This window comes from Chiloscyllium plagiosum, unplaced genomic scaffold (assembly GCF_037043375.1).
Source record: "Chiloscyllium plagiosum isolate Xiang-an unplaced genomic scaffold, Cpla_swu_hap1 HiC_scaffold_31, whole genome shotgun sequence".
NCBI classification, from domain to species: domain Eukaryota; kingdom Metazoa; phylum Chordata; class Chondrichthyes; order Orectolobiformes; family Hemiscylliidae; genus Chiloscyllium; species Chiloscyllium plagiosum.
The window spans coordinates 70930516-70998592 of NW_028270169.1; positions in this window are offsets into that span (position 1 = coordinate 70930516).

Sequence of the window (68077 nt, forward strand, 5' to 3'; positions counted from 1 at the left end):
AGGGGGAGGTAGACGGGGTCAGAGAGAGCAAGACAGATAGCGGGGAGGTAGTCAGAGGGAGGGGGGACAGAGAGTGGGGGACAGAGAGAGGGGTACAGAGAGAGGGGTACAGAGTGGGAGAGAGTGAGGGGGCAGAGAGAGGGGGACAGAGAGTGGCCAGAGAGAGGGCAACAGAGAGAGGGGGACAGAGACCGGGGAGAGAGAGGGGGACAGAGAGAAGGGGACAGAGAGAGAGAAGGGGTAAGAGAGAGAGGGGGCACAGAGAGAGAGGGGGACAGAGAGAGAGAGGGGGCAGAGAGCAAGGGGGACAGAGAGGGGGGGACAGAGAGGGGGGGACAGAGAAAGAGGGTGACAGAGAGCGGGGGGACAGAGAGCGGGGGGGGTTAGAGAGCGGGGGAGACAGAGAGCGGGGGACAGAGAGGGGGGTACAGAGAGAGAGGGACAGAGAGCGGGGGAGGTAGAGGGCATCAATGAGAAGGGGTCAGAGAGAGAGTGGGACAGAGAGAGGGTAACAGAGAGAGGGGGACAGAGAAAGAGGGGGACAGAGAGCGGGGGACAGAGAGCGGGGGGGAACAGAGACCGGGGGGTTAGAGAGTGGGAGAGAGTGTGGGGAAGAGAGAGTATTACAGAGAGAGGAGACAGAGAGAGGGGGCAGAGAGAGGGGGGACAGAGAGAGGGGGACAGAGAGAGGGAGACAGAGAGAGGGGGACAGAGAGGGCGAGACAGAGAGAGGGGCACAGAGTGTGGGGAAGATAGAGGGGTTCAGAGGGAATGGGGACAGAGAGAGGGGGACAGAGTGGGGGAAGAGAGGGTGTCAGAGAAAGGGGGACAGAGAGAGGGGGACAGAGAGAGGGGGTCAGAGAGAGAGTGGGACAGAGAGAGGGTAACAGAGAGAGGGGGACAGAGAAAGAGGGGGACAGAGAGCGGGGGACAGAGAGCGGGGGGGAACAGAGACCGGGGGGTTAGAGAGCGGGAGAGAGTGTGGGGAAGAGAGAGTATTACAGAGAGAGGAGACAGAGAGAGGGGGCAGAGAGAGGGGGGACAGAGAGAGGGGGACAGAGAGAGGGAGACAGAGAGAGGGGGACAGAGTGTGGGGAAGATAGAGGGTTCAGAGGGAGTGGGGACAGAGAGAGGGGGACAGAGTGGGGGAAGAGAGGGTGTCAGAGAAAGGGGGACAGAGAGAGGGGGACAGAGAGAGGGGGACAGAGAGAGGGGGGACAGAGAGAGGGCTACAGAGAGAGGGGGACAGAGAGAGTGAGACAGAGAGAGGGTGTAGAAAGAGGGCGACAGAAGGAGTGGGACAGAGGGAGTGGGACAGAGGGAGGGGGGACAGAGAGACGGGGTCAGAGAGAGGGGAACAGAGAGAGAGGGAGATAGAGGGGACAGAGAATGGGGGACTGAGAGAGGGGTACAGTGTTGGGGAGGGAGAGTCCGTCAGAGAGAGGGGTACAGTGAGCCGGGGACAGAGACTGGGGGACAGAGAGAGGGGGATGGACTGAGTGGGGAACGGGGGGGAGGGGTGGACGGAGAGGGAGTGGACAGAGACAGGAGGGATAGAGAGGGGGAACAGAAAGAGATGCGGACAGAGAGAGCACGGGGACAGAGAGAGAGGGAACAGAGAGAGTGGGACAGACAGACGGGGACACAGAGAGAGGTGACAGAGAGGGCCACAGAGATCGCGACAGAGAGAGAGGACAGCGAGGGGCAGAGAGAGGGCGACAGAGAGGGGACAGAGAGAGGGCGACAGAGAGAGGGGACAGAGAGGGGGGGACAGAGAGAGGGGGACAGAGAGAAGGGGGGACAGAGAGGGGGGGACAGAGAGAGGGGGACAGAGAGAAGGGGGGACAGAGAGAGGCAGGTGGGAGAGAGAGGAGGACAGAGAAATGGGAGACAGAGACGGGGACAGAGAGAGAGGGACAGACAGAGAGGGACAGAGAGAGAGAGGGACAGAGAGAGTGGGGGACAGAGAGAGAGAGGGAGACTGAGAGAGCGACAGAGAGAGAGAGGGACAGAGAGAAGGGGGGACAGAGAGAGGCAGGTGGGAGAGAGAGGGGGACAGAGAAATGGGAGACAGAGACGGGGACAGAGAGAGAGGGACAGACAGAGAGGGACAGAGAGAGAGAGAGGGACAGAGAGAGTGGGGGACAGAGAGAGAGAGGGGACAGAGAGAGGTGACAGAGAGGGGACAGAGAGAGGGCGACAGAGAGAGGGGGACAGAGAGGGGGGGACAGAGAGAGGGGGACAGAGAGAAGGGGGGACAGAGAGAGGCAGGTGGGAGAGAGAGGAGGACAGAGAAATGGGGGACAGAGACGGGGACAGAGAGAGAGGGACAGACAGAGAGGGACAGAGAGAGAGAGAGGGACAGAGAGAGTGGGGGACAGAGAGAGAGAGGGAGACAGAGAGAGCGACAGAGAGAGAGAGGGACAGAGAGAAGGGGGGACAGAGAGAGGCAGGTGGGAGAGAGAGGGGGACAGAGAAATGGGAGACAGAGACGGGGACAGAGAGAGAGGGACAGACAGAGAGGGACAGAGAGAGAGAGAGGGACAGAGAGAGTGGGGGACAGAGAGAGAGAGGGAGACAGAGAGAGCGACAGAGAGAGAGAGGGACAGAGAGAAGGAGGGACAGAGAGAGGCAGGTGGGAGAGAGAGGAGGACAGAGAAATGGGGGACAGAGACGGGGACAGAGAGAGAGGGACAGAGAGAGAGAGAGGGACAGAGAGAGTGGGGGACAGAGAGAGAGAGGGAGACAGAGAGAGCGACAGAGAGAGAGAGGGACAGAGAGAAGGAGGGACAGAGAGAGGCAGGTGGGAGAGAGAGGGGGACAGAGAAATGGAGGACAGAGACGGGGACAGAGAGAGAGGGGGACAGAGAGAGAGGGGGACAGAGAGGGGGACAGAGAGAGGCGGGGAGGGAGAGGGGGCAGAGAGTGGGCGACAGAGAGAGGGCCACAGAGAGTGAGGGAGATAGAGGGGTTCAGAGAGAAGGGGGACAGAGAGTGGGGGAAAGGGAGTGGGGGGACAGAGAGTGGGGGTCAGAGAGTGGGGGTCTGAGAGAGGGGGACAGAGAGCGTGGGACAGAGAGTGGGGGTCTGAGAGAGGGGGACAGAGAGCGTGGGACAGAGAGTGGGGGAGAGAGAGGGGGCAGAGAGAGAGGGACAGAGAGAGAGGGGGCAGAGAGAGAGGGACAGAGAGAGAGGGGGAAAGAGAGAGGGGGGACAGAGAGAGGGGGGACAGAGAGAGGGGACAGAGAGAGAGGGGGTAGAGAGAAGGTACAGAGAGAGAGGGGCACAGATAGTGTGGGTGATAGATGGGGTCAAATAGAGGGGACGGAAAAAGGGGGAGGTAGAGAGGGACAGAGAGAGCAGGACAGAGAGAGGTGGAGATACAGGGGGTCAGAGGGAGGGGTGACAGAGAGTGGGGGACAGAGAGGGGGTTACAGTGTGAGAGAGAGAGGGGCAAAGAGAGGGGGACAGAGAGAGGGGGGTCAGAAAGAGGGTGACAGAGAGAGGGGGACAGAAAGAGGGGGACAGAGGGATGCGGGGACAGAGAGGGGGACAGAGAGAGTGGGACAGACAGGGGGGACAGAAAGAGAGGGGGCAGAAAGAAAGGGACAGAGAGAGGGGGACAGAGAGGGGGGACAGAGAGAGGGGGACATAGAGGTGGTGACAGAGGGAGGGGGACAGAGGGAGGGGGACAGAGGGAGGGTGGACAGAGAGATGGTGACTGGGAGGGGGCAGAGAGAGATGGGGACAGTGAGACGGGTGGACAGAGAGAGGGGGACAGAGAGAGGGGGACAGAGAGGGGGGACAGTGAGAGTGGGGGACAGAGAGGAGGGACAGAGAGAGAGGAGCTACAGAGAGGGGGGACAGAGAGGGGGGACAGTGGGAGGGGGACAGAGGGAGGGGGACAGAGGGAGGGTGGACAGAGAGCTGCTGACTGGGAGGGGGCAGAGAGAAGTGGACAGAGAGGGGGAGACAGAGAGAGAGGGGGTCAGAAAGAGGGCGACAGAGTGAGGGGGGACAGAGAGAGGGGGACAGAGGGAGGAGGGCTAAGAGAGGGGGGACAGAGAGAGGGAGACAGAGAGGGGGGACAGAGAGAGGGGCTACAGAGAGAGGGGGGACAGAGAGGGGGACGGGGGGGCAGAGAGAGAGGGGGTCAGAAAGAAGGCGACAGAGAGAGGGGGACAGAAGGAGGGGACAGAGGGAGGGGGACAGAGAGAGGGGGACTGAGTGAGTGGGGACAGACAGGGTGGACAGAGAGAGGGGGACAGAGAGGGGGGACAGAGAGATGGTGACTAGGAGGGAGCAGAGAGAGGGGGACACAGAGGGGGGCACAGAGAGAGAGGGGGTCAGAAATAAGGCGACAGAGAGAGGGGGACAGAATGAGGGGGACAGTGGGAGGGGGACAGAGAGAGGGGGGCAGAGTGAGCGGGGACAGAGAGAGGGGGACAGAGACGGGGGACAGAGAGGTGGAACAGAGAGGGGGGACACAGAGAGATGGGGACAGAGAGACTGGTGGACAGAGAGAGAGGTACAGAGAGACGGTGACAGATATGGCGATAGAGAGAGGGGGACAGAGAGTCGGGGAACAGAGAGAGGGGGTGGACAGAGAGAGAGGTACAGAGAGACGGTGACAGATATGGCGACAGAGAGAGGGGGACAGAGAGAGGGGGACAGAGAGGTGGAACAGAGAGGGGGGACAGAGAGAGATGGGGACAGAGAGACTGGTGGACAGAGGTTTGGAACAGAGAGAGGGTGGACTGAGGGGGGGCCAGAGAGACGGGGACAGAGAGAGGGGGGACAGAGAGACAGTGACAGAGAGGGGGCAGAGAGAGGGCGATAGATTTGGGGGGACAGAGAGCGGGGAACAGAGCGAGGGGGCAGAGAGAGAGGGGGTCAGAGAGAGAGGGGTACAGAGAGAGGGAGTACAGAGAGAAAGGGGGTCAGAAAGAGGGCGACAGAGAGAGGGGGGACAGAGAGAGGGGGACAGAGAGAGGGGGACAGAGGGACGGGGACAGAGAGAGGGGGACAAAGGGAGGGGGAACAGAGAGACGGGGGACAGAGAGAGGGGGGACAGAGAGAGGGGGCAGAGGGAGGGGGACAGAGGGAGGGGGACAGAGTGAGGGGAGACAGAGAGATGGTGACTGGGAGGGGGCAGAGAGAGGTGGACAGAGAGGGGGGACAGAGAGAGGGGCTACAGAGAGAGGGGGGACAGAGAGGGGGACAGAGAGAGGGGGAACAGAGAGGGGGGACAGAGAGAGAGAGGGTCAGAAAGAAGGTGACAGAGAGAGGGAGACAGAAGGAAGGGGACAGAGGGAGGGGGGCAGAGAGAGGGGGACAGTGTGAGCGGGGACAGACAGGGTGGGACAGAGAGAGGGGGACCGAGAGGGGGGACAGAGAGGGGTTGACAGAAAGGGGGTACAGAGAGAGATGGGGACAGAGAGAGGGGTGGACAGAGAGAGAGGTACAGAGAGACGGTGACAGATATGGCGACAGAGAGAGGGGGACAGAGAGAGGGGGACAGAGAGAGGGAGACAGAGAGTGGGGGAACAGAGAGAGGGGGAGACAGAGAGGGGGGCACAGAGAGGGGGGACAGAGAGAGGGGGACAGAGTGAGCGGGGACAGACAGGGTGGACAGAGAGGGGGGACAGAGCGGGTTTGATAGAGAGGTGGGGACAGAGAGAGATGGGGACAGAGAGAGGGGTGGACAGAGAGAGAGGTACAGAGAGACGGTGACAGATATGGCAACAGAGAGAGAGGGGGACAGAGAGAGGTGGACAGAGAGAGGGGGACAGAGAGAGGGGTGGACAGAGAGAGAGGTACAGAGAGAGGGTGACAGATATGGCGACAGAGAGAGGGGGACAGAGAGAGGGGGACAGAGAGAGGGGGAACAGAGAGAGGGGAAAGATAGAGGGGGACAGAGGGGGTGACAGAGAGATGGTGACTGGGAGGGGGCAGAGAGAGGGGTGGACAGAGAGAGAGAGGTACAGAGAGAGGGTGACAGATATGGCGACAGAGAGAGGGGGACAGAGAGAGGGGGACAGAGAGAGGGGGAACAGAGAGAGGGGACAGAGAGAGGGGGACAGAGAGGGGGGACAGAGAGAGGGGGACATAGAGGTGGGGACAGAGGGAGGGGGACAGAGGGAGGGGGACAGAGGGAGGGTGGACAGAGAGATGGTGACTGGGAGGGGGCAGAGAGAGATGGGGACAGTGAGACGGGTGGACAGAGAGAGGGGGACAGAGAGAGGGGGACAGAGAGAGGGGGGGAAAGTGAGAGTGGGGGACAGAGGGGGGGACAGAGAGAGAGGGGCTACAGAGAGGGGGGCAGAGAGGGGGGACAGAGGGAGGGGGACAGAGAGAGGGGGACAGAGAGAGGGGGACAGAGAGAGGGGTGGACAGAGAGGGGGACAGAGAGAGGGGGACAGAGAGAGAGGGGGAATAGAGAGAGGGGAAAGATAGAGGGGGACAGAGGGGGTGACAGAGAGATGGTGACTGGGAGGGGGCAGAGAGAGGGGTGGACAGAGAGAGAGGTACAGAGAGAGGGTGACAGATATGGCGACAGAGAGAGGGGGACAGAGAGAGGGGGACAGAGAGAGGGGGACAGAGAGAGGGGGAACAGAGAGAGGGGGGACAGAGAGAGGGGGACATAGAGGTGGGGACAGAGGGAGGGGGACAGAGGGAGGGTGGACAGAGAGATGGTGACTGGGAGGGGGCAGAGAGAGATGGGGACAGTGAGACGGGTGGACAGAGAGAGGGGGACAGAGAGAGGGGGACAGAGAGAGGGGGGGGAAGTGAGAGTGGGGGACAGAGAGGGGGGGACAGAGAGAGAGGGGCTACAGAGAGGGGGGCAGAGAGGGGGGACAGAGGGAGGGGGACAGAGGGAGGGTGGACAGAGAGATGCTGACTGGGAGGGGGCAGAGAGAAGTGGACAGAGACGGGGAGACAGAGAGAGAGGGGGTCAGAAAGAGGGCGACAGAGTGAGGGGGGACAGAGAGAGGGGGACAGAGGGAGGGGAGCTGAGAGAGGTGGACAGAGTGAGTAGGTTAAGAGAGGTGGTGACTGGGAGGGGGCAGAGAGAGGGAGACAGAGAGGGGGGACAGAGAGAGGGGCTACAGAGAGAGGGGGGACAGAGAGGGGGACGGGGGGGCAGAGAGAGAGGGTGTCAGAAAGAAGGCGACAGAGAGAGGGGGACAGAAGGAGGGGGACAGTGGGAGGGGGACAGAGAGAGGGGGACAGAGTGAGCGGGGACAGAGAGGGGGGACAGAGACGGGGGACAGAGAGGTGGACAGAGAGACTGGTGGACAGAGAGAGAGGTACAGAGAGAGGGTGACAGATATGGCGACAGAGAGAGGGGGACAGAGATAGGGGACAGAGAGAGGGGGACAGAGACGGGGGACAGAGACGTGGAACAGAGAGGAGGGGACAGAGAGAGTGGTGGACAGAGAGAGAGGTACAGAGAGACGGTGACAGATATGGCGACAGAGAGACGGGAACAGAGAGAGGGAGACAGAGAGAGGGGGACAGAGAGAGGCGGGCAGAGGGAGGGGGACAGACCGAGGGAGGACAGAGAGAGGGGGACAGAGGGAGGGGGACAGAGAGGGCGATGGAGAGAGGGGGTCAGAGAGGGGTGGACGGGGGGGAACAAAGAAAAGGTGACTGAGAGGGGGCAGAGAGAGGGCTACGCAGAGGGGGGCACAGAGAGAGAGGGGGTCAGAAAGATGGCGACAGAGAGAGGGGGACAGAATGAGGGGGACAGTGGGAGGGGAGACAGAGAGGGGGGGACAGAGGTTTGGAACAGAGAGAGAGGGTGGACTGAGGGGGGGCCAGAGAGACGGGGATAGAGAGAGGGGGGTCAGAGAGACAGTGATAGAGAGGGGGCACAGAGAGGGCGATAGATTTGTGGGGACAGAGAGCGGGGAACAGAGAGAGAGGGCAGAGAGAGAGGGGGTCAGAGAGAGAGGGGTACAGAGGGAGGGGGTACAGAGAGAAAGGGGGTCAGAAAGAGGGCGACAGAGAGAGGGGGGACAGAGAGTGGGGGACAGAGAGAGGGGACAGACGGACGGGGACAGAGAGAGGGGGACAGAGGGAGGGGGGACAGAGAGACGGGTGACAGAGAGATGGGGGACAGAGAGAGGGGGCAGAGGGAGGGGGACAGAGGGAGGGGGACAGAGTGAGGGGGGACAGAGAGATGGTGACTGGGAGGGGGCAGAGAGAGGTGGACAGAGAGGGGGGACAGAGAGAGGGGCTACAGAGAGAGGGGGACAGAGAGAGGGGGACAGAGAGGGGGGACAGAGAGAGAGGGGTCAGAAAGAAGGTGACAGAGAGAGGGGGACAGAAGGAGGGGGACAGAGGGAGGGGGGCAGAGAGAGGGGGACAGAGTGAGCGGGGACAGACTGGGCGGGACAGAGAGAGGGGGACCGAGAGGGGGGACAGAGAGGGGTTGAAAGAGAGGGGGGGGGGGCAGAGAGAGATGGGGACAGAGAGAGGGGTGGACAGAGAGATAGGTACAGAGAGACGGTGACAGATATGGCGACAGAGAGAGGGGGACAGAGAGAGGGGGACAGAGAGAGGGAGACAGAGAGTGGGGGAACAGAGAGAGGGGGGGACAGAGAGGGGGGCACAGAGAGGGGGGACAGAGAGAGGGGGACAGAGTGAGCGGGGACAGACAGGGTGAACAGAGAGGGGGGACAGAGCGGGGTTGATAGAGAGGTGGGGACAGAGAGAGATGGGGACAGAGCGAGGGGTGGACAGAGAGAGAGGTACAGAGAGACAGTGACAGATATGGCGACAGAGAGAGATGGGGACAGAGAGAAGGGGACAGAGAGAGGGAGACAGAGAGAGGGGTGGACAGAGAGAGAGGTACAGAGAGAGGGTGACAGATATGGCGACAGAGAGAGGGGGACAGAGAGAGGGGGACAGAGAGAGGGGGAACAGAGAGAGGGGAAAGAGAGAGGGGGACAGTGGGGGTGACAGAGAGATGGTGACTGGGAGGGGGCAGAGAGAGGGGTGGACAGAGAGAGAGGTACAGAGAGAGGGTGACAGATATGGCGACAGAGAGAGGGGGACAGACCGAGGGAGGACAGAGAGAGGGGGTCAGAGGGAGGGGGACAGACCGAGGGAGGACAGAGAGACGGTGACAGAGGGAGGGGGCAGATGGAGGGGGGACAAAGAGAGGGGGACAGAGGGTGGGGGACAGAGGGAGGGGGACAGAGAGTTGGTGACTAGGAGGGGGCAGAGAGAGGGGGACACAGAGGGGGCACAGAGAGAGAGGGGGTCAGAAAGAAGGCGACAGTGAGAGGGGGACAGAATGAGGGGGACAGTGGGAGGGGGGACAGAGAGAGGGGGACAGAGTGAGCGGGGACAGAGAGGGGGGACAGAGAGAGGGGGACAGAGACGGGGGACAGAGAGGGGGGGACAGAGGGGGGGACAGAGAGGGGGGACAGAGAGAGGGGGACAGAGACGGGGGACAGAGAGGGGGGGACAGAGGGGGGGACAGAGAGGGGGGACAGAGAGAGGGGGACAGAATGAGGGGGACAGTGGGAGGGGAGACAGAGAGCGGGGGGACAGAGGTTTGGAACAGAGAGAGAGGTACAGAGAGACGGAGACAGATATGGCGACAGAGAGAGGGGGAACAGAATGAGGGGGACAGTGGGAGGGGGGACAGAGAGAGGGAGACAGAGAGGGGGGACAGAGAGAGGGGCTACAGAGAGGGGGGGACAGAGAGGGGGACGGGGGGGGCAGAGAGAGAGGGGGTCAGAAAGAAGGCGACAGAGAGAGGGGGACAGAAGGAGGGGGACAGAGGGAGGTGGAAAGAGAGAGGGGAACAGAGAGGGGGGACAGAGAGATGGTGACTAGGAGGGAGCAGAGAGAGGGCGACACAGAGGGGGGCACAGAGAGAGAGGGGGTCAGAAATAAGGCGACAGAGAGAGGGGGACAGAATGAGGGGGACAGTGGGAGGGGGACAGAGAGAGGGGGACAGAGTGAGCGGGGACAGAGAGGGGGGACAGAGAAAGGGGGACAGAGACAGGGGGACAGAGAGGTGGAACAGAGAGGGGGGGACAGAGAGAGGGGGGACAGAGAGAGGGGGACAGAGAGAGAGGTACAGAGAGACGGTGACAGATTTGGCGACAGAGAGAGGGGGACAGAGAGAGGGGGACAGAGACGGGGGACAGAGATGTGGAACAGAGAGGGGGGGACAGAGAGAGTGGTACAGAGAGACGGTGACAGATATGGCGACAGAGAGACGGGAACAGAGAGAGGGGGACAGAGAGAGGCGGGCAGAGGGAGGGGAACAGACCGAGGGAGTACAGAGAGAGGGGGCACAGAGGGAGGGGAACAGACCGAGGGAGTACAGAGAGAGGGGGACAGAGAGAGGGAGACAGAGAGAGGCGGGCAGAGGGATGGGGACAGACCGAGGGAGTACAGAGAGAGGGGGCACAGAGGGAGGGGGACAGACCGAGGGAGGACAGAGAGAGGGGGACAGAGGGAGGGGGACAGACCGAGGGAGGACAGAGAGAGGGGGACAGAGAGGGCGATGGAGAGAGGGGGACAGAGAGGGCGATGGAGAGAGGGGGTCAGAGAGGGGTGGACTGGGGGGAACAAAGAAATGGTGACTGAGAGGGGGCAGAGAGAGGGCTACACAGAGGGGGGCACAGAGAGAGGGGGTCAGAAATTTGGCAACAGAGAGAGAGGGACAGAATGAGGGGGACAGTGGGGGGGAGACAGAGAGGGGGGCACAGAGGTTTGGAACAGAGAGAGGGTGGACTGAGGGGGGGCCAGAGAGACGGGGACAGAGAGAGGGGGGACAGAGAGACAGTGAGAGAGAAGGGGCAGAGAGAGGGCGATAGATTTGGGGGGACAGAAAGTGGGGAACAGAGCGAGGGGGCAGAGAGAGAGAGGGGGTCAGAGAGAGAGGGGTACAGAGGGAGAGGGTACAGAGAGAAAGGGGGTCAGAAAGAGGGCGACAGAGAGAGGGCGGACAGAGAGAGGGGGACAGAGAGAGGGGGACAGAGGGACGGGGACAGAGAGAGGGGGACAGAGGGAGGGGGGACAGAGAGACGGGGGACAGAGAGAGGGGGACAGAGAGAGGGGGCAGAGGGAGGGGGACAGAGGGAGGGGGACAGTGTGAGGGGGGACAGAGAGATGGTGACTGGGAGGGGGCAGAGAGAGGTGGACAGAGAGGAGGGACAGAGAGAGGGGCTACAGAGAGAGGGGGACAGAGAGGGGGACAGAGAGAGGGGGACAGAGAGGGGGGACAGAGAGAGAGGGGGTCAGAAAGAAGGTGACAGAGAGAGGGGGAGAGAAGGAGGGGGACAGAAGAAGGGGGGCAGAGAGAGGTGGACAGAGTGAGCGGGGACAGACTGGGTGGGACAGAAAGAGGGGGACCGAGAGGGGGGACAGAGAGGGGTTGATAGAGAGGGGGGGACAGAGAGAGATGGGGACAGAGAGAGGGGTGGACAGAGAGAGAGGTCCAGAGAGACGGTGACAGATATGGCGACAGAGAGAGGGGGACAGAGAGAGGGGGACAGAGAGAGGGAGACAGAGAGAGGGAGACAGAGAGTGGGGGAACAGAGAGAGGGGGGGACAGAGAGGGGGGCACAGACAGGGGGGACAGAGAGAGGGGGACAGAGTGAGCGGGGACAGACAGGGTGGACAGAGAGGGGGGACAGAGCGGGGTTGATAGAGAGGTGGGGACAGAGAGAGATGGGGACAGAGCGAGGGGTGGACAGAGAGAGCGGTACAGAGAGACAGTGACAGATATGGCGACAGAGCGAGAGGGGGACAGAGAGAGGGGGACAGAGAGAGGGGACAGAGAGAGGGGTGGACAGAGAGAGAGGTACAGAGAGAGGGTGACAGATATGGCGACAGAGAGAGGGGGACAGAGAGAGGGGGAACAGAGAGAAGGGAAAGAGAGAGGGGGACAGAGGGGGTGACAGAGAGATGGTGACTGGGAGGGGGCAGAGAGAGGGGTGGACAGAGAGAGAGGTACAGAGAGAGGGTGACAGATATGGCGACAGAGAGAGGGGGACAGAGAGAGGGGGACAGCGAGAGGGGGACAGAGAGAGGGGGAACAGAGAGAGGGGACAGAGAGAGGGGGACAGAGAGAGGGGGACAGACTGAGGGAGGACAGAGAGAGGGGGTCAGAGGGAGGGGGACAGACCGAGGGAGGACAGAGAGATGGTGACAGAGGGAGGGGGCAGAGAGAGGGGGACACAGAGGGGTGCACAGAGAGAGAGGGTGTCAGAAAGAAGGCGACAGCGAGAGGGGGACAGAATGAGGGGGACAGTGGGAGGGGGGACAGAGAGAGGGGGACAGTGTGAGCGGGGACAGAGAGGGGTGACAGAGAGAGGGGGACAGAGAGGGGGGGACAGAGAGGGGGGGACAGAAGGGGGGCAGAGAGGGGGGACAGAGAGAGGGGGAACAGAATGAGGGGGACAGTGGGAGGGGGAACAGAGAGGGGGGACAGAGAGGGGTGACAGAGAGAGAGGTACAGAGAGACGGAGACAGATATGGCGACAGAGAGGGGGGAACAGAATGAGGGGGACAGTGGGAGGGGGGACAGAGAGAGGGGGGACAGAGAGAGGGGCTACAGAGAGGGGGGGGCAGAGAGGGGAGGACAGAGAGAGGTGGGACAGAGGGAGGGGGACAGAGGGAGGGGGACAGACCGAGGGAGGACAGCGAGACGGTGACAGAGAGGGCGACGGAGAGAGGGGGACAGAGAGGGGGGGCAGAGAGCGGGCGACAGAGAGGGTTGGACGTGGGGGGAACAGCGAGATGGTGACTGAGAGGGGGCAGAGAGAGGGCGATAGATTTGGGGGGACAGAGAGCGGGAAACAGAGCGAGGGGCAGAGAGAGAGGGGGACAGAGAGAGAGGGGGACAGAGTGAGAGGGGGTACAGAGAGAGAGGGGGTACAGAGAGAGAGGGGGACAGAGAGAGAGGGGGTACAGAGAGAGAGGGGGTCAGAGAGAGAGGGGGACAGAGTGAGAGGGGGTACAGAGAGAGAGGGGGTACAGAGAGAAAGAGGACAGAGAGAGAGGGGGACAGAGAGAGGGGGTACAGAGAGAGAGGGGGACAGAGAGAGAGGGGGACAGAGTGAGAGGGGGTACAGAGAGAGAGGGGGACAGAGAGAGAGGGGGACAGAGTGAGAGGGGGTACAGAGAGAGAGGGGGTACAGAGAGAAAGGGGACAGAGAGAGAGGGGGACAGAGAGAGAGGGGGACAGAGAGAGAGGGGGTCAGAGAGAGGTGGTCAGAGAGAGAGGGGTAAAGAGAGAGAGGGGGGACAGAGAGGGGGGGGCAGAGGGGGGTACCAGAGAGGGAACAGAGACAGGGGGAGATAGAGAGGGGGCAGAAAGAGGGGGACAGAGAGAGAGAGAGGGGACAGAGAGAGAGGGGGGCAGAGAGAGAAGGGGCAGAGAGACGGTGACAGAGCGGGGGCAGAGAGAGGCCAACAAAGAGAGGGGACAGTGAGGAGGGGGACAGAGAGAGGGGGGGGGACGAGGGGGACAGAGAGAGAGGGGACAAAGAATCTGTGACAGAGAGGGGGCAGAGAGCGGGCGACAGAGAGGGGTGGACGGGGGGGCGAACAGAGAAATGGTGACTGAGAGGGGGCAGAGAGACGAGGACAGAGAGAGGGGGACAGAGAGACGGTGACAGAGGGGGGTAGAGAGAGGGCGATAGAGATGGGGGAACAGAGAGCGGGTAACAGAGCGAGGGGGCAGAGAGAGGGGGTCAGAGAGAGAGAGGGGACAGTGAGAAAGAGGACAGAAGGGGGATGGGGGGGGGGGGCCAGAGTGGGGGGACAGAGAGAGGGGGACAGAGCGAGAGGGGACAGAGGGATAGGGGACAGAGCGATAGTGACAGAGTAGGGGCAGAGAGAGAGCGACAGAGGGGGTGTAGTGAAAGGAGGGACAGAGAGAGGGGGACAGAGAGAGAGGGGGCAGAGAGAGGGGGACAGAGAGAGGGGGACAGAGAGAGGGGGACAGAGAGAGGGGGACAGAGAGAGGGGGTCAGAGAGAGAGAGGGGGACAGTGAGAAAGGGGACAGAAGGGGGATGGGGGGGGGCCAGAGTGGGGGGACAGAGAGAGGGGGACAGAGAGAGAGGGGGCAGAGAGAGGGGGACAGAGAGAGGTGGACAGAGAGAGAGGGAAAGAGTGGGAGAGAGAGGGGGGGCAGAGAGAGAGGGACAGAGAGAGGGGGACAGAGAGAGAGGGGGACAGAGAGAGGGGGACATAGAGAGAGGGGGACAGAGACGGGGGACAGAGAGAGAGTGGGACAGAGAGAGGGGGACAGAGAGAGAGGGGGACAGACAGAGGGGGAAAGAGAGGGGGGACAGAGAGAGAGGGGGACAGAGAGAGTGGGAAGAGAGAGAGGGGGACAGAGAGAGAGGGACAGAGAGAGAGGGGGACAGAGAGAGTGGGAAGAGAGAGAGGGGGACAGGGAGAGGGGGGAACAGAGAGAGGGGGACAGAGAGAGGGGTTACAGAGAGAGGGGGACAGAGGGAGGGGGGAACAGAGAGATGGTGACTGGGAGGGGGCAGATAGAGGGAGACAGAGAGGGGGGACAGAGAGAGGGGGACAGAGAGAGGGGGACAGAGAGAGGGGGGCAGAGGGAGGGGGACAGACCGAGGGAGTACAGAGAGAGGGGGACAGAGGGAGGGGGACAGACCGAGGGAGGACAGAGAGAGGGGGACAGAGAGGGCGATGGAGAGAGGGGGACAGAGAGGTGTGGACGGGGGGGAACAAAGAAATGGTGACTGAGAGGGGGCAGAGAGAGGGCTACAGAGAGGGGGGACAGAGAGGGGGAGACAGAGAGGGGGGACAGAGAGAGGGGGACAGAGAGAGGGGAGACAGAGAGGGGGGACAGAGAGAGGGGGACAGAGAGAGGGGACAGAGAGCGGGCGACAGAGAGGGGTGGACGTGGGGGGAACAGCGAGATGATGACTGAGAGGGGGCAGAGAGAGGGCTACAGAGAGGGGGGGACAGAGGTTTGGAACAGAGAGAGGGTGGACTGAGGGGGGGCAGAGAGACGGGGACAGAGAGAGGGGGGACAGAGAGAGGGGGGACAGAGAGGGGGCAGAGAGAGGGCGATAGATTTGGGGGGACAGAGAGCGGGGAACAGAGCGAGGGGGCAGAGAGAGAGGGGGTCAGAGAGAGGGGGGGACAGAGAGAGAGGGGGTCAGAAAGAGGGCGACAGAGAGAGGGGGGACAGAGAGAGGGGGACAGAGAGGGGGGGACAGAGAGAGGAGAGTAGAGAGAGGGGGACAGAGGGAGGGGGACAGACAGGGTGGGACAGAGAGAGGGGCTACAGAGAGATGGGGGACAGAGAGATGGGGTCAGAGAGAGGGGGACAGAGTGAGGGGGGACAGAGAGATGGTGACTGGGAGTGGGCAGAGAGAGGGAGAGAGATAGGGGGACAGAGAGAGGGGGACAGAGAGAGGGGGACAGAGAGAGGGGGACAGAGGGAGGGGGGACAGAGATGGTGACTGGGAGGGGGCAGAGAGAGGGAGACAGAGAGGGGGGACAGAGAGAGGGGATACAGAGAGAGGGGGGACAGAGAGGGGGACAGAGAGAGGGGGACAGAGAGAGGGGGACAGAGAGAGAGGGGGTCAGAAAGAAGGTGACAGAGAGAGGGGGACAGAAGGAGGGGGACAGAGGGAGGGGGGACAGAGAGAGGGGGACAGAGTGAGCGGGGACAGACAGGGTGGGCAGAGAGAGGGGGACAGAGAGGGGGGACAGAGAGGGGTTGATAGAGAGGGGGGGGACAGAGAGAGATGGGGAAAGAGAGAGGGGTGGACAGAGAGAGAGGTACAGAGAGACGGTGACAGATATGGCGACAGAGAGAGGGGGACAGAGAGAGGGGGACAGAGAGAGGGGGACAGAGAGAGGGGGAACAGAGAGAGGGGGACAGAGAGAGGGGGAACAGAGTGAGAGGGGTACAGAGAGGGGGCACAGAGGGGGGGACAGAGAGAGGGGGACAGAGTGATCGGGGACAGACAGGCTGGACAGAGAGAGGGGGACAGAGAGGTGGGACAGAGAGGGGTTGATAGAGAGGGGGGGGGACAGAGAGAGATGGGGACAGAGAGAGGGGGACAGAGAGAGGGGGACATAGAGGGGTGGACAGAGAGAGAGGTACAGAGAGACGGTGACATATATGGCGACAGAGAGAGGGGGACAGAGAGAGGGGGACAGAGAGAGGGGGACAGAGAGGGTGGACAGAGAGAGGGGACAGAGAGAGGCGGGCAGAGGGAGGGGGACAGACCGAGGGAGTACAGAGAGAGGGGGACAGAGGGAGGGGGACAGACCGAGGGAGGACAGAGAGAGGGGGACAGAGAGGGCGATGGAGAGAGGGGGGCAGAGAGGGGTGGACGGGGGGGAACAAAGAAATGGTGACTGAGAGGGGGCAGAGAGAGGGCTACAGAGAGGGGGGGACAGAGAGGGGGAGACAGAGAGGGGGGACAGAGAGAGGGGGACAGAGAGAGGGGGACAGAGAGAGGGCGACAGAGAGGGGTGGACGTGGTGGGAACAGCGAGATGGTGACTGAGAGGGGGCAGAGAGAGGGCTACAGAGAGGGGGGAACAGAGGTTTGGAACAGAGAGAGGGTGGACTGAGGGGGGGGTCAGAGAGACGGGGACAGAGAGAGGGGGGATAGAGAGACAGTGACAGAGAGGGAGCAGAGAGAGGGCGATAGATTTGGGGTGAGAGAGCGGGGAACAGAGCGAGGGGGCAGAGAGAGAGGGGGTCAGAGAGAAAGGGGGACAGAGAGAGAGGGGGACAGAGAGAGAGGGGGAACAAAGAGAGAGGTGGACAGAGGGGGGGACAGAGAGAGATGGGGTCAGAAAGAGGGCGACAGAGAGAGGGGGGACAGAGAGAGGGGGACAGAGAGAGGGGGACAGAGGGAGGAGGGCAGAGAGAGGGGGGAACAAAGAGAGAGGTGGACTGAGGGAGGAGGGCAGAGAGAGGGGGACAGAGGGAGGGGGACAGAGTGGGTGAGAGGGGGGCAGAGTGGGAGAGTGGGGGGCAGAGAGAGAGAGGGACAGAGAGAGAGGGGGACAGAGACGGGGGACAGAGAGAGAGTGGGACAGAGAGAGGGGGACAGAGAGAAAGGGGGACAGAGACGGGGGACAGAGAGAGAGTGGGACAGAGAGAGGGGGACAGGGAGAGGGGGACAGAGAGAGGGGGAAAGAGAGGGGGGACAGAGAGAGGGGGGGACAGAGAGATGGGGTCAGAGAGAGGGGGACAGAGTGAGGGGGGACAGAGAGATGGTGACTGGGAGTGGGCAGAGAGAGGGAGAGAGATAGGGGGACAGAGAGAGGGGGACAGAGAGAGGGGGACAGAGAGAGGGGGACAGAGGGAGGGGGGATAGAGATGGTGACTGGGAGGGGGCAGAGAGAGGGAGACAGAGAGGGGGACAGAGAGAGGGGATACAGAGACAGGGGGGACAGAGAGGGGGACAGAGAGAGGGGGACAGAGAGAGGGGGACAGAGAGAGAGGGGGTCAGAAAGTAGGTGACAGAGAGAGGGGGACAGAAGGAGGGGGACAGAGGGAGGGGGGACAGAGAGAGGGGGACAGAGTGAGCAGGGACAGACAGGGTGGGCAGAGAGAGGGGGACAGAGAGGGGGGACAGAGAGGGGTTGATAGAGAGGGGGCGGACAGAGAGAGATGGGGAAAGAGAGAGGGGTGGACAGAGAGAGAGGTACAGAGAGACGGTGACAGATATGGCGACAGAGAGAGGGGGACAGAGAGAGGGGGACAGAGAGAGGGGGAACAGAGTGAGAGGGGTACAGAGAGGGGGCACAGAGGGGGGGACAGAGAGAGGGGGACAGAGTGATCGGGGACAGAGAGAGGGGGACAGAGAGGTGGGACAGAGAGGGGTTGATAGAGAGGGGGGGACAGAGAGAGATGGGGACAGAGAGAGGGGGACAGAGAGAGGGGGACATAGAGGGGGGGACAGAGAGAGAGGTACAGAGAGACGGTGACATATATGGCGACAGAGAGAGGGGGACAGAGAGAGGGGGACAGAGAGAGGGGGACAGAGAGGGTGGACAGAGAGAGGGGGACAGAGAGAGTCGGGCAGAGGGAGGGGGACAGACCGAGGGAGTACAGAGAGAGGGGGACAGAGGGAGGGGGACAGACCGAGGGAGGACAGAGAGAGGGGGACAGAGAGGGCGATGGAGAGAGGGGGGCAGAGAGGGGTGGACGGGGGGGAACAAAGAAATGGTGACTGAGAGGGGGCAGAGAGAGGGCTACAGAGAGGGGGGGACAGAGAGGGGGAGACAGAGAGGGGGGACAGAGAGAGGGGGACAGAGAGAGGGGGACAGAGAGAGGGCGACAGAGAGGGGTGGACGTGGTGGGAACAGCGAGATGGTGACTGAGAGGGGGCAGAGAGAGGGCTACAGAGAGGGGGGAACAGAGGTTTGGAACAGAGAGAGGGTGGACTGAGGGGGGGGGTCAGAGAGACGGGGACAGAGAGAGGGGGGATAGAGAGACAGTGACAGAGAGGGAGCAGAGAGAGGGCGATAGATTTGGGGTGAGAGAGAGCGGGGAACAGAGCGAGGGGGCAGAGAGAGAGGGGGTCAGAGAGAGAGGGGGACAGAGAGAGAGGTGGACAGAGAGAGAGGGGGAACAAAGAGAGAGGTGGACAGAGGGGGGGACAGAGAGAGATGGGGTCAGAAAGAGGGCGACAGAGAGAGGGGGGACAGAGAGAGGGGGACAGAGAGAGGGGGACAGAGGGAGGAGGGCAGAGAGAGGGGGGAACAAAGAGAGAGGTGGACTGAGGGAGGAGGGCAGAGAGAGGAGGGCAGAGAGAGGGGGACAGAGGGAGGGGGACAGAGTGGGTGAGAGGGGGGCAGAGTGGGAGAGAGGGGGGCAGAGAGAGAGAGGGACAGAGAGAGAGGGGGACAGAGAGAGGGGGACAGAGAGAAAGGGGGACAGAGACGGGGGACAGAGAGAGAGTGGGACAGAGAGAGGGGGACAGGGAGAGGGGGACAGAGAGAGGGGGAAAGAGAGGGGGGACAGAGAGAGGGGGGGCAGAGAGAGTGGGAAGAGAGAGAGGGTCCAGAGAGAGGGGGACAGAGAGAGAGGGGGACAGAGAGAGGGGGACAGAGAGAGAGGGGGACAGAGAGAGTGGGACAGACAGAGGGAGACAGAGAGAGAGGGGGACAGAGAGAGGTGGAAAGAGAGGGGGGACAGAGAGAGAGGGGGACAGAGAGAGTGGGAAGAGAGAGGGGGACAGAGAGAGGGGGGACAGAGAGAGGGGGACAGAGAGAGAGGGGAACAGAGAGAGGGGGGACAGAGAGAGTGGTTACAGAGAGAGGGGGACAGAGGGAGGGGGGAACAGAGAGACGGTGACAGATATGGCGACAGAGAGAGGGGGACAGAGAGCGGGGAACAGAGCGAGGGGGCAGAGAGAGAGGGGGTCAGAGAGAGAGGGGGACAGAGAGAGAGGGGGACATAGAGAGAGGGGGAACAAAGAGAGAGGTGGACAGAGGGGGGGACAGAGAGAGAGGGGGTCAGAAAGAGGGCGACAGAGAGAGGAGGGACAGTGAGAGGGGGACAGAGAGAGGGGGACAGAGGGAGGAGGGCAGAGAGAGGGGGACAGAGGGAGGGGGACAGAGGGAGGGGGGACAGAGAGAGGGGGAAAAAAAGAAAGAGGTTGACTGAGGGAGGAGGGCCGAGAGAGGGGGACAGAGGGAGGGGGACAGAGTGGGAGAGAGGGGGGCAGAGTGGGAGAGGGGGGGCAGAGAGAGAGGGACAGAGAGAGAGGGGGCAGAGACGGGGGACAGAGAGAGAGTGGGACCGAGAGAGGGGGACAGAGAGAAAGGGGGACAGAGTCAGGGGACAGAGAGAGAGTGGGACAGAGAGAGGGGGACAGAGAGAGGGGGAAAGAGAGAGAGGGGCCAGAGAGAGAGGGACAGAGAGAGAGGGGGACAGAGAGAGAGGGGGACAGAGAGAGGGGGACAGAGAGAGAGGGAGACAGAGAGAGAGGGATAGACAGAGGGGGACAGAGAGAGAGGGGGACAGAGAGAGGGGGAAAGAGAGGGGGGACAGAGAGAGAGGGGGACAGAGAGAGTGGGAAGAGAGAGAGGGGGACAGAGAGAGGGGGGACAGAGAGAGGGGGACAGAGAGAGAGGGGAACAGAGAGAGGGGTTACAGAGAGAGGGGGACAGAGGGAGGGGGGAACAGAGAGATGGTGACTGGGAGGGGGCAGATAGAGGGAGACAGAGAGGGGGACAGAGAGGGAGCAGAGAGAGGGCGATAGATTTGGGGGGACAGAGCGCGGGGAACAGAGCGAGGGGGCAGAGAGAGAGGGGGACAGAGAGAGGGGGGCAGAGGGAGGGGGACAGACCGAGGGAGTACAGAGAGAGGGGGACAGAGGGAGGGGGACAGACCGAGGGAGGACAGAGAGAGGGGGACAGAGAGGGCGATGGAGAGAGGGGGACAGAGAGGGGTGGACGGGGGGGAACAAAGAAATGGTGACTGAGAGGGGGCAGAGGGAGGGCTACAGAGAGGGGGGACAGAGAGGGGGAGACAGAGAGGGGGGACAGAGAGAGGGGGACAGAGAGAGGGGGACAGAGAGCGGGCGACAGAGAGGGGTGGACGTGGGAGGAACAGCGAGATGATGACTAAGAGGGGGCAGAGAGAGGGCTACAGAGAGTGGGGAACAGAGGTTTGGAACAGAGAGAGGGTGGACTGGGGGGGGGCAGAGAGACGGGAACAGAGAGAGGGGGGACAGAGAGACAGTGACAGAGAGGGAGCAGAGAGAGGGCGATAGATTTGGGGGGACAGAGAGCGGGGAACAGAGCGAGGGGGCAGAGAGAGAGGGGGTCAGAGAGAGGGGGGGACAGAGAGAGAGGTGGTCAGAAAGAGGGCGACAGAGAGAGGGGGACAGAGAGAGGGGGACAGAGAGAGGGGGAACAGAAGGAGGAGGGCAGAGAGAGGGGGACAGAGGGAGGGGGACAGAGGGAGGGGGGACAGAGGGAGGGGGACAGACAGAGGGGGACAGAGAGAGGGGCTACACAGAGATGGAGGACAGAGAGAGGGGGACAGAGAGTGGGGGACAGAGGGAGGGGGACAGAGTGAGGGGGGACAGAGAGATGGTGACTGGGAGTGGGCAGAGAGAGGGAGACAGAGAGGGGGACAGAGAGAGGGGGACAGAGAGAGGGGGACAGAGGGAGTGGGGACAGAGATGGTGACTGGGAGGGGGCAGAGAGAGGGAGACAGAGAGGGGGACAGAAAGAGGGGATACAGAGACAGGGGGGACAGAGAGGGGGACAGAGAGAGGGGGACAGAGAGAGGGGGACAGAGGGAGAGGGGGTCAGAAAGAAGGTGACAGAGAGAGGGGGACAGAAGGAGGGGGACAGAGGGAGGGGGGACAGAGAGAGGGGGACAGAGTGAGCGGGGACAGACAGGGTGGGCAGAGAGAGGTGGATAGAGAGGGGGGACAGAGAGGGGTTGATAGAGAGGGGGGGACAGAGAGAGATGGGGACAGAGAGAGGGGGACAGAGAGAGGGCGACAGAGAGGGGGGGGCAGAGAGGGGGAGACAGAGAGGGGGGACAGACAGAGGGGGACAGAGAGAGGGGGACAGAGAGAGGGCGACAGAGAGGGGTGGACGTGGTGGGAACAGCGAGATGGTGACTGAGAGGGGGCAGAGAGAGGGCTACAGAGAGGGGGGAACAGAGGTTTGGAACAGAGAGAGGGTGGACTGAGGGGGGGGTCAGAGAGACGGGGACAGAGAAGGGGGGACAGAGAGACAGTGACAGAGAGGGAGCAGAGAGAGGGCGATAGATTTGGGGTGAGAGAGAGCGGGGAACAGAGCGAGGGGGCAGAGAGAGAGGGGGTCAGAGAGAGAGGGGGACAGAGAGAGAGGGGGACAGAGGGGGGGACAGAGAGAGATGGGGTCAGAAAGAGGGCGACAGAGAGAGGGGGGACAGAGAGAGGGGGACAGAGAGAGGGGGACAGAGGGAGGAGGGCAGAGAGAGGGGGGAACAAAGAGAGAGGTGGACTGAGGGAGGAGGGCAGAGAGAGGGGGACAGAGGGAGGGGGACAGAGTGGGTGAGAGGGGGGCAGAGTGGGAGAGAGGGGGGCAGAGAGAGAGAGGGACAGAGAGAGAGGGGGCAGAGAGGGGGGACAGAGAGAGGGGGACAGAGAGAGGGGGACAGAGAGCGGGCGACAGAGAGGGGTGGACGTGGGAGGAACAGCGAGATGATGACTAAGAGGGGGCAGAGAGAGGGCTACAGAGAGTGGGGAACAGAGGTTTGGAACAGAGAGAGGGTGGACTGGGGGGGGGCAGAGAGACGGGAACAGAGAGAGGGGGGACAGAGAGACAGTGACAGAGAGGGAGCAGAGAGAGGGCGATAGATTTGGGGGGACAGAGAGCGGGGAACAGAGCGAGGGGGCAGAGAGAGAGGGGGTCAGAGAGAGGGGGGGACAGAGAGAGAGGTGGTCAGAAAGAGGGCGACAGAGAGAGGGGGACAGAGAGAGGGGGACAGAGAGAGGGGGGACAGAAGGAGGAGGGCAGAGAGAGGGGGACAGAGGGAGGGGGACAGAGGGAGGGGGGACAGAGGGAGGGGGACAGACAGAGGGGGACAGAGAGAGGGGCTACACAGAGATGGAGGACAGAGAGAGGGGGACAGAGAGTGGGGGACAGAGGGAGGGGGACAGAGTGAGGGGGGACAGAGAGATGGTGACTGGGAGTGGGCAGAGAGAGGGAGACAGAGAGGGGGACAGAGAGAGGGGGACAGAGAGAGGGGGACAGAGGGAGTGGGGACAGAGATGGTGACTGGGAGGGGGCAGAAAGAGGGAGACAGAGAGGGGGACAGAAAGAGGGGATACAGAGACAGGGGGGACAGAGAGGGGGACAGAGAGAGGGGGACAGAGAGAGGGGGACAGAGGGAGAGGGGGTCAGAAAGAAGGTGACAGAGAGAGGGGGACAGAAGGAGGGGGACAGAGGGAGGGGGGACAGAGAGAGGGGGACAGAGTTAGCGGGGACAGACAGGGTGGGCAGAGAGAGGTGGATAGAGAGGGGGGACAGAGAGGGGTTGATAGAGAGGGGGGGACAGAGAGAGATGGGGACAGAGAGAGGGGGACAGAGAGAGGGCGACAGAGAGGGGGGGGCAGAGAGGGGGAGACAGAGAGGGGGGACAGACAGAGGGGGACAGAGAGAGGGGGACAGAGAGAGGGCGACAGAGAGGGGTGGACGTGGTGGGAACAGCGAGATGGTGACTGAGAGGGGGCAGAGAGAGGGCTACAGAGAGGGGGGAACAGAGGTTTGGAACAGAGAGAGGGTGGACTGAGGGGGGGGTCAGAGAGACGGGGACAGAGAAGGGGGGACAGAGAGACAGTGACAGAGAGGGAGCAGAGAGAGGGCGATAGATTTGGGGTGAGAGAGAGCGGGGAACAGAGCGAGGGGGCAGAGAGAGAGGGGGTCAGAGAGAGAGGGGGACAGAGAGAGAGGGGGACAGAGGGGGGGACAGAGAGAGATGGGGTCAGAAAGAGGGCGACAGAGAGAGGGGGGACAGAGAGAGGGGGACAGAGAGAGGGGGACAGAGGGAGGAGGGCAGAGAGAGGGGGGAACAAAGAGAGAGGTGGACTGAGGGAGGAGGGCAGAGAGAGGGGGACAGAGGGAGGGGGACAGAGTGGGTGAGAGGGGGGCAGAGTGGGAGAGAGGGGGGCAGAGAGAGAGAGGGACAGAGAGAGAGGGGGCAGAGACGGGGGACAGAGAGAGAGTGGGACAGAGAGAGGGGGACAGAGAGAAAGGGGGACAGAGACGGGGGACAGAGAGAGAGTGGGACAGAGAGAGGGGGACAGGGAGAGGGGGACAGAGAGAGGGGGAAAGAGAGGGGGGACAGAGAGAGGGGGGGCAGAGAGAGTGGGAAGAGAGAGAGGGGCCAGAGAAAGGGGGACAGAGAGAGAGGGGGACAGAGAGAGAGGGGGACAGAGAGAGGGGGACAGTGAGAGAGGGGGACAGAGAGAGTGGGACAGACAGAGGGGGACAGAGAGAGAGGGGGACAGAGAGAGGTGGAAAGAGAGGGGGGACAGAGAGAGAGGGGGACAGAGAGAGTGGGAAGAGAGAGAGGGGGACAGAGAGAGGGGGGACAGAGAGAGGGGGACAGAGAGAGAGGGAAACAGAGAGAGGGGGACAGAGAGAGTGGTTACAGAGAGAGGGGGACAGAGGGAGGGGGGAACAGAGAGACGGTGACAGATATGGCGACAGAGAGAGGGGGACAGAGAGCGGGGAACAGAGCGAGGGGGCAGAGAGAGAGGGGGTCAGAGAGAGAGGGGGACAGAGAGAGAGGGGGACATAGAGAGAGGGGGAACAAAGAGAGAGGTGGACAGAGGGGGGGACAGAGAGAGAGGGGGTCAGAAAGAGGGCGACAGAGAGAGGAGGGACAGTGAGAGGGGGACAGAGAGAGGGGGACAGAGGGAGGAGGGCAGAGAGAGGGGGACAGAGGGAGGGGGACAGAGGGAGGGGGGACAGAGAGAGGGGGAAAAAAAGAAAGAGGTTGACTGAGGGAGGAGGGCAGAGAGAGGGGGACAGAGGGAGGGGGACAGAGTGGGAGAGAGGGGGGCAGAGTGGGAGAGGGGGGGCAGAGAGAGAGGGACAGAGAGAGAGGGGGCAGAGACGGGGGACAGAGAGAGAGTGGGACCGAGAGAGGGGGACAGAGAGAGAGGGGGACAGAGTCAGGGGACAGAGAGAGAGTGGGACAGAGAGAGGGGGACAGAGAGAGGGGGAAAGAGAGGGAGGACAGAGAGAGGGGGGACAGAGAGAGGGGGACAGAGAGAGAGGGGCCAGAGAGAGAGGGACAGAGTGAGGGGGGGACAGAGAGAGAGGGGGACAGAGAGAGGGGGACAGAGAGAGAGGGAGACAGAGAGAGAGGGACAGACAGAGGGGGACAGAGAGAGAGGGGGACAGAGAGAGGGGGAAAGAGAGGGGGGACAGAGAGAGAGGGGGACAGAGAGAGTGGGAAGAGAGAGAGGGGGACAGAGAGAGGGGGGACAGAGAGAGGGGGACAGAGAGAGAGGGGAACAGAGAGAGGGGTTACAGAGAGAGGGGGACAGAGGGAGGGGGGAACAGAGAGATGGTGACTGGGAGGGGGCAGATAGAGGGAGACAGAGAGGGGGACAGAGAGAGAGGGACAGAGAGGGAGCAGAGAGAGGGCGATAGATTTGGGGGGACAGAGAGCGGGGAACAGAGCGAGGGGGCAGAGAGAGAGGGGGACAGAGAGAGGGGGGCAGAGGGATGGGGACAGACCAAGGGAGTACAGAGAGAGGGGGACAGAGGGAGGGGGACAGACCGAGGGAGGACAGAGAGAGGGGGACAGAGAGGGCGATGGAGAGAGGGGGACAGAGAGGGGTGGACGGGGGGAACAAAGAAATGGTGACTGAGAGGGGGCAGAGGGAGGGCTACAGAGAGGGGGGGACAGAGAGGGGGAGACAGAGAGGGGGGACAGAGAGAGGGGGACAGAGAGAGGGGGACAGAGAGCGGGCGACAGAGAGGGGTGGACGTGGGGGGAACAGCGAGATGATGACTAAGAGGGGGCAGAGAGAGGGCTACAGAGAGGGGGGGACAGAGGTTTGGAACAGAGAGAGGGTGGACTGGGGGGGGCAGAGAGACGGGAACAGAGAGAGGGGGGACAGAGAGACAGTGACAGAGAGGGAGCAGAGAGAGGGCGATAGATTTGGGGGGACAGAGAGCGGGGAACAGAGCGAGGGGGCAGAGAGAGAGGGGGTCAGAGAGAGGTGGGGACAGAGAGAGAGGGGGTCAGAAAGAGGGCGACAGAGAGAGGGGGATAGAGAGAGGGGGACAGAGAGAGGGGGACAGAGAGAGGGGGAACAGAGGGAGGAGGACAGAGAGAGGGGGACAGAGGGAGGGGGACAGAGGGAGGGGGGACAGAGGGAGGGGGACAGACAGAGGGGGACAGAGAGAGGGGCTACAGAGAGATGGAGGACAGAGAGAGGGGGACAGAGAGTGGGGGACAGAGGGAGGGGGACAGAGGGAGGGGGGACAGAGAGAGGGGGGACAGAGAGAGGGGGACCGAGGGAGGGGGACAGACAGAGGGGGACAGAGAGAGGGGCTACAGAGAGATGGAGGACAGAGAGAGGGGGACAGAGAGTGGGGGACAGAGGGAGGGGGACAGAGTGAGGTGGGACAGAGATGGTGACTGGGAGGGGGCAGAGAGAGGGAGACAGAGAGGGGGACAGAGAGAGGGGGACAGAGGGAGGGGGACAGAGGGAGGGGAGACAGAGATGGTGACTGGGAGGGGGCAGAGAGAGGAAGACAGAGAGGGGGACAGAGAGAGGGGGACAGAGAGAGAGGGTGACAATAAGAAGGTGACAGAGAGAGGGGGACAGAGAGAGGGGGACAGAGAGAGGGGGACAGAGGGCGTGGGGACAGAGATGGTGACTGGGAGGGGGCAGAGAGAGGGAGACAGAGAGGGGTCAGAGAGAGGGGATACAGAGAGAGGGGGGACAGAGAGGGGGACAGAGAGAGGGGGACAGAGAGAGGGGGACAGAGAGAGAGAGGGGGTCAGAAAGAAGGTGACAGAGAGAGGGGGACAGAAGGAGGGGGACAGAGGGAGGGGGGACAGAGAGAGGGGGACAGAGTGAGCGGGGACAGACAGGGTGGGTAGAGAGAGGTGGACAGAGAGGGGGGACAGAGAGGGGTTGATAGAGAGGGGGGGACAGAGAGAGATGGGGACAGAGAGAGGGGTGGACAGAGAGAGAGGTACAGAGAGACGGTGACAGATATGGCGACAGAGAGAGGGGGACAGAGAGAGGGGGACAGAGAGCGGGGGACACAGAGTGGGAACAGAGAGAGGGGGGTACAGAGAGGGGGCACAGAAGGGGGGACAGAGAGAGGGGGACAGAGTGATCGGGGACAGACAGCCTGGACAGAGAGAGGGGTACAGAGAGGTGGGACAGAGAGGGGTTGATAGGGAGGGGGGGCAGGGAGAGATGGGGACAGAGAGAAGGGGACAGAGAGAGGGGGACAGAGAGGGGGGGGACAGAGAGAGAGGTACAGAGAGACGGTGACAGATATGGCGACAGAGAGAGGGGGACAGAGAGAGGGGGACAGAGAGAGGGGGACAGAGAGGGGGGGACAGAGAGAGGGGGACAGAGAGAGGCGGGCAGAGGGAGGGGGACAGACCGAGGGAGTACAGAGAGAGGGGAACAGAGGGAGGGGGACATACCGAGGGAGGACAGAGAGAGGGCGACAGGGAGGGGTGGACGTGGGGGGAACAGCGAGATGGTGACTGAGAGCGGGCAGAGAGAGGGCTACAGAGAGGGGGGAACAGAGGTTTGGAACAGAGAGAGGGTGGACTGAGGGGGGGCAGAGAGACGGGGACAGAGAGAGGGGGGACAGAGAGACAGTGACAGAGAGGGGGCAGAGAGAGGGCGATAGATTTGGGGTAAGAGAGAGAGGGGAACAGAGCGAGGGGGCAGAGAGAGAGGCGGTCAGAGAGAGAGGGGGACAGAGAGAGAGGGGGACAGAGAGAGAGGGGGAACAAAGAGAGAGGTGGGCAGAGGGGGGGACAGAGAGAGAGGGGGTCCGAAAGAGGGCGACAGAGAGAGGGGGGACAGAGAGAGGGGGACAGAGAGAGGGGGACAGAGGGAGGAGGGCAGAGAGAGGGGTACAGAGGGAGTGGGACAGAGGGAGGGGGGACAGAGAGAGGGGGGAACAAAGAGAGAGGTGGACTGATGGAGGGAGACAGACAGAGGGGGACAGAGAGAGGGGCTACAGAGAGAGGGGGGACAGAGAGAGGGGGACAGAGAGAGGGGGACAGAGGGAGGGGGACAGAGTGAGGGGGGTCAGAGAGATGGTGACAGGGAGGGGGCAGAGAGAGGGGGACAGAGAGGGGGGACAGAGAGAGGGGGACAGAGGGAGGGGGACAGAGGGAGGGGGGACAGAGATGGTGACTGGGAGGGGGCAGAGAGAGGGAGACAGAGAGGGGGACAGAGAGAGGGGGACAGAGGGAGGGGGACAGAGGGAGGGGAGACAGAGATGGTGACTGGGAGGGGGCAGAGAGAGGAAGACAGAGAGGGGGACAGAGAGAGGGGGACAGAGAGAGGGGGACAGAGAGAGAGGGTGACAATAAGAAGGTGACAGAGAGAGGGGGACAGAAGGAGGGGGACAGAGGGAGGGGGGTCAGAGAGAGGGGGACAGAGTGAGCGGGGACAGACAGGGTGTGCAGAGAGAGGGGGACAGAGAGGGGGGACAGAGAGGGGTTGATAGAGAGGGGGGGGACAGATAGAGATGGGGACAGAGAGCGGGGTGGACAGAGAGAGAGGTCCAGAGAGACGGTGACAGATATGGCGACAGAGAGAGGGGGACAGAGAGAGGGGGACAGAGAGAGTGTGAACAGAGAGAGAGGGGTACAGAGAGGGGGCACAGAGGGGGGGACAGAGAGAGGGGGACAGAGTGATCGGGGACAGACAGGCTGGACAGAGAGAGGGGGGACAGAGAGGTGGGACAGAGAGGGGTTGATAGAGAGGGGGGTACAGAGAGAGGGGGACAGAGAGAGGGGGTGACAATAAGAAGGTGACAGAGAGAGGGGGACAGAAGGAGGGGGACAGAGGGAGGGGGGTCAGAGAGAGGGGGACAGAGTGAGCGGGGACAGACAGGGTGTGCAGAGAGAGGGGGACAGAGAGGGGGGACAGAGAGGGGTTGATAGAGAGGGGGGGACAGATAGAGATGGGGACAGAGAGAGGGGTGGACAGAGAGAGAGGTACAGAGAGACGGTGACAGATATGGCGACAGAGAGAGGGGGACAGAGAGAGGGGGACAGAGAGCGGGGGACAGAGAGAGTGGGAACAGAGAGGGGGGACAGAGAGAGGGGGACAGAGAGAGTGGGAACAGAGAGAGAGGGGGACAGAGAGGGCGCACAGAGAGGGGGGACAGAGAGAGGGGGACAGAGTGATCGGGGACAGACAGGCTGGACAGAGAGAGGGGGACAGAGAGGGGGGGCAGAGAGGGGTTGATAGAGAGGGGGGGACAGAGAGAGATGGGGACAGAGAGAGGGATGGAGAGAGAGAGAGGTACAGTGAGACGGTGACAGATATGGCGACAGAGAGAGGGGGACAGAGAGAGGGGGACAGAGAGAGGGGGACAGAGGGGGGGGGGACAGAGAGAGGGGGGACAGAGAGAGGGGGACAGAGGGAGGTGGACAGACCGAGGTAGGACAGAGAGACGGTGACAGAGAGGGCGACAGAGAGAGGGGGACAGAGAGAGTGGGAACAGAGAGAGAGGGGTACAGAGAGGGGGCACAGAGGGGGGTACAGAGAGAGGGGGACAGAGTGATCGGTGACAGACAGGCTGGACAGACAGAGGGGGACAGAGAGGTGGGACAGAGAGGGGTTGATAGAGAGGGGGGACAGAGAGAGATGGGGACAGAGAGAGAGGTACAGAGAGACGATGACAGATATGGCGACAGAGAGAGGGGGACAGAGAGAGGGGGACAGAGAGAGGGAGTACAGACAGTGGGGAACAGAGGGAGGGGGACAGACCGAGGGAGGACAGAGAGAGGGGGACAGAGAGGGCGATGGAGAGAGGGGGACAGAGAGGGGTTGGACGGGGGAGAACAAAGAAATGGTGACAGAGAGGGGGGACAGAGAGAGGGGGACAGAGAGAGGGGGACAGAGAGAGGGAGACAGAGAGAGGGCGACAGGGAGGGGTGGACGTGGGGGAACAAAGAAATGGTGACAGAGAGGGGGGACAGAGAGAGGGGGACAGAGAGAGGGGGACAGAGGGAGGGGGACAGAGGAGGCAGACAAAGATGGTGACTGGGAGGGGGCAGAGAGAGGGAGACAGAGAGGGAGTACAGAGAGAGGGGCTACAGAGAGATGGAGTCAGAGAGAGAGGGGGACAGTGAGGGGGTCAGCGAGAGGGGATACAGAGAGAGCGGGGACAGAGAGGGGGACAGAGAGAGGGGGACAGAGAGAGAGGGTGTCAATAAGAAGGTGACAGAGAGAGGGGGACAGAAGGAGGGGGACAGAGGGAGGGGGGCAGAGAGGGGTTGATAGAGAGGGGGGGACAGAGAGAGATGGGGAAAGAGAGAGGGGTGGACAGAGAGAGAGGTACAGAGAGACGGTGACAGATATGGCGACAGAGAGAGGGGGACAGAGAGAGGGGGACAGAGAGAGTGTGAACAGAGAGAGAGGGGTACAGAGAGGGGGCACAGAGGGGGGGAAAGAGAGAGGGGGACAGAGTGATCGGGGACAGACAGGCTGGACAGAGAGAGGGGGGACAGAGAGGTGGGACAGACAGGGGTTGATAGAGAGGGGGGTACAGAGAGAGGGGGACAGAGAGAGGGGGACAGAGAGAGGGGGACAGAGAGGGGGGGACAGAGAGAGAGGTACAGAGAGACGGTGACAGATATGGCGACAGAGAGAGGGGGACAGAGAGAGGGGGACAGAGGGAGGGGGACAGAGAGAGGCGGGCAGAGGGAGGGGGACAGACCGAGGGAGTACAGACAGAGGGGAACAGAGGGAGGGGGACAGACCGAGGGAAGACAGAGAGAGGGGGACAGAGAGGGCGATGGAGAGAGGGGGGCAGAGAGGGGTGGACGGGGGGGAACAAAGAAATGGTGACAGAGAGGGGGGACAGAGAGAGGGGGACAGAGAGAGGGGGACAGAGAGAGGGCGACAGGGAGGGGTGGACGTGGGGGAACAAAGAAATGGTGACAGAGAGGGGGGACAGAGTGAGGGGGACAGAGAGAGGGGGACAGAGGGAGGGGGACAGAGGGAGGGGGGACAGAGATGGTGACTGGGAGGGGTCAGAGAGAGGGAGACAGAGAGGGGGACAGAGAGGGGGACAGAGGGATGGGGACAGAGGGAGGGGGGACAGAGATGGTGACTGGGAGGGGGCAGAGAGAGGGAGACAGAGAGGGGGGACAGAGAGAGGGGCTACAGAGAGAGGGGGGACAGAGAGGGGGACAGAGAGAGGGGGAAGAGGGGGGCAGAGAGAGCGGGGTCAGAGAGAGGGGGACAGAGAGAGGGGGACAGAAGGAGGGGGACAGAGGGAGGGGGGACAGAGAGAGGGGGACAGAGTGAGCGGGGACAGACAGGGTGGGACAGAGAGAGGGGGACAGAGAGGGGGGACAGAGAGGGATTGATAGAGAGGGGGGGGACAGAGAGAGGGGTGGACAGAGAGAGGGGTGGACAGAGAGAGAGGTACAGAGAGACGGTGACAGATATGGCGACAGAGCGAGGGGGACAGAGAGAGGGGGACAGAGAGAGGGGGACAGAGAGTGGGGGAACAGAGAGGGGGGACAGAGAGAGGGGGACAGAGTGAGTGGGGACAGACAGGGTGGACAGAGAGGGGGGACAGAGCGGGGTTGATAGAGAGGTGGGGACAGAGAGAGGAGGACAGAGAGAGGGGTGGACAGAGAGAGAGGTACAGAGAGACGGTGACAGATATGGCGACAGAGAGATGGGGACAGAGAGAGGGGGACAGAGAGAGGGGGAACAGAGAGAGGGGGGACAGAGAGGGGGGCACAGAGAGGGGGGACAGAGAGAGAGGAACAGAGGGGGGGACAGAGAGATGGTGACTGGGAGGGGGCAGAGAGAGGGAGACAGAGAGGGGGGACAGAGAGAGGGGGACAGAGGGAGGGGGGACAGCGAGAGGGGGACAGAGAGAGGGGGACAGAGGGGGGGACAGAGAGAGGGGGACAGAGGGGGGGACAGAGAGATGGTGACTGGGAGGGGGCAGAGAGAGGGAGACAGAGAGGGGGGACAGAGAGAGGGGGACAGAGGGAGGGGGGACAGCGATAGGGGGACAGAGTGATGGTGACTAGGAGGGGGCAGAGAGGGGGGACACGGGGGGGCACAAAGAGAGGGGGGTCAGAAAGAAGGTGACAGCGAGAGGGGGACAGAATGAGGGGGACAGTGGGAGGTGGGACAGAGAGAGGGGGACAGAGTGAGCGGGGACAGAGAGGGGGGACAGAGAGAGGGGGACAGAGACGGGGGACGGGGGGGGGGCAGAGAGGGGCGAACAGAGAGAGAGGTACAGAGAGACGGTGACAGATATGGCGACAGAGAGAGGGGGAACAGAGAGAGAAGGGGGACAGAGAGAGGGGTGACAGAGAGAGAGGTACAGAGAGACGGTGACAGATATGGCGACACAGAGAGGTGGACAGAGAGAGGGGGACAGAGAGAGGGGGACAGAGAGAGGGGGACAGAAAGAGGGGGAACAGAGAGAGGGGGGCACAGAGAGGGGTTGATAGAGAGGGGGAGACAGAGAGAGATGGGCCAGAGAGAGGGGTGGACAGAGAGAGAGGTACAGAGAGACGGTGACAGATATGGCGACACAGAGAGGGGGACAGAGAGAGGGGGACAGAGAGAGGGGGACAGAGGGAGGGGGTCAGAGGGAGGGGGGACAGAGATGGTGACTGGGAGGGGTCAGAGAGAGGGAGACAGAGAGGGGGACAGAGAGGGGGACAGAGGGATGGGGACAGAGGGAGGGGGGACAGAGATGGTGACTGGGAGGGGGCAGAGAGAGGGAGACAGAGAGGGGGGACAGAGAGAGGGGCTACAGAGAGAGGGGGGACAGAGAGGGGGACAGAGAGAGGGGGAAGAGGGGGGCAGAGAGAGCGGGGTCAGAGAGAGGGGGACAGAGAGAGGGGGACAGAAGGAGGGGGACAGAGGGAGGGGGGACAGAGAGAGGGGGACAGAGTGAGCGGGGACAGACAGGGTGGGACAGAGAGAGGGGGACAGAGAGGGGGGACAGAGAGGGATTGATAGAGAGGGGGGGGACAGAGAGAGGGGTGGACAGAGAGAGAGGTACAGAGAGACGGTGACAGATATGGCGACAGAGCGAGGGGGACAGAGAGAAGGGGACAGAGAGAGGGGGACAGAGAGTGGGGGAACAGAGAGGGGGGACAGAGAGAGGGGGACAGAGTGAGTGGGGACAGACAGGGTGGACAGAGAGGGGGGACAGAGCGGGGTTGATAGAGAGGTGGGGACAGAGAGAGGGGGACAGAGAGAGGGGTGGACAGAGAGAGAGGTACAGAGAGACGGTGACAGATATGGCGACAGAGAGATGGGGACAGAGAGAGGGGGACAGAGAGAGGGGTAACAGAGAGAGGGGGGGCAGAGAGGGGGGCACAGAGAGGGGGGACAGAGAGAGAGGAACAGAGGGGGGGACAGAGAGATGGTGACTGGGAGGGGCAGAGAGAGGGAGACAGAGAGGGGGGACAGAGAGAGGGGGACAGAGGGAGGGGGGACAGCGAGAGGGGGACAGAGAGAGGGGGACAGAGGGGGGGACAGAGAGAGGGGGACAGAGGGGGGGACAGAGAGATGGTGACTGGGAGGGGGCAGAGAGAGGGAGACAGAGAGGGGGGACAGAGAGAGGGGGACAGAGGGAGGGGGGACAGCGAGAGGGGGACAGAGTGATGGTGACTAGGAGGGGGCAGAGAGGGGGGACACGGGGGGGCACAAAGAGAGGGGGGTCAGAAAGAAGGTGACAGCGAGAGGGGGACAGAATGAGGGGGACAGTGGGAGGTGGGACAGAGAGAGGGGGACAGAGTGAGCGGGGACAGAGAGGGGGGACAGAGAGAGGGGGACAGAGACGGGGGACAGAGGGGGGGGGCAGAGAGGGGCGAACAGAGAGAGAGGTACAGAGAGACGGTGACAGATATGGCGACAGAGAGAGGGGGAACAGAGAGAGGGGGGACAGAGAGAGGGGTGACAGAGAGAGAGGTACAGAGAGACGGTGACAGATATGGCGACACAGAGAGGTGGACAGAGAGAGGGGGACAGAGAGAGGGGGACAGAGAGAGGGGGACAGAGAGAGGGGGAACAGAGAGAGGGGGGCACAGAGAGGGGTTGATAGAGAGGGGGAGACAGAGAGAGAGATGGGCCAGAGAGAGGGGTGGACAGAGAGAGAGGTACAGAGAGACGGTGACAGATATGGCGACACAGAGAGGGGGACAGAGAGAGGGGGACAGAGATGGTGACTGGGAGGGGGCAGAGAGAGGGAGACAGAGAGGGGGACAGAGAGAGGGGGACAGAGGGAGGGGGACAGAGGGAGGGGGGACAGAGATGGTGACTGGAAGGGGGCAGAGAGAGGGAGACAGAGAGGGGGGACAGAGAGAGGGGCTACAGAGAGAGGGGGGACAGAGAGGGGGACAGAGAGAGGGGGACAGAGAGAGGGGGACAGAGGGAGGCGGACAGAGGGAGGGGGACAGAGTGAGGGGGGACAGAGAGAGAGGTACAGAGAGACGGTGACAGATATGGCGACACAGAGAGGGGGACAGAGAGCGGGGGACAGAGAGAGGGGGACAGAGAGAGGGGGAACAGAGAGAGAGGGGGACAGAGGGGGGCACAGAGAGGGGTTGATAGAGAGGGGGGGACAGAGAGAGATGGGGACAGAGAGAGGGGTGGACAGAGAGAGAGAGGTACAGAGAGACGGTGACAGATATGATGACACAGAGAGGGGGGCAGAGAGAGGGGGACAGAGAGAGGGGGACAGAGAGAGGGGGACAGAGAGAGGGGGAACAGAGAGAGAGGGGGACAGAGAGGGGGCACAGAGAGGGGGGACAGAGAGAGGGGGACAGAGTGATCGGGGACAGACAGGCTGGACAGAGAGAGGGGACAGAGAGGGGGGCAGAGAGGGGTTGATAGAGGGGGGAGACAGAGAGAGATGGGGACAGAGAGAGGGGTGGACAGAGAGAGAGGTACAGAGAGACGGTGACAGGTATGGCGACAGAGAGAGGGGGACAGAGAGAGGGGGACAGAGAGAGAGGGACGGGGGGGGGGGGGGACAGAGAGAGGGGGGAACAGAGAGAGGGGTCAGAGGGAGGGGGACAGACCGAGGGAGGACAGAGAGACGGTGACAGAGAGGGCGACAGAGAGAGGGGGACAGAGAGGGATGGACAGAGGGAGGGGGACAGAGGGCGAGCGGACAGAGAGAGCGGGACAGAGAGAGGGGGACAGATAGACGGGGGACAGAGAGAGAGGGACAGCCTGAGGGGGGCAGAGGGAGGGGGGACAGAGAGAGGGGACAGAGGGTGGGGGACAGAGAGAGGGGGGCAGAGAGATGGTGACTAGGCGGGGGCAGAGAGAGGAGGACACAGAGGGGGGCCCAGAGAGAGAGGGGGTCAGAAAGAAGGCGACAGAGAGAGTGGGACAGAATGAGGGGGACAGTCGGAGGGGAGACAGTGAGAGGGGGACAGAGGTTTTGAACAGAGAGAGGGTGGACTGAGCGGGGGCCAGAGAGACGGGGACAGAGAGAGGGGGGACAAAGAGACAGTGACAGAGAGGGGGCAGAGAGAGGGCGATAGATTTGGGGGGACAGAGAGCGGGGAACAGAGCGAGGGGGCAGAGAGAGAGGGGGTCAAAGAGAGAGGGGTACACAGAGAGAGGGGGTACAGAGAGAAAGGGGGTCAGAAAGGAGGGGGGCAGAGAGAGGGGGGACAGAGAGAGGGGGACAGAGAGAGGGGGACAGAGGGAAGGGGACAGAGAGAGGGGGACAGAGGGAGGGGGTACAGAGGGAGGGGGGACAGAGAGAGGGGGGACAGAGAGAGGGGGGACAGAGAGAGGGGGCCAGAGGGAGGGGGACAGAGAGAGGGGGCCAGAGGGAGGGGGACAGAGGGAGGGGGACAGAGGGAGGGGGACAGAGAGAGGGGGCACAGAGAGAGGGGGCACAGAGAGAGGGGACAGAGGGAGGGGGGCAGAGGGAGGGGGACAGAGTGAGGGGGGACAGAGAGATGGTGACTGGGAGGGGGCAGAGAGAGGGAGACAGAGAGGGGGGACAGAGAGAGGGGCTACAGAGAGAGGGGGGACAGAGAGGGGGACAGAGAGAGGGGGGACAGAGACGGTGACAGAGGGGGTTAGAGAGAGGGTGATAGAGATGGGGGAACAGAGAGCGGGTAACAGAGCGAGGGGGCAGAGAGAGGGGGTCAGAGAGAGAGAGGGGACAGTGAGAAAGAGGACAGAAGGGGGATGGGGGGGACCAGAGTGGGGGGACAGAGAGAGGGGGACAGAGCGAGAGGGGACAGAGAGATGGTGACAGAGTAAGGGCAGAGAGAGAGCGACAGAGGGGGTGTAGTGAGAGGAGGGACAGAGAGAGGGGGACAGAGAGAGGGGGAAAGAGGGGGACAGAGAGAGAGAGGGGGAGACAGAGAGAGGGGGCCAGAGAGAGGGGGACAGAGTGGGAGAGGGGGGGGGGGGGCAGAGAGAGAGAGGGACAGAGAGTGGGCAGAGAGAGAGGGGGTCAGAGAGAGGGGGACAGAGAGAGAGAGAAAGAGTGGGAGAGAGAGGGGGAGCAGAGAGAGAGGGACAGAGAGAGAGGGGGACAGAGACGGGGGGCAGAGAGAGAGGGGGTCAGAGAGAGGGGGAGCAGAGAGAGAGGGACAGAGAGAGAGGGGGACAGAGACGGGGGGCAGAGAGAGAGTGGGACCGAGAGAGGGGGACAGAGAGAGAGGGGGACAGAGACGGGGGACAGAGAGAGAGTGGGACAGACAGAGGGGGACAGAGAGAGAGGGGGACAGAGAGAGGGGGAAAGAGAGGGGGGACAGAGAGAGAGGGGGACAGAGAGGGGGGAACAGAGAGCGGGGGACAGAAAGCGGGGGACAGAGAGCGGGGGTGGTAGAGCGCATCAGTGAGAGGGGTCAGAGAGAGAGTGGGACAGAGAGAGGGCAACATAGAGAGTGGGACAGAGAGAGGGGAACAGAGAGTGGGGCACAGAGAGTGGGGGAGAGAGAGGGCTACAGAGAGAGGGGGACAGAGAGAGGAGGGACAGAGAGATGGCAACATAGAGAGGGGGACAGAGAGGGGAGGACAGAGTGGGGAGAGAATGGGGGAGAGAGTGGGGGAGAGAGGGGGCAGAGAGAGGGGGGACAGAGAGAGGGGGAAAGAGAGAGGGCAACACAGAGAGGGGGACAGAGAGGGGAGGACAGAGTGGGGAGAGAATGGGGGAGAGAGTGGGGGAGAGAGGGGGCAGAGAGAGGGGGGACAGAGAGAGGGGGAAAGAGAGAGGGCAACACAGAGAGGGGGACAGAGAGGGGAGGACAGAGTGGGGAAGAGAATGGGGGAGAGAGTGTGGGAGACAGGGGGCAGAGAGAGGGGGCCCAGAGAGAGGAGGGACAGAGAGAGGGGACAGAGAGAGAGGGGGACAGTGAGGGGACAGGGAGAGGGGGACAGAGAGTGGGGAAGATAGAGGGGGACAGAGAGAGGGGGACAGAGAGAGGGGGGACAGAGAGAGGGGGTACAGAGAGATGGAGACAGAAAGAGGGGGACAGAGAGAGGGGGACAGAGAGCGGGGGACAGAGAGAGCGGGGACAGAGAGAGGGTGTACAGAGAGAGGGGGGGACCGAGAGGGGGGGCAGAGGGGGGAGAGAGAGAGGGGGCAGAAAGAGTGGGACAGAGAGAGAGAGGGGGGGGGACAGAGAGAGAAGGGGCAGAGAAACGGTGACAGAGCAGGGGCAGAGAGAGGCCAACAAAGAGGGGGACAGTGAGGGGGGGACAGAGAGAGGATGGGACGAGGGGGATAGAGAGAGAGGGGACAGAGAAACTGTGAAAGAGAGGGGGCCGAGAGCAGGCGACAGAGAGGGGTGGACAGGGTGGGGGGGGGCGAACAGAGAGATGGTGACTGAGAGGGGGCAGAGAGACGAGGACAGAGAGAGGGGGACAGAGAGACGGTGACAGAGAGGGGGTAGAGAGAGGGTGATAGAGATGGGGGAACAGAGAGCGGGTAACAGAGCGAGGGGGCAGAGAGAGGGGGTCAGAGAGAGAGAGGGGACAGTGAGAAAGAGGACAGAAGGGGGATGGGGGGGGGGGGCCAGAGTGGGGGGGCAGAGAGAGGGGGACAGAGCGAGGGGGCAGAGAGAGGGGGTCAGAGAGAGAGAGGGATAGAGAGAGAGGGGGACAGAGAGAGAGGGGACAGAAGGGGGATGGGGGGGCACCAGAGTGGGGGGGGGGGGCAGAGAGAGGGGGACAGAGAGATTGTGACAGAGTAGGGGCAGAGAGAGGGCGACAGAGGGGGTGTAGTGAGAGGAGGGACAGAGAGAGGGGGACAGAGAGAGAGGGGGCAGAGAGAGGGGGACAGAGAGAGGGGGACAGAGAGAGGGGGAAGAGGGGGCAGAGAGAGCGGGGTCAGAGAGAGGGGGACAGAGAGAGGGGGACAGAGAGAGGGGGACAGAGAGAGAGGGGGACAGAGAGAGGGGGAAAGAGAGGGGGGGCAGAGAGAGTGGGACAGAGATAGAGGGGGACAGATACGGGGGACAGAGAGAGAGGGGGACAGAGAGAGGGGGACAGAGAGAGGGGGGGACAGAGAGAGGGGGACAGAGAGAGAGGGGGACAGAGACGGGGGACAGAGAGAGAGAGGGACAGACAGAGGGGGACAGAAAGAGGGGGAACGGGGGGGGACATAGAAAGAGGGGGATGGAGAGCGAGGGGAACAGAGAGAGGGGGACAGAAAGCGGGGGACAGAGAGCGGGGGTGGTAGAGGGCATCAGTGAGAGGGGTCAGAGAGAGAGTGGGACAGAGAGAGGGCAACATAGAGAGGGGGACAGAGACAGGGGAACAAAGAGTGGGGCACAGAGAGTGGGGGAGAGAGAGGGCTACAGAGAGAGGGGGACAGAGAGAGGAGGGACAGAGAGAGGGCAACATAGAGAGGGGGACAGAGAGGGGAGGACAGAGTGGGGGAGAGAATGGGGGAGAGAGTGGGGGAGAGAGGGGGCAGAGAGAGGGGGGACAGAGAGAGGAGGGACAGAGAGAGGGCAACATAGAGAGGGGGACAGACAGGGGAGGACAGAGTGGGGAGAGAATGGGGAGAGAGTGGGGGAGACAGGGGGCAGAGAGAGGGGGCACAGAGAGAGGAGGGACAGAGAGAGGGGGACAGAGAGAGAGGGGGACAGAGAGGGGACAGGGAGAGGGGGACAGAGAGTGGGGAAGATAGAGGGGGTCAGAGGGAGTGGGGACAGAGAGAGGGGGACAGAGAGAGGGGGACAGAGAGAGGGCAACATAGAGAGGGGGGACAGAGAGAGGGGGGACAGAGAGATGGGGACAGAGAGAGGGGGACAGAGACAGGGACAGAGAGCGGGGAACAGAGAGAGCGGGGAACAGAGAGAGGGGGGACAGAGAGAGGGGGACAGAGAGAGGGGGGACAGAGAGAGGGGGGACAGAGAGAGGGGGACAGAGAGAGGGGGGACAGAGAGAGGGGGACAGAGAGAGGGAGGCAGAGAGATGGGGACAGAGAGAGGGGGGACAGAGAGAGGGGGACAGAGAGAGGGGGGAAAGAGAGAGAGGGGGACAGAGAGAGGGGGACAGAGAGAGGGGGGAAAGAGAGAGATGGGGACAGAGAGAGGGGGGACAGAGAGAGGGGGAGAGAGAGAGGGGGGACAGAGAGATGGGGACAGAGAGAGGGGGACAGAGAGCGGGGAACAGAGAGAGCGGGGACAGAGAGATGGGGACAGAGAGAGGGGGGACAGAGAGAGGGGGACAGAGAGAGGGTGAAAGGGAGAGGGGGTCAGAGAGAGGGTGAAAGGGAGAGGGGGTCAGAGAGAGGGTGACAGGGAGAGGGGGTCAGAGAGAGGGTGAAAGAGAGGGGGGGACAGAGAGAGGGGGGACAGAGAGATGGGGACAGAGAGACGGGGACAGAGAGAGGGGGACAGAGAGAGGGGGACAGAGAGAGGGTGAAAGGGAGAGGGGGTCAGAGAGAGGGTGAAAGAGAGGGGGGGACAGAGAGAGGGGGGCAGTGAGATGGGGACAGAGAGACGGGGACAGAGAGAGGGGGACAGAGAGAGGGGGACAGAGAGAGGGTGAAAGGGAGAGGGGGTCAGAGAGAGGGTGAAAGAGAGGGGGGGACAGAGAGAGGGGGACAGAGAGCGGGGACAGAGAGAGGGGGACAGAGAGAGAGGTACAGAGAGAGGGGGACAGAGAGAGGGGACAGAGAGAGGGGGATAGAGAGAGGGGGGGCAGAGAAATGGTGAATGGGAGGGGGCAGAGAGAGGGGGACAGAGAAGGGAGGACAGAGAAAGAGGGGGTCAGAAAGAGGGCGAAAGAGAGAGCGGGACAGAGAAAGGGGGACAGAGAGAGGGGGTCAGAAAGAGGGCGACAGAGGGATGGGGGACAGAGAGAGGGGGACAGAGTGAGCGGGGATAGAGAGGGGGCACAGAGAGGGGGACAGAGGGAGGGGACAGAGAGAGGGGGAAGAGAGAGGGGGACAGAGAGAGGGTCAGAGAGAGTGTGACAGATGAGGTCGTGCGGTACGGGGGGGGGAGAGGACAGAGCGTGGAGGGACAGAGGGGGGACAGTAAGAGATGGGGACAGAGAGAGCATGGGGACAGAGAGACGGGGACAGAGAGAGAGGGGGGACAGAGAGAGAGGGTGGGACAGAGAGAGGGGTGGATAGAGGGGGTCAGAGAGAGGGAGTCAGAGAGAGGGGGACAGAGAGAGGGGGAGATAGAGGGGGTCATAGGGAGGGGGGACAGAGAGTGGGGGCAGAGAGAGTGGGGGACAGAGTGGGGGAAAGGGAGGGGGAGAGAGAGGGCTACAGAGATAGCGGGACAGACAGAGGGGACAGAGAGAGGGGGACAGAGAGAGATGGGGACAGAGAGGGGGGACAGAGAGAGGGGAAAGAGAGAGTGGGCAGAGAGCGAGGGGGACAGAGAGAGGGGGACAGAGAGAGGGGGGAACAGAGAGAGGGGGACAGTGAGAGGGGGGACAGAGAGGGGGACAGAGAGAGGGGGACAGAGAGAGGGGGGACAGAGAGAGGGGGGACAGAGAGAGGGGTGACAGAAAGGGGGACAGAGAGAGGGGGGACAGAGAGAGAGGGACAGAGAGACGGTGACAGATATGGCGACAGAGAGAGGGGGACAGAGAGAGGGGGACAGAGAGAGGGGGACAGAGAGAGGGGGAACAGAGAGAGGGGACAGAGAGAGGGGGACAGAGAGAGGGGGGACAGAGAAATGGTGAATGGGAGGGGGCAGAGAGAGGGGGACAGAGAAGGGAGGACAGAGAAAGAGGGGGTCAGAAAGAGGGCGAAAGAGAGAGCGGGACAGAGAAAGGGGGACAGAGAGAGGGGGTCAGAAAGAGGGCGACAGAGGGATGGGGGACAGAGAGAGGGGGACAGAGTGAGCGGGGACAGAGAGGGGGCACAGAGAGGGGGACAGAGGGAGGGGACAGAGAGAGGGGGACAGAGAGAGGGGAGATAGAGGGGGTCATAGGGAGGGGGGACAGAGAGTGGGGGCAGAGAGAGTGGGGGACAGAGTGGGGGAAAGGGAGGGGAGAGAGAGGGCTACAGAGATAGTGGGACAGACAGAGGGGACAGAGAGAGGGGGACAGAGAGAGATGGGGACAGAGAGAGGGGCAGAAAGATGGGGTCAGAGAGAGGGGTACAGTGAGCCGGGGACAGAGACTGGGGGACAGAGAGAGATGGGGACACAGAGTGAGGGGGTCAGAGTGAGGGGGAACAGAGGGAGGGGGACAGAGGGAGGGGGGACAGAGAAATGGTGAATGGGAGGGGGCAGAGAGAGGGAGACAGAGAGGGGAGGACAGAGAAAGAGGGGGTCAGAAAGCGGGCGAAAGAGAGAGGGGGACAGAGAAAGGGGGACAGAGAGAGGGGGTCAGAAAGAGGGCGACAGAGGGATGGGGGACAGAGAGGGGGGGCAGAGAGAGGGGTGGACAGAGAGAGAGTGACAGAGAGACGGTGACAGATATGGCGACAGAGAGAGGGGGACAGTGAGCCGGGGACAGAGACTGGGGGACAGAGAGAGGGGGATGGACTGAGTGGGGAACGGGGGGGAGGGGTGGACGGAGAGGGAGTGGACAGAGAGAGAGGAGGGATAGAGAGGGGGAACAGAAAGAGATGCGGACAGAGAGAGCACGGGGACAGAGAGGGAACAGAGAGAGTGGGACAGACAGACGGGGACACAGAGAGAGGTGACAGAGAGGGCCACAGAGATCGCGACAGAGAGAGGGGACAGCGAGAAGGAGGGACAGAGAGAGCCGGGTGGGAGAGAGAGGGGGACAGAGAAAGGGGGGACAGAGAGGGGGACAGTGAGAGGGGGGGTCAGAGAGAGAGGGGGACAGAGAGAGAGAGGGAGACAGAGAGAGAGAGGGACAGAGAGGGGGGGACAGAGGGGGGGGGCAGAGAGAGAGGGGAAAGAGAGAGTGGGCAGAGAGAGGGGGGACAGAGTGAGGGGGACAGAGAGGGGGACCGAGAGAGGGGGACAGAGAGAGGGGGGACAGAGAGAGGGGGGACAGAGAGAGGGGGACAGAGAGAGGGGGGACAGAGAGAGGGGGACAGAGAGAGGGGGGACAGAGAGAGAGGGACAGAGTGACGGTGACAGATATGGCGACAGAGAGAGGGGGACAGAGAGAGAGGGGGACACAGCGTGAGGGGGTCAGAGTGAGGGGGAACAGAGAAAGGGGGACAGAGGGAGGGGGACAGAGGGAGGGGGGACAGAGGAATGGTGAATGGGAGGGGGCAGAGAGAGGGGGACAGAGAGGGGAGGACAGAGAAAGAGGGGGTCAGAAAGAGGGCGAAAGAGAGAGGGGGACAGAGAAAGGGGGACAGAGAGAGGGGGACAGAGAAAGGGGGACAGAGAGAGGGGGTCAGAAAGAGGGCGACAGAGGGAGGGGGGACAGAGAGAGGGGGACAGAGTGACCGGGGACAGAGAGGGGGCACAGAGAGAGGGGGACAGAGAGAGAGTGACAGAGAGACGGTGACAGATATGGCGACAGAGAGAGGGGGACAGAGAGAGAGGGGGTAAGAGAGAGGGGGGAACAGAGAGAGAGGGGGACAGAGAGAGGGGGGAAAAGAGAGAGAGAGGCTACAGAGAGATGGGGGACAGAGGCGGGGACAGAGATAGGGGGACAGAGGGAGGGGGACAGAGAGAAGGGGACAGAGAGAGGGGGACAGAGTGTGCGAGGACAGAGTGGGGGGACAGAGAGAGGGGGACAGAGCGGGGGGGAGAAAGAGAGATGGGATCAGAGAGAGAGGTGGGCAGAGAGAGAGCGACAGAGAGACGGTGACAGAAAGTGCGACAGAGAGAGGGGGACAGAGAGGGGTGGACGGGGGGTGAACAGCGAGATGGTGACTGAGAGGGAGCAGAGAGAGGGCTACAGAGAAGGGTGGACAGAGGTTTGGGACAGAGAGAGGGTGGACTGAGAGAGGGGGCAGAGAGACGGGGACAGAGAGAGGGGGGAAAGAGAGACGGTGACAGAGAGGGGGCAGTGAGGAGGGGACAGAGAGAGGGGGGAAAGAGAGACGGTGACAGAGGGGGCAGAGAGACGGGGACAGAGAGAGGGGGGAAAGAGAGACGGTGACAGAGAGGGGGCAGAGAGAGGGCGACAGAGAGAGGAGGGAAAGAGAGACGGTGACAGAGAGGGGGCAGAGAGGGGGGTCAGAGAGACGGTGACAGAGAGGGGGCAGAGAGAGGGCGATAGAGATGGGGGAACAGAGAGCGGGGAACAGAGCGAGGGGGCAGAGAGAGAGGGGGACAGAGAGAGAGGGGGTCAGAGAGAGAGTGGGACAGAGGGGGATTGGGGGGCCAGAGTGGGGGGGGGGGGGCAGAGAGAGGGGGACAGAGGGGGTGGACAGAGAGAGGGAGAACAGAGGGAGGGGGACAGAGGGAGGGGTCAGAGGGAGGGGTACAGATGGAGGGTACAGAGTGGAGGAGAGAGAGGGGCAGAGAGAGGGCGATAGAGATGGGGGGACAGAGAGCGGGGAACAATGCGAGGGGGCAGAGAGAGGGGCAGAGAGAGAGAGGGACAGAGAGAGGGGGGACAGAGAGAGGGGGGACAGAGGGGGGGCGACAGAGGGGGGACTGAGAGAGGAGGGACAGAGAGAGAGGGGGACAGAGAGAGAGAGGGGGACAGAGAGAGAGAGGGTGACAGGGAGAGAGGGGACGGGAGGACTGAGGGGGGAACAGAGAGAGGGGGCCAGAGAGAGAGGGGGACAGAGGGGGGCGACAGAGGGGGAACAGAGGGGGGAACAGAGAGAGGGGGACTGAGAGAGGTGAGGCAGAGAGAGAGAGGGGGACAGAGAGAGAGGGTGACAAGGAGAGGGGACGGGGGGGGAACAAAGCGGGGGGAACAGAGAGACGGGGGACAGAGGGAGAGGGGGACAGAGAGAGGGGGACAGAGAGAGGGGGGATAGAGAGTGGGCGAGAGAGAAGGAGCGGGGACAGAGAGAGGAGCGACAGAGAGAGGGGGGCAGAGAGAGGGGTGGCAGAGGGAGGGGGGCAGAGAGACGGTGACACAGAGGGGGCCGAGAGAGGGCGACAGAGAGAGGGGGTCAGAGAGCGGGGTGAGAGAAGGGGCAGAGAGAGTGCGAAAGGGAGAGGGGGGCAGAGAGATGCGGACAGAGGGGGGGACCGAGAGACGGGGACAGAGAGAGGGGGACAGAGGGAGGGGGACAGAGAGAGGGGGACAGAGGGAGGGGACAGAGAGATGGTGACAGAGTGGGAGCAGAAAGAGGGCGACGGGTGGGCAGAGAGAGGGGGGTCAGAGAGAGGGGGACAGAGAGAGAGGGGGACAGCGAGGGGGTCAGAGAGAGAGAGGACAGAGGGGGGACCGTGGCGTACCAGAGTGGGGGGGCAGAGAGAGGGGGACAGAGCGAGGGGTCAGAGAGAGAGAGGGATAGAGAGAGAGGGGGACAGAGAGAGAGAGGGGACAGAGAGAGAGAGGACAGACGGGGAACGGGGGGGCACAGAGAGGGGGGGGACAGAGCGGGGGAACAGAGAGAGGGAGAACAGAGGGAGGGGGAAAGAGGGAGGGGGACAGAGGGAGGGGGACAGAGGGAGGGGGACAGAGTTGGGGAGAGAGGGGCCAGAGAGAGGGTGAAAGAGATGGGGGACAGAGAGCGGGGAACAGTGCGAGGGGGCAGAGAGAGGGGGCAGAGAGAGAGGGGGACAGAGAGAGGGGGACAGAGAGAGGGGGGACAGAGAGAGGGGGGCGAGAGTGGGGTACAGAGGGGGGTACAGAGGGGGGAGCAGAGAGAGGGGAACTGAGAGAGGGGGCAGAGAGAGGGGGACAGAGAGAGAGAGGGATAGAGAGAGAGGGGGACAGAGAGAGAGAGGGGACAGAGAGAGAGAGGACAGACGGGGGACGGGGGGGCACAGAGAGGGGGGGGACAGAGCGGGGGAACAGAGAGAGGGAGAACAGAGGGAGGGGGAAAGAGGGAGGGGGACAGAGGGAGGGGGAAAGAGGGAGGGGGACAGAGTTGGGGAGAGAGGGGCCAGAGAGAGGGTGAAAGAGATGGGGGACAGAGAGCGGGGAACAGTGCGAGGGGGCAGAGAGAGGGGGCAGAGAGAGAGGGGGACAGAGAGAGGGGGACAGAGAGAGGGGGGACAGAGAGAGGGGGGCGAGAGTGGGGTACAGAGGGGGGTACAGAGGGGGGAGCAGAGAGAGGGGAACTGAGAGAGGGGGCAGAGAGAGGGGGACAGAGAGAGGGGACAGAGGGGGGGACACAGAGAGGGGGAACTGAGGGGGGAACAGAGAGAGAGGGGGACTGAGAGAGGGGGACAGAGAGAGGGGGGACAGAGAGAGGGGGGACAGGGGGGACACAGAGGGGGGAACAGAGGGGGAAACAGAGAGAGGGGGACTGAGAGAGGGGGGACAGAGAGAGAGGGGGACAGAGAGAGAGAGTGACAGGGAGAGAGGGGACAGAGGGAGGGACAGGAGGGGACTGAGGGGGGGAACAGAGAGAGGGGGCCAGAGAGAGGGGGGACAGATAGCAGGGGAGACAGAGAGAGGGGGAGAGAGGGGGATGAGAGAGAGGGATGTGAAAGACGGGGTGGTGAGAGAGGGTGTGAGAGTGGGGAGAGATAGGTGGAGAAAAAGGGGGTAGAGAGAGGGGTAGAGAGAGAGTGGGGGAGAGGGGTTGGAGAGAAAGCGTGTAGAGAGGGGGGAGAGAGGGGGAGAGAGTGGGGAGAGACAGGGGAGAGAGAGGGGTGGGGGGAAGAGGGGAGAGAGAGGGGAGGAGAGGGAGGGGAGTGAGAGAGAGGGGTGAGAAAGAGGGGGTGAAGGAGTGGGTGTGAGAGAGAGGGTGTGTTTGAGAGAGAGTCGGTGTGAGAGAGAGAGATAGGGGTGAGAGAGAGAGAAGGTGTGAGAGAGAAGGGGTGTGAGAGCGAGAAGAGGTGAGAGAGAGAAGGGGTGTGAGAGAGAAGGGGTGTGAGAAATAGGGGTGGAGAGGGAGAGAGAGACGTGGGGTGAGAGTGAGAGAGTGGGGTGAGAGAGTGAGATGGGATGGAGAGAGTGAGGGTGAGAGAGACAGAGGGAGATGGAGGGGAGAGAGGGGGGCATAGAGAGGTGGAGACAGAGGGGGGTGGGGGTGAGAAGGGGTTTAGAGAGAAGGGTTGATTGAGAGAGAAAAAGTGGGGGGTAAGAGAGAGAGTGGAGTGAGAAGGAGAGGGTGTGAGAGAGAGAGTGGGTGAGAGAGAGGGGGTGAGCGAGAGGGGTGAGGGGGAGGTGTTAAAGAGAGAGAGCGCGGGGTGAGAAAGAAAGGGTGTGAGAGAGGGTGGGGTTGAGGGGGTGAAAGGGAAGAGGGGTGACAGAGAGAGGTATAAGCGAGAGGGGATGAGAGAGTGAGGGGGGTTGAGAGAGGGTGTGGTGAGAGGGGGTGGTTAGACACAGAGGGAGTGAGAGAGAGGTGTGAGAGAGAGGGTGTAAGAGACAAAGGGTGATTGAGAGAGAGAAAATGGGGAGCGGGTAAGAGAGAGAGTGGAGTGAGAAGGAGAGGGTGTGAGAGAGAGCGGGTGAGAGAGAGGGGTGAGAGGAGGAGAGAGAGGGGGAGGGGGGAGAGAGAGAGGGGGAAAGAGAGAGGGGAAGAGAGAGAGAGGGGGAGACAGAGTGAGGGGTGGAGAGAGAGGGGGAAGAGGGAGGGGAGAGAGAGAGGGGAGAGAGGGAGCTGAGAGAGAGGTGTTGAGAGAGGGGGGCTGAGAGAGAGGAAGTGAGAGAGAGAGGATGAGAAACAGGGTGTGAGAGAGAAGGGGTGTGAGAGACAGGGGGGAGAAACGGTAGAGAGTGGGAGGCAAGAGAGGGGGTAGAGAGAAGGGGAGAGAGAGGGGAGAGAGAGGGGGGGAGAGAGACAGGGGGTGAGAGAGAGGGGGTGAGAGAGAGGGGATGAGAAAGAGAGAGAGTGAGTGAAAAAGAGAGCGTATAAGTGAGAAAGAGAGAGCTTGAGTGAGAAAGAGAGAGTGGGTGAAGAGAGGGTGCGAGAGAGAGAGGTTGAGAGACAAGGGGTTGTTGAGAGAGAGAAAGTGGTGAGGGGGTAAGAGAGATAGTGGAGTTAGAAGGAGAGAGTGTGATTGAGAGAGTGAGTGAGAGAGAGGAGGTGAGCGAGAGGGGTGAGAGGGGGAGGGGTTAGAGAGAGCGCGTGGGGTAAGAGAGAAAGGATGTGAGAGGGAGTAAGAGAGAGGGGTGGGAGAGGGGATGAAAGAGAGAGGGGTGAGAGAGAGGGGTTGAGAAAGAGAGAGGGCGTGAGAGATTGAGGGTGTGAGAGAGTGAGGGGATGAGAGAGTGAGGGGGGTTGAGAGAGGGGTGGTGAGAGAGAGATGGAGTGAGAGAGAAGGGGTGTGAGAGCGAGAAGAGGTGAGAGAGAGAGAGGGGTGTGAGAGAGAGAAGGGGTGTGAGAAATAGGAGGTGGAGAGAAAGAGACGTGGGTTGAGAGCGAGAAAGTGGGGTGAGAGCGTGAGATGGGATGGAGAGAGAGGGGGTGTGAGAGACAGAGGGAAATAGAGGGGGAGAGAGAGGGGGACAGAGAGAGGGGAGAGAAAGGGGGCAGAGAGAGGTGGAGAGAGAGGGGGCTGGGGTGAGAAGGGGTTGAGAGAGAAGGGTTGATTGAGAGAGAAAAAGTGGGGGGTAAGAGAGAGAGTGGAGTGAGAAGGAGAGGGTGAGAGAGAGAGTGGGTGAGAGAGAGTGGCGAGAGAGCGAGGGGTAAGAGAGAGTGGGTGAGAGAGGGGGTGAGCGAGAGGGGTGAGGGGGAGGGTTTAGAGAGAGAGGGCAGGGTAAGAGAGAAAGGGAGTGAGAGAGGGAGGGGTGAGGAGGTGAGAGAGGGAGGAGGGGTGAGAGGGGGTGAGAGAGAGAGAGGGGTGAGAGAGAGGGGATGAGAGAGTGAGGGGGGTTGAGAGAGGGGGTGGTGAGAGTGGGGTGAGAGACACAGGGAGTTAGAGAGAGGGGTGAGAGAGGGGGTGAGAGACAATGGGTGATTGAGAGAGAGAAAGTGGGGAGGGGGTAAGAGAGAGAGTGGAGTGAGAAGAAGATGGTGTGATTGAGAGAGTGTGAGAGAGAGAGGGGTGAGTGAGAGGGGGAGGGGTTAGAGAGAGCGCGGGGTAAGAGCAAAAGGGTGTGAGAGGGCGTGTGAGAGAGGGGTGAGAGAGGGAATGAGAGAGAGGGGGGTGAGAGAGAGGGTTTGAGAAAGAGAGAGGGCATGAGAGATTGAGGGTGTGAGAGAGTGAGGGGATGAGAGAGTGAAGGGGGTTGAGAGAGAGGGTGGTAAGAGACAAGGGGGTGAAAGAGAGAGGAAGTGAGAGAGAGACGTGTGAGAGAGAGAGGAGGGTGAGAGAGTGAGGGTGTGAGAGAGTGAGGGGATGAGAGAGTGAAGGGGGTTGAGAGAGAGGGTGGTAAGAGACAAGGGGGTGAAAGAGAGAGGAAGTGAGAGAGAGACGTGTGAGAGAGAGAGGAGGGTGAGAGAAAGAGGGGTTGAGAGAGTGAGGGTGTGAGAGAGTGAGGGGATGAGAGTGAGGGAGTTTGAGAGAGGGGGTGGTGAGAGAGAGATGGAGTGAGAGAGAGGGAGTGTGGAAGAGAGGGATGAGAGCGAGGAGTGAGAGCGAGGGGTTGAGAGAGAGGGGTTGAGAAAGAGAGAAGGGTGAGAGAGAGAGGGGTGGGGAGGTGAGAGAGAGGGGGTGGGGGGTGTAAGAGAGAGGGTTGAGAGAGAGGGAGGTGTGAGAGAGAGAGGGAGGTGGGAGAGAGAGGGGTGAGACAGAGAGGGGTGAGAGAGAGAGAGCGAGAAGGAGAGAGAGGGGATGAGAAAGAGGCAGAGAGATGGTGGGAGAGAGGAAGGGGTGAGAGAGCAAGGGTGTGTGAGAGTGTGTGCAAGAAAGGGGGATGTGAATGAGATTGGGGTGGGAGAGAGATGGGTGACGGAGAGAGAGGGGTGAGAGAGAGGGGAGTGAGAGAGAGATGGATGTGAGAGGCAGAGGGGTTGAGAGATTGAGGGGTGTTGAGAGGGGGGTGGTGAGAGGGGGACAGTGAGCGAGAGAGGGGGTGGTGAGGGGGGACGGTGAGCGAGAGAGGGAGTGAGAGAGAGGGGTTGACAGAGAAAGAGAGTTCTGAGAGAGAGGGGTGAGAGAGAGTGTGTGAGAGAGAGGGGGTGACCGAGAGGGGTGAGAGGGGAAGGGGTTAGAGAGAGAGAGCGCGCGAGGTAAGAGAGAAAGGGAGAAGGGTGAGGGGGTGAGAGAGGGAGGAGGGATGAGAATGGGGTGACAGAGAGAGACTGTGGTGAGAGAGAGGGGATGAGATTGGGGTGGTGAGAGAGGGGGGTGAGAGACACAGGGAGTGAGAGAGAGGAGTGTGAGAGAGGGGGTGAGAGACAAGGGGTGAGAAAGAGGGGTTCAGAGAGAGGGGGTGAGAGAGAGAGGGGGGTTGAGAGTGAGAGGGGTGGCGGGGGTGAGACTGAGTGGGGTGAGAGAGAGGGGTGGGGGGTGAGAGAGAGAGAGTGAGAGGGAGGAAGAGAGGGGGGTGTGGGAGAGAGAGGGGGTGAGAGAGAGAGAGCTGGGTGAGAGGGCGCTAAGAGGGAGAGGTGGGAGTGAGTGACAGAGAGGGGGTGGGAGAGAGAGGGTGTGAGAGAGAGGGAGCAAGAAGGAGAGAGGGGATGAGAAAGAGGCAGACAGATGGTGGGAGAGAGGGAGAGGGTGAGAGAGCGAGGGTGTTTGAGAGTGTGTGTGTGTGAGAGGGCGGATGTGAAAGAGATTGGGGTGGGAGAGAAAGGGGTGAAAGAGAGAGAGGGGAAGGGGAGAGAGGAAGATGGATGTGTGAGAGAGAGGTTGAGAGAGAGGAGGGTGAGAGACTGAGGGTGTGAGAGAGTGAGGGAATGAGAGTTTGAGGAGTGGTGAGAGAGGGAGGTGAGAGAGAGGAAGGTGGGGGAGGGGGGTGAGAGAGAGGGGTGTGTGAGAGACTGATGAGGTGAGAGAGTAAGGGGGTGAGAGATTGAGAGGGGTGAGAGAGGGGTTGAAGAGAGAGGGGGGTGAGAGAGATGGGTGTGAGAGAGAGAGGGGTTGAGAGAGAGGGTGTGAGAGACTGAGGGTGTGAGAGAGTGAGGGGATGAGAGATTGAGGGGTGTTGAGAGGGGGGCGTTTAGAGAAAGAGGGAGTGAGGGAGAGGGGTGAAAGAGAGAGAGGAAGAGAGAGAGGGGGTGAGCAAGAGGGGTGAGAGGGAGAGGGGTTCGAGAGAGAGCGCGGGGTAAGAGAGAAAGGGAAAGGGGTGAGGGGGTGAGAGAGGGAGGAGGGTGAGAGGGGGTAACAGAGAGAGGGGTGAGAGAGGGGATGAAAGAGTGAGGGGGGTTGAGAGAGGGGGTGGTGAGAGAGGGGTGGTGAGAGACGCAGGGAGTGAGAGAGAGGTATGAGAGAGAGGGGTGAGAGAAAGGGGTGTTTGAGAGAGAGAACGTGGGGAGAGGGTAAGAGAGAGAATGGCATGAGAAGGAGAGGGTGTGTGAGAGAGAGTGGGTGAGAGAGAGGGAGAGAGCGCGAGGGGTGAGAGAGTGAGATGGGAGTGAGAGAGAGGGGGTGTCAGAGACAGGGGGAGAGGGAGTAGAGAGTGGGGGGCAAGAGAGGGGGAGAGAGAGGGGAGAGAGAGAGGGGGAGAGAGAGGAGTTGAAAGAGAGGGGGGAGAGCGAGAGGGGGTGAGAAAGAGAGTGTGAGTGAAAAAGAGAGAGGGTAAGTGAGAAAGAGAGCGTGAGTGAGAAAGAGAGAGCGGGTGAGAGAGACGGGGTGAGGGGGGGTGAGAGTGAGGGGGTGGTTGAGAGAGAGAAAGTTTGGGGGGGTAAGAGAGAGAGTGGAGTGAGAAGTGGAGGGTGTGATTGAGAGAGTGGGTGAGAGAGAGGGGTGAGCGAGAGGGGTGAGAAGGTGAGGGGTTAGAGAGAGCGTGTGGTAAGAGAGAAAGGGTGTGAGAGGGAGTGAGAGAGAGGGGTGAGAGAGAGAGTGGGGCGAGAGAAAGGGTTTGAGAAAGAGAGAGAGCGTGAGAATTGAGGGTGTGAGAGAGTGAGGGGATGAGAGAGTGAGGGAGGTTGAGAGAGGCGGTGGTGAGAGAGAGGGGGTTGAGAGAGAGGGGTGTGAGAGGGAGGGGGTGAGAGTGAGGGCGTGAGAGAGTGAGGGGATGAGAGAGTGAGGGGGTTTGAGAGAGGGGATGGTGAGAAAGCGAGGGAATGTGAGAGAGAGGTGTGAGAGAGCGAGGGGTTAGGGAGAAGGGTTGAGAGAGAGGGGGAGAGGGGGGGGGTTGAGAGAGAGAGGTGGGTTGAGAGAGAGAGGGGGTGTTGAGAGAGAGGGAGGTGGGAGAGAGAGGGGGTGAGAGACAAGGAGTGATTGAGAGAGAGAAAGTGGGGAGGGGGTCAGAGACAGAATGGAGTGAGAAGGAGAGGGTGTGAGAGAGAGAGTGGGTGAGAGAGCGAGGGGTGAGAGAGAGGGGGTGAGAGAGTGGGGGGTGAGAGAGAAGGGGGTGGGAGAGAGAGGGGGTGAGAGAGAGGTGTTGAGAGAGAGGTTGAGAGAGGGAGTTGAAAGAGAGAGGGGGTGAGAGACAGGGGTTGAAAGAGATGGGGGAAAAGGGGTGAGTGAGAGAGAGACGTGGGCTAAGAGAAAGAGAGTGGGGTGAGAGAGTGAGATGGGAGTGAGAGAGAGGGGTGTGAGAGACAGGGGAAGAGAGGGGGTAGAGAGTGGGGGGCAAGACAGGGGATAGAGAGAAGGGAGAGAGAGGGAGAGAGAGAGGAGTTGAGAGAGAGGGCATGAGAGAAAGAGGGGGTGAGAAAGAGAGACAGTGAGTGAAAAAGAGAGAGTGTAAGTGAGAAAGAGAGAGCGTGAGTGTGAAAGAGAGATAGGGGTGAGAGAGGGGGGGTGAGAGGGAAGGGTAGGGTGAAAAGGGGTGAGAGAGAAGGGGTGAGAGACAGAAGGGATGGGACAGAGAGAGAGAGACTGTGGTAAGAGAGAGGGGAGAGAGTGAGAGGGAGTGTGAGAGAGGGAGGCGGGAGAGAGAGGGGTTGAGAGACAAGGGGTGATTGAGAGAGAACGTGGGGAGACGGTAAGAGAGAGAGAGGAGTGAGAAGGAGAGGGTGTGAGAGAGAGGGGTGAGAGAGAGGGGTGAGAGAGCGAGGGGTGAGAGAGAGGGGGTGAGAGAGAGGGGGTGGGAGAGAGAGGGGGTTGAGAGAGAGAGCTGGGCGAGAGGACGGTGTGAGAGAGAGAGGAGTGAGAGAGAGCGGGGTTGAGATAGAGAGGGGTTGAGAGAGAGAAGGAGGTAAGAGAGAGAGAGAGAGAAGGGGAGTGAGAGACTGAGTGGAGTGAGAGAGAGGGGAGTGAGAGAAGGGGTGAGAGAGCGCGGTTGAGAGAAGGGATTGAGAGAGGGGTTGAGAGAGATGGGGGGAAATAAGGGGTGAGGAAGAGAGAGACGTGGTCTAAGAGAGAGAGAGTGGGGTGAGAGAGTGAGCGTGGGGTGAGGGAGTGAGTGGGGTGAGTGAGTGAGAGAGAGGGGATGTGAGAGACAGGGGAGAGAGGGGGTAGAGAGTGGGGGGCAAGAGAGGGGGTAGTGAGAGGGGAGAGAGGGGGGAGAGAGAGAGGAGTTGAGAGAGAGGGTGTGAGAGAGAGGGGTGAGAAAGAGAGAGAGTAAGTGAAAAAGAGAGAGAGTATAAGTGAGAAAGAGAGAGGGGGTGAGAGTGCGAGGGGTGAAGAGAGGGGGTGGGGTAAGAAGGAGTTGAGAGAGAAGGAGTTGAGAGACAGAGGTGATGGGATAGAGAGAGACTGGGGTGAGAGAGAGAGGGGTGAGAGAGTGAGATGGGAGTGAGAGGGGGGTGAGAGACAAGGGGTGATTGAGAGAGAAAGTGGGGAAGGGGTAAGAGAGAGAGTGGAGTTAGAAGGAGAGGGTGTGAGAGAGAGGGGTGAGAGAGCGAGGGGTGAGAGAGAGGGTAAGAGAGAGAGGGGTGAGAGAGAGAGAGCTGGGTGAGAGGAGGAGGTGGTAGTGAGTGACAGAGAGGGGGTGGGAGAGAGAGGCATTAAGAGAGAGAGGGGGTGAGAGAGAGGGAGTGAGAAGGAGAGAGAGGGGATGAGAAAAAGGCAGAGAGATGGCGGGAGAGAGGGCGGGGATTGAGAGCGAGTGTGTGTGAGAGTGTGTGTGAGAGAGAGGGGGGATGTGAAAGAGATTGGGGTGGGAGAGAGAAGGATAACGGAGAGAGAGAGAGAGAGGAGAGAGAGAGGGTGAGAGAGAGAGATGGATGTGAGAGAGAGAGGGTTGAGAGAGAGGGGGTGAGAGAGTGAGGGTTGTTGAGAGAGGGTGTGGTGAGAGGGGGGCATTGATCGAGAGAGGGAGTGAGAGAGAGCGGTGAGAGAGAGGAGTTGACAGAGAAAGAGAGGTGTGAGAGAGAGAGAGGGGTGTGAGAGAGGGGGTGTGAGAGAAAGTGGTGAGAGAGAGGGGTTGAGAGAGAAAGAGAGGGGTGAGAGAGAGAGGGTTAGAGACAGGGAGTGACCGAGAGGGGTGAGAGGGGGAGGGGTTAGAGAGAGAGAGCAGGGTAAGAGAGAAAGGGAGAGGGGTGAGGGGGTGAGAGATAGAGGAGGGGTGAGAGGGGTTGACAGAGAGAGGGGTGAGAGAGAGGGGATGAGAGAGTGAGGGGGGTTGAGAGAGGGGGTGGTGAGAGAGGGGTGGTGAGACACAGGGAGTGAGAGAGAGGTGAGAGAGAGAGGGGTGAGAGACAAGGGGTGTTTGAGAGTGAGAAAGTGGGAAGTGGGTAAGAGAGAGAATGGGGTGAGAGGGCAGTGAGAGGGAGAGGTGGGAATGAGTGACACAGAGGGAGTGGGAGAGAGAGGGGTGAGAGAATGGGGGTGAGAGAGGGAGCGAGAAGGAGAGAGAGGGGAGGAGAAAGAGGCAGAGAGATGGGGATGTGAAAGAGATTGGGGTGGGAGAGAAAGGGGTGACAGAGAGAGAGGGGAGAGAGAGGGGGGTGAGAGAGAGATGGATGTGTGAGAGAGGGGTTGAGAGAGAGGGGGGTGAGAGACTGAGGGGGTTAGAGAGTGAGGGGATGAGAGTTTGAGGGGTGTTGACAGAGGGGGGTGAGAGAGAGGGGTGGGAGAGAGGGTGTGAGAGAGAGGGGTGAGTGAGAGAGGGGTTGAGAGAGGATGGTGGGAGAAAGAGAGGGTTGAGAGAGAGGGTGGTGTCAGAGAGAGGGGTGAGAGGGCGGTGAGAGGGAGAGGTTTAAGTGAGTGACAGAGAGTGTGTGGGAGAGAGGGGGGAGAGAGGGGGTGCGAGAGAGAGGGTGTGTGAGAGTGTGTGAGAGGGGGGGATGTAAAAGAGATTGGGGTGGGAGAGAGAGGGGTGACGGAGAGAGAGGGGAGAGAGAGGGGGGTGAGAGAGAGATGGATGTGAGAGAGAGAGATGGTTGAGAGAGAGGGGGTGAGAGACTGATGGAGTGAGAGAGTGAGGGGATGAGCGATTGAGGGGGGTTGAAAGAGGGGGTGAAGAGAAAGGGGGTGAGAGAGAGGGAGTGAGAGAGAGGGGTGAGAGCGAGGGGTTGACAGAGAAAGACAGGGTTGAGAGAGAGAGTGGAAAAGAGAGAGGGGTGAGTGAGGGGGTGAGAGAGTGAGGGGATCAGAGAGTGAGGGGATTTGAGCGAGGTGGTGGTGATGGGGGGGTGAGAGAGAGCCGGGTTGAAAGAGAGTGGGGTTGAGAGAGAGAAGGGGGTGGGAGAGAAGGGGGGTGAGAGAGAGGGGGGAGTGAGGGGTTGAGAAAGATGGGTTGAGAGAGAGGAGGTGAGGGGGGATACTGAGAGAGAGACGGAGACAGAGAGCGACAGACAGAGAGAGAGAGATAAAGCAAGAGTGAGAGAGAAGAGGTGAGGGAGGTAGGGTGGACTGAGAGAGAGGTAGAGAGAGAGTGAGAGTGCCAGACAGAGAGAGCATGAGCGACAGAGAGAGAGAGAGAGAGAGAGAGAGAGAGAGCACGAGCAAGAGAGAGCGAATGAGAGAGACCGTGAGATAAGAGAGAGAGGGAGGCAAGAGAGAAGGAGAGAGGCAGGGAGAGAGAGATAGTGTGAGAAGAGGATGAGAGAGTGAGAGAGACCGCAAGGGGAAGAGAGAGAGCTGAAGTGTGAGAGAGAGAGAGAGAGAGAGAGAGACGTAAGAGAGGGGTGTGAGAGAGAGGGGCGAAAGAGGAGGGGAGACAGGAGGAGAGAGAGAGGGGGCAGGGGAGGGGGAGGAAGAGGGAGAGGGGAGAGAGAGGGGGCAGAGAGATGGGCGGATAGAGGGGGAGAGAGTGGAGGAGAGGGGGGAGAGAGGGTGAGAGAGAGAGGTGTTGAGAGAGGGGGTGAAAGAGAGGAATTGAGAGGGGAGGTGAGAAACAGGGGTGTGAGAGAGAGAACGGGTGTGAGAGAGAAAGGGTGGGAGACATAGGGGGTGGGAGAGAGAGAGACATGTGGGGAGAGTGAGAGTGGCGTGAGAGAGTGAGATGGGAGTGAGAGAGAGGGGATGTGAGAGACGCGGGAAAGAGGGGGTAGAGGGTGGGAGCAAGAGAGAGGGAGAGAGAGAGGGGAGAGAGAGAGGAGTTGAGAGACAGAGGAGTTGAGGGAGCGCGGTTGAGAGAGGGGGTTGAGAGAGAGGGGTTGAGAGAGAGGGGTTGAGAGAGATGGGGGGAAATAAGGAGTGAGAGAGAGAGACGCGGGCTTAGAGAGAGAGAGTGGGGTGAGAGAGTGAGTGTGGGGTGAGAGAGTGAGTGGGGTGAGAGAGAGATGGGAGTGAGAGAGGGGGTAAGAGAGAGTGGGGAGGGGGTAAGAGAGAGAGTGGAGTGAGAAGGAGAAGGTGTGAGAGAGAGTGTGGGTGAGAGAGAGGGGTGAGAGAGCGAGGGGTGAGAGAGAGGGGGTGAGAGAGAGGTGGTGAGAGAGAGAGAGAGCTGGGTGAGAGGGCGGTGAGAGGGAGAGGTGGGAGTGAGTGACAGAGAGGGGATGGGAGAGGGGGGGGTGAGAGAGAGAGGGGGTGAGAGAAAGGCAGTGAGAAGGAGAGAGAGGGGATGAGAAAGAGGCAGAGAGATGGTGGGAGAGAGGGAGGTGGTGAGAGAGGGAGGATGTGTGAGAGTGTGTGTGAGAGAGAGGGGCGGATGTGAAAGAGATTGGGGTGGGAGAGAGAGGGCTGATGGAGAGAGAGGGGAAGAGAGAGTGAGTGAGCGAAAGGGGTGAGAGGGGGAGGGGTTAGAGAGAGCGCAGGATAAGAGTGAAAGGGGATGAGAGAGTGAGGAGGGTTGAGAGAGGGTGTGGTGGGAGGGAGAGACACAGGGAATGAGAGAGAGGATGAGAGAGACAAGGGGTGATTGAGAGAGAGAAAATGAAGAGGTGGTCAGAGAGAGAGTGGAGTGAGAAGGAGAGGGTGTGATTGAGAGAGTGAGTGAGAGAGAGGGGTTGAGCGAGAGGGGGACAGGTTACAGTGAGAGCGCGGGGTAAGAGAGAAAGTGTGTGAGAGGGGGTGAGAGAGGGACGGGATGAGAGGGGGCGAGAGAGAGGTGTGAGAGAGAGAGGGATTGAGAGAGAGGGGTTGAGAGACTGAGGGGGTGAGAGAGTGAGGGGATAGGAGATTGAGGGGTGTTGAGAGAGGGGGTGGTGAGAGAGGGGGCGGTGAGAGAGAGGGGTGTGAGACAAAGAGGGAGTGAGAGAGAGGGGTCAGAGAGAGGGCTTGACAGAGAAAGAGAGGGGTGAGAGAGACGGGTTGAGAGAGAAAGAGAGGGGAGTGAGAGAGAGAGGGGAAGAGAGAGAGGGGTGAGTGAGGGGGTGAAAGAGTGAGGGGATGAGAGAGTGAGGGGGTGTTGAGAGAGGGGTTGGTGAGGGGTGTGAGAGAGGGGTGAGAGAGCAGGGTTGAGATAGAGAGGGGTTGAGAGAGAGAAGGGGTTGAGAAAACGACTGGGGGTGAGAGAGAGGGGTTGCAAGGGGTGAGAGAGAGTTAGTAGGGTGTGTGAGAGAGTGGAATAAGAGAGGGGGTAAGAGAGGGGTGCAGTGAGAGAGAGAGGCTGAGAGAGAGATGGGCTGAGAGAGAGGGGTGAGATGTGGAGTGTGTGAGAGAGGAGGGATGAGAGTGGGAGGGGGAAAGAGGGACGGGATGAGAGAGGGAGCGTGATAGAGAGGGGTGTGAGAGAGAGAGGGGTGAGAGAGAGGGGAGAGAGAGGGAGGAGAGAGGGAGGGTGTGAGAGTGGAAGGGGGTGAGAGAGGGACGGGATGAGAGAGGGAGGGCGGGAGAGAGAGGGGTGTGAGAGAGAAAGAGGTGAGAGAGGGAGGTTGAGAGATAGGAGTGAGAGAGGGGGGAGAGAGAGGAGTGAGAGACGGGGGAGAGGGGGTAGAGAGGGAGGGAGAGAAGGTAAGAGAGTTAGAGTGATGAGAGAAAGAGAGGGGTGACAGAGAGAGGGGCTTGAGAGAGAGAGAGGAGGTGTAAGGGGGGTGAGAAAGGGGGTGCGAGGGGGAGGTAGGTGAGGGAGTGTGGGGGGGATGGGGGTGGGAGGGTGAGGGAGGTGGGAGGGAGATAGAGGGGGTGTGAGAGGGGGTGGGAGAGAGAGGTGTGTGAGAGAGAGCTGGGTGAGAGGGGGTGAGGAGGGCTGAGAAAGAGAGGTGGGTGAGAGAGAGAGTGGGTGTGAGAGAGAGGTTAGTGAGAGATGGGGAATGAGAGAGAGAGTGGGGTTGAGAAAGAGAGAGATGGGAGTGAGAGAGAGAGGGTGAGAGAGAGAGGGGAAGAGAGAGAGGGGTGAGAGTGAAGGAGTGAGAAGGAGAGAGAGGGGATGAGAACGAGATAAAGAGAGGGTGGGAGAGAGGGAGGGGGTGAGAGAGAGGGGGTGAAAGAGAAAGGGGTGAGAGAGCGGGGTTGAGAGAGAGAAGGTGGTGAGAGAACGAAGGGTCGTGAGAGAAAGGGGAGTGGGAGAAAGGGGGTGAGAGAGAGAGTGGTTGAGAGAGAGGGGAGAGAGAGGGGTTGAGAAAGATGGGTTGAGAGAGAGAGGAGATGAGGGGAATGACTGAGAGAGAGAGACGGAGAGAGAGAGCAACAGAACAGAGAGAACAGCAAGAGTGAGAGAGAAGAGGTGAGAGAGATAAGGTGGACTGAGAGAGAGGGTGACAGACAGGAGAAGGGCGAGAGAGGGGGTGAGAGAGGTGTTGAGAGAGAGGGGGTGAGAGAGAGGAATTGAGAGAGAGGGGGTGAGAAACAGGGCTGTGAGAGAGAGAAGGGGTGTGAGAGAGAAAGGGTAGGAGATAGAGAGGGTGGGCGAAAGAGAGAGGTCGGTGAGAGAGTGAGGGTGGGGTGAGAGAGTGAGATGTGAGTGAGAGAGAGAGACGTGAGCTAAGAGAGAGAGAGTGGGGGGAGAGAGTGAGACGTGGGCTAAGAGAGAGAGAGTGTGGGAGAGAGTGAGAGTGGGGTGAGAGAGTAAGATGGGAGTGAGAGAGAGGGGGTAGAGTGGGGGGCAAGAGAGGGGGGAGAGAGAGGGGGAGAGAGGGAAGAGAGAGAGAAGGGGCGGGAGAGAGATGAGTTGAGAGAGAAGGGGTGAGAGAGAGGGGGTGAGAAAGAGAGAGAGTGAAAAAGAGATCGCGGGTGAGAGAGAGGGGGTGAGAGAGGGGGTAGTCGTGAGAGGGGGGGTGAGAGAGAAGGGGTGAGAGAGAGGGGTGGGGTGAGAGGGAGATGAGAGAGAAGGTGTGAGATGCAGAGGGGGTGGGACAGAGAGAGAAAGATTGTGGTGAGAGAGAGGGGTGAGAGAGTGAGATGGGAGTGAGAGAGGGGGGAGTGAGAGAGGGAGTGTGTGAGAGAGAGGAGTAAGAGAGCGAGGGGTGAGAGAGAGGGGTTGAGAGAGAGGGTGGGTGGTGAGGGAGAGAGCTCAGGGTAAGAGAGAAAGGGTGTGAGAGAGGGAGAGGGGTGAGGGGGTGTGAGAGGGAGGAGGGGTGAGAGAGAGGGGATATGAGAGTGAGGGGTTGAGAGAGAGATGGTGTGCGAGAGAGAGAGGGGGTGAGAGAGAGGCGAGTGAGAGAGAGGTGGGTGAGAGAGATGAGTGAGAGAGTGGTTGAGAGAGAGAGAGGTGTTGAGAGAGAGGTGGTGAGAGAGAGGAATTGAGAGAGAGGGGGTGAGAAACAGGGCTGTGAGAGAGAGAAGGGGTGTGAGAGAGAAAGGGTAGGAGATAGAGAGGGTGAGCGAAAGAGAGAGGTCGGTGAGAGAGTGAGGGTGGGGTGAGAGAGTGAGATGTGAGTGAGAGAGAGAGAGACGTGGGCGAAGAGAGAGAGAGTGGGGGAGAGAGTGAGACGTGGGCTAAGAGAGAGAGAGTGTGGGAGAGAGTGAGAGTGGGGTGAGAGAGTGAGATTGGAGTGAGAGAGAGGGGATAGAGAGAGAGGGGGAGAGAGGGAAGAGAGAGAGAGAGGGGGCGGGAGAGAGAGGAGTTGAGAGAGAAGGGGTGAGAGAGAGGGGGTGAGAAAGAGAGAGTGAGTGAAAAAGAGAGCGCAGGTGAGAGAGAGGGGGCTGAGAGAGAGAGGGGGTAGTGGTGAAAGGGAATTAAGAGAGAAGGGGTGAGAGAGAAAGGTGTGGGGTGAGAGGGAGATGAGAGAGAAGGGGTGAGATACAGAGGGGGTGGGACAGAGAGAGAAAGATTGTGGTTAGAGAGAGGGGTGAGAGAGTGAGATGGGAGTGAGAGAGGGGGGAGTGAGAGAGAGGGAGTGTGTGAGAGAGAGGAGTAAGAGAGCTAGGGGTGAGAGAGAGGGGTTGAGAGAGAGGGTGGGTGGTGAGAGAGAGAGCTCAGGGTAAGAGAGAAAGGGTGTGAGAGAGGGAGAGGGGTGAGGGGGTGCGAGAGGGAGGAGGGGTGAGAGAGAGGGGATATGAGAGTGAGGGGTTGAGAGAGAGATGGGGTGAGAGAGAGAAGGGGGTGAGAGAGAGGGGAGTGAGAGAGAGGGGGGTGAGAGAGATGAGTGAGAGAGTGGTTGAGAGAGAGGGGTTGAGAGAGAGAGGGGGAGAGAGAGGTTTAGAGAGAGAGGGGGGAGAGAGAGGGTTTGAGAAAGATGGGTTGCGAGAGAGAAGAGGTGAGGGGGAGGACTGAGAGAGAGAGACGGAGAGAGAGAGAGCAACAGTCAGAGAGAACGATAGAGCAAGAGTGAGAGAAGTAGGGTGGACTGAAAGAGAGGGAGACAGACAGACAGAGAGCATGAGCGACAGAGAGAGAGAGAGAAAGAGCGAGAGAGAGAGAGCGAGAGAGACCGTGAGATGAGAGAGAGAGGGAGGCAAGAGAGAGGGAAATAGCCAGGGAGAAGAGAGAGTGTGAGAAGAGGGTGAGAGAGTGAGAGAGAGAGCAAGAGGAAGAGAGCGAGTGGAAGAGTGAGAGAGAGAGAGGATGCGAGAGAGAGAGAGGGCGGAGAGAGAGGGAGACGAGAGAGGAGGGGAGAGAGGAGGAGAGAGAGAGGGGGAGAGGGAGGGGGAGAGATGGGTGAGAGAGAAGGGGAGAGAGGGGGAGAGAGATGGGAGAGGGGGTTGTGAGGAGGAGAGAGCGGAGGAGAGGGGTTGAGAGAGGGGGCAGAGAGAGGGGGAGAGAAGGGTCAGAGAGAAGAGGAGAGAGAGGGGGAGAGAGAAGCGGGAGAGAGATGGGGAGGGGAGTGAGGGGGAAGGAGTGGAGGAGAGGAAGAAAGGGGGGAGAGAGAGAGGGGTGTGAGAGAGAAGGGGTGTGAGACAGAAGGGGTGGGAGGGAGTGAAATGTGGGGTGTGAGAGAGAGAGTGGGGTGAGAGAGTGAGAGTGAGGTGAGAGAGTGAGATGGGAGCGAGAGAGAGGGGATGTGAGAGACAGGGGGAGAGAAGGGGTAGAGATTGGGGGGCTAGCGAGGGGGTAGAGAGAGAGTGGAGAGAGAGAGGGGAGAGAGAGTGGGGGGGGGAGAGGGGATGAAAAAATTGGGCAGAGAGTGGGAGAGAGAAGGGGAGGGGGGGGGGAAGAGAGAGAGGGTTTGAGAGCACGGGTGAGAGAGGGGTTGAGAAAGAGAGAGTGTGAGTAAAAAAGAGAGAGAGAGTGGAAGTGAGAAAGAGAGAGTGAGTGAGAAAGAGAACGCGGGTGAGAGAAGGGGGTGAGAGAGAGGAGGTGGGGGTAAGGGGGGTGAGAGAGAAGGGGTGATTGAGAGAAAGAAAGTGGGGAGGGGATAAGAGAGAGTGGAGTGAGAAGGAGAGGGTGTGAGAGAGGATGGGCGAGAGAGAGGGGGTGAGCGAGAGGGGTGAGGGGGTGAGAGAGAAGAGCTGAGGTAGAGGGGTTGAGAGAGATAGAGGGATGAAAAAGTAAGGGTTGGAGAGATTGAGGGGATGAGAGAGTGAGCTGGGTTGAGAGAGGGGGTGGTGAGAGAGAGTGGGGTGAGAGATGGGAGAGAAGGGTGAGAGAGAGAGGGGGAGGGAGGGGTAGAGAGAGAGGGTTGAAACTTTATTGCTGGAACAGCACAGCAGGTCAGGCAGCATCCAGGGAACAGGAGATTCGACGTTTCGGGCACAGGCCCTTCTTCCTGAAGAAGGGCCTGTGCTCGAAACGTCGAATCTCCTGTTCCCTGGATGCTGCCTGACCTGCTGTGCTGTTCCAGCAATAAAGTTTCAACTTTGATCTCCAGCATCTGCAGACCTCACTTTCTCACCGTAGAGAGAGAGGGGTTGAAAGAGAGAGGGTTGAGGGAGAGAAGGGGTGAGAGAGAGTGGGGGAGTGAGAGAGAAGGGGTAGAGAGCGGGGTTGAGAGAGGGAGAGAGGATGAGAGAGGGGGTTAGAGAGAGAGGGAGAGAGAGGAGTGGGAGAGAGAGGGGGGGTGAGTGAGGGAGTGGGGTGAGTGAGAGAGGGCGATGTGAGGGGGGTGAGAGAGAAAGGGGGAGAGACAAAGGGGGAGTGAGAGTGGGTCAGAGAAAGACTGGAGGTGAGACAGAGAGGGGCTGGGAGAAAGGGCATGAGAGAGAGATGGTTTGAGAGAAATGGAGTGAGAGTGAGATGGGGTGAGAGAGAGAGGGGGTGAGAAGGAGAGAGAGGGTATGAGAAAGAGACAGAGAGAGGGTGGGAGAGAGGGAGGGGGTTGGAGAGAGGGAGGAGGTGAAAGAGAGAGGGGTGAGAGAGAGAGAAGGGATGTGAGAGAGAGTATGGGTGAGGATGTAGGAGAGAGAGAGTTTGGGAAAGAGAGAGGAGTGAGAGAGCAGGTGAGGGGGTGAGAGAGAAGGGGGTGAGAGAGTGGGATGTGAGAGAGAGTAGGGTAAGAGAGAGTGAGAGCAAGGGGTGAGAGAGAGGGGATTTAGAGGGGGGTTGAGAGAGCGAGAGAGAGCGGGTGAGAGAGAGAGAGGAGGATGAGGGGGTGAGAGAGAGAGTGAGAGAGAGGGTTGAGAGAGAGGGTGTGAGAGAGAAAGGGGTGAGAGAGAGAGTGGGGTGAGAAAGGGAGAGAGGGCTGAGAAAGGGAGAGAGTGGAGAGAAAGAGAGGGGGTCAGAGAAAGAGTAAATGTGTGGGAGGGGGTGAGAGAGAGGACATGGGAGAGAGAGTGGGAGAGAGAGGGTGTGAGAGAGAGGGATTGAGAGAAAGGGGAGAGATAGCGAAGGGGTGAGAGAGAAAGGGGGGCAGCGAGCGAAAGAGGGATGAGAGAGATGGGACGTGAGACAGAGAGTGAAAGGGGTGAGAGAGGGGGTGAGATAGACAGTGAATGATGGGTTGAGAGAGAGAGAGACAGACAGACAGAGAGAGAACGAGTGAATGGATGAGAGAGTTAGAGTGGTGTGAGGGAGATGGGCTGAGAGAGTGGGCGCTAGAGAGTGACAGAATGAGAGCAAGGAGGAGGGAGGAAGAAAGGGGTCAAAAGAGAGAGAGAAATGGGGTGAACGAGAGAAAGAGGGCGCGAGAGAGGGGGTATACAGAGAGAGAGAGAGAGCAGGGGTGTGAGACAGAGTACGGGAGGGAAGGGGAATGAGAGAGAAAAAGGAGCAAGAGACAGAAGACAATAGAGTGAGAGAGAGTGCGGGAGAGAGACAGGGGTGCGAGAGAGAGGGGTGTGAGAGAGAGACACAGAGAGGTGGGTAAGAGACAGGGGGTGTGGGCGGGGAAGATAGAGTGAAGGGGTGAGCGAGAGAGGGAGTGAGAGAGGGTATAAAGGGGAAGAGAGGGCGAGGGGTGACAGAGAGAAAGGGGTGAGAGTGACAGAGCAGAGTGGAGAGAGAGGGGGTAAGATAGAGCGAGGGGGAGAGATAACAAGGTGAGAGAGAAAGGGGGTGTGAGAGAAAGTGGCTGAGAGAGAGAGGCTGAGAGAGAGGGTGTTGAGAGAGAGGCAGTGAGAAAGAGAGGGTGCGAGAGATATTGAGTGGTGAGAGAGAGAGGCCGTGAGAAAGAGAGTGGGTAAGAGAGAGGGCGTGAGAGAGAGAGGGGTGAGAGAGGGGGAGAGAGAGGGGGAGAGGTGGTGAAGAGGGGGGTGAAAGGGTGAGAGAGTTAGTAGGGTGTGAGAGAGGGTGTAATAGAAAGGGGGAGAGAGTGTGGAATGAGAGAGGGGGTGAGAGAGAGGGGGGCAGTGAGAGAGAACGGCTGAGGGAGACAGGGGTGCAAGAGAGGGTGGGTGAGAGCGGGAGTGGCTGAGAGAGAGAGGGGCTGAGAGAGGGAGGGGCTGAGAGAGAGATGGGCTGAGAGACAGATGGGCTGAGAGAGAGGGGTGAGATAGGGAGAGTGTGAGAGAGGAGGGATGTCAGTGGGAGGGGGAAAGAGGGACGGGATGAGAGAGGGAGGGTGATAGAGAGGGGTGAGAGAGAGGGGAGAGAGAGGGAGGAGAGAGGGAGAGTGTGAGAGTGGAAGGGTGTGAGAGAGGGATGGGATGAGAGAGGGAGGACGTGAGAGAGAGGGGTATGTGAGAGAGAGAGAGAGGTGAGAGAGAGGGTGAGAGAGTAGTGAGAGATGGGGGAGAGAGAGGGGAGAGGGGAGGAGAGAAGGTAAGAAAGTTAGAGTGGTGAGAGAAAGAGAGGGGTGACAGAGAGGGGTTTGCGAGAGAGAGGGGTGTAAGAGGGGGGTGAGAGAGAGGGGTGAGAGGGGTAGGTGGGTGAGGGGGTGTGTGGGGGAAGGGGGTGGGAAAGGGGTTTGGAGGGGGGTGAGGGAGGTGGGGGGGAAGATAAATGGGGTGAGGGGGGTGGGAGAGAGAGAGGTGTGTGAGAGGGGGTTGAGGGGGGCTGAGAGAGAGAGGTGGGTGAGAGAGAGAGAGGGGGGGTGAGAGAGAGGTTGGTGAGAGATGGGGAATGAGAGAGGGGGGTTGAGAGAGAGAGAGGGTGGGAGAGAGGGAGGGGGTGAGAGAGAGGGTGAGAATGAGGGGGGTGAGATAGAGGGAGTGAGAAGGAGAGAGAGGAGATGAGAAAGAGATAGAGAGAGGGTGGGAGAGAGGGAGGGGGTGAGAGAGAGGGGATGAGAGAGAGAAAGTGTGTGAGAGAGCGGGAGGGGTGCAAGAGAGGTGAGTATGAGAGAAGGATATGAGAGAGGAGATTTGACAAAGAGAGGGGTGAGAAAGAGCGCGGGTGAGGGGGTAAGGGAGAAAGGGGTTGACAGAGCGGGGGTGAGAAAGCGAGGGGCTGACAAAGAGAGAGGGGGTTTGAGAGAGCGGGTGAGAGAGGGAGGAGGATGAGGGGGGTGAGAGAGAGAGGGTGAGAGAGAGGGGTTTTAGAGAGAGAGGGGGTTTGAGAGAGAGAGAGAGCCTGAGAGAGAGAGGAGGATGAGGGAGGTGAGAGAGAGGGTGAGACAGAAGGGGTTTGAGAGGGCGAGAGAGCGCGGGTGAGAGAGAGAGAGGAGGATAAGGGAGGTGAGAGAGAGAGAGGGTGAGAGAGAGGGGTTGAGAGAGCGAGGGCGTTTGAGAGAGCGAGAGAGAGCGGGTGAGAGAGAGAGAGGAGTATGGGGGTGTGAGAGAGAGAGGGTGAGAGAGATTGAGGAGGATGATGGGGGGTGAGAGAGAGAGGGTGAGAGAGAGGGTTTTAGAGAGAGGGGGGTTTGAGAGAGCGAGAGAGAGCGGGTGAGAGAGAGAGGATGATGAGGGGGGTGAGAGAGGGGTTGAGAGAGGAGGTTTGAGAGAGCGACAGAGCGGGTGAGAGAGAGAGGAGGATGAGGAGGGTGAGAGAGAGAGGGTGAGAGAGAGAGAGGAGGATGAGGGGGGTGAGAGGGAGAGGGTGAGAGAGAGAGGGGTTTGAGAGAGCGAGTGAGAGCGAGTGAGAGAGAGAGGAGGAGGAGGTGAGAGAGAGAGCGGGTGAGAAAGAGGGGTTGAGAGAGAGGGGGTTTGAGAGAGCGAGAGAGAGCTGTTGAGAGAGTGAGAGTGGAGGATGAGGCGTGTGAGAGAGAGAGGGTGAGAGAGGGGGTTTTTGATAGAGAGGGTGTTTGAGAGAGTGAGAGAGAGCAGGTGAGAGAGAGTGAGGAGGATGGAGGGTGAGAGAGAGAGGGTGAGAGCGAGGGGTTGAGATGGAGGGGGTTTGAGAGTACGAGAGAGTGGGTGAGAGAGAGAGGAGGATGAGGGTGGCGAGAGAGAGAGGGTGAGAGAGAGAGGTGTTTTAGAGAGAGGGCGTTTGAGAGCGGGTGAGAGAAAGAGAGGAGGATGGGGGGGTGAGAGAGAGAGGGTGAGAGAGAAGGGGTTTGAGAGAGCGAGAGAGAGCGGTTGAGAGAGAGAGGAGGATGAGGGGGGTGAGAGAGAGAGAGGGTGAGAGAGAGGTGTTGAGAGAGGGGATTTGAGAGAGCGAGAGAGCACGGGTGAGGGAGAGAGAGAGGAGGATGAGGGGGGTGAGAGAGAGGGTGAGAGAGAGGGGTTGAGAGAGAGGAGGTTTGAGAGAGCGAAAGAGAGCTGTTGAGAGAGTGAGAGAGGAGGATGAGGCGTGTGAGAGAGAGAGGGTAAGAGAGAGGGGTTTTTGAGAGAGGGGGGTTTGAGAGAGCGAGAGAGAGCCGGTGAGAGAGAGAGAGAGAGGATGAGGGGGTGAGAGACAGAGGGTGAGAGAGAGGGGTTTTAGAGAGAGAGGGGTTTGAGAGAGCAAGAGAGAGCGGGTGAGAGAGAGAGAGAGAGGAGGATGAGGGGTGTGAGATAGAGAGGGTGAGAGAGAAAGGGTTCAGAGAGAGAGGGTGTTTGAGAGACCGAGATAGAATGGGTGAGAGAGAGGAGGATGAGGGGGGTGAGAGAGAGAGGGTGAGAGAGAGGGGTTGAGAGAGAGAGGTGGTTTGAGAGAGTGAGAGAGAGCGGGTGAGAGAGAGTGAGGAGGATGAGGGGGGTGAGAGAGAGAGGGTGAGAGCGAGGGGTTGAGAGAGAGGACGTTTGAGAGTACGAGAGAGGGGGTGAGAGAGAGAGAGGAGGATGAGGGCGGTGAGAGAGAGAGGGTGAGAGAGAGGGGTTTTAGAGAGAGAGGGGGGTTTGAGAGAGCGAGAGAGTGCTGGTGAGAGGGAGAGAGGAGCATGAGGGGGTGAGAGAGAGAGAGTGAGAGAGAGGGGTTGAGAGAGAGAGGAGGTTTGAGAGAGCGAGAGAGAGCGGGGGAGAGAGAGGAGGATGAGGGGGTGAGAGAGAGAGGGTGAGAGAGAGTGGTTGAGAGAGAGAGGGGGTTTGAGAGAGGGAGAGAGAGCGGGTGAGAGAGAGAGAGGAGAATGAGGGGGTTGAGAGAGAGGGTGTGAGAGAGGGGTTGAGAGAGAGAGGATGTTTGAGAGAGTGAGAGAGAGTGGGTGAGAGAGATTGAGGAGGATGGGGGGGTGAGAGACAGAGGGTGAGAGATAGGGGTTTTAGAGAGAGCGCGGGTGTGAGAGAGTGAGAGCGGGTGAGAGAGAGAGAGGAGGATGAGGGGGTGAGAGAGAAAGGGTGAGAGAGAGGGGTTTTAGAGTGAGAAGGGGTTTGAGATAGCAAGAGAGAGCGGGTGAGAGAGAGGGAGGAGAATGAGGGGGTTGAGAGAGAGGGTGAGAGAGAGGGGTTAAGAGAGAGAGGAGGTTTGAGAGAGCGGGTGAGAGAGAGGAGGATGAGGGGGTGAGAGAGGGAGGGTGAGAGAGAGAGGGGTTTAGAGAGAGAGGGGGTTTGAGAGAGCGAGAGATGGCGGGTGAGAGAGAGAGAGGAGGATGAGACGGGTGTGAGAGAGAGAGGGTGAGAGAGGGGTTTCAGAGGGAGAGGGCGTTTGCGGGAGCAAGAGAGAGCGGGTGAGAGAGATAGAGGAGGATGAGGGGGTGAGAGACAGAGGGTGAGAGATAGGGGTTTTAGTGAGAGAGGCGTTTTGAGAGAGCGAGAGAAAGCGAGTGAGAGAGAGAGAGGAGGATGAGGGGGTGAGAGAGGGAGGGTGAGAGAGAGGGTTTTAGAGATAGAGGGGTTTTGAATGAGTGAGAGAGAGACGGGGTTTGAGAGAGCGACAGATGGCGGGTGTGAGAGAGAGAGAGGAGGATGAGATGGGTGTGAGAGAGAGAGTGTGAGAGAGAGGGGTTTTAGAGTGAGGGGGTGGTTTGAGAGAGCGAGAGAGAGCGGGTGAGAGAGAGAGAGGAGGATGAGGGGGGTGAGAGAGAGTGTTGAGAGAGCGAGAGGATGATGAGCGGGGTGAGAGAGAGAGGGTGAGAGAGAGGGATTTTCGTGAGAGAGGGGGTTTGATAGAGCATGAGAGTATGGGTGAGAGAGAGAGGAGGATGAGGGGGTGAGAGAGAGTGTGTGAGAGAGCAAGAGGACGATGAGTGGGTGAGAGAGAGGGTGTGAGAGAGGGGTTTAGAGAGAGAGGAGGTTTGAGAGAGTGAGAGAGAGCGGGTGAGAGAGAGAGGAGGAGGAGGGTGAGAGAGAGAGGGTGAGAGAGAGGGGTTGCGAGAGAGAGGTGGTTTGAGAGAGCGGGTGAGAGAGAGAGAGGAAGATGAAGGAAGTGAGTGAGAGAGGGTGAGAGAGAGAAGAGGAGGATGAGGGGGGTGAGAGAGAGAGGGTGAGAGAGAAGGGTTTTAGAGAGAGAGGGGTTTGAGAGAG